General features: G+C 40.3%; 1 protein-coding gene across 4 annotated transcripts; it reads right to left on the bottom strand.

The window, feature by feature from the left end:
* Positions 1-13,094: 13,094 nt before the first annotated feature.
* Positions 13,095-65,720, bottom strand: LOC148032067 (histone acetyltransferase HAC1-like). Of its 4 annotated transcripts, XM_087682695.1 has the most exons (14): positions 65,348-65,720; positions 64,900-65,250; positions 25,924-27,329; positions 25,546-25,836; positions 25,186-25,464; positions 24,974-25,102; positions 22,662-22,862; positions 22,430-22,572; positions 21,256-21,568; positions 21,028-21,167; positions 20,735-20,813; positions 13,811-14,203; positions 13,410-13,633; positions 13,095-13,296 (listed from the first exon to the last, which is right to left on the bottom strand). In XM_087682695.1, the coding sequence occupies exons 3-14, from the start codon at positions 26,971-26,973 to the stop codon at positions 13,194-13,196; spliced, it is 3,345 nt and encodes a 1,114-aa protein (XP_087538821.1). In that variant the 5' UTR covers positions 26,974-27,329; positions 64,900-65,250; positions 65,348-65,720; the 3' UTR covers positions 13,095-13,193. The 4 variants fall into 4 exon arrangements, with proteins under 4 accessions (XP_087538821.1, XP_087538820.1, XP_087538822.1 ...); XM_087682694.1 differs by having other exon boundaries at positions 64,900-65,720; XM_087682696.1 differs by having other exon boundaries at positions 25,546-25,707; positions 64,900-65,720.
* Positions 65,721-72,089: the final 6,369 nt, after the last annotated feature.

Raw genomic sequence — 72,089 nt, 5'->3', positions numbered from 1 at the left:
TAGGAGAAAGAATCATATCTTTGTACTCATTCGAACATCCCCTATTTGGGTTTTCACATAAATCAGTGCTGCGACCCAAACTAGGTAGAGCTTCAAGCCTAGGATCCTCACATGGGTGTATCCCAAGGCAGTATATATTGTCAGATGTATATCCAGTCTTATCCTCTTGGGGGTTCGACAAAATATATCTAGATGGGATCGTTGGCCTTGCATCCGACACTCCTGCCATACTTTTGGAGATTTTGGGTCTCCAAACCCATCTCTCTAAAGCAGATTTATCATTACCACTTCTTAAAACTTGGGAACCGTGCCTTTTAAGCAATGGTTTTCCCCTGACAGCTAGGGCTTCTAACATCCTTGTGATGCCTACTATGTCGTCATGGTGGCTTATTACACAGGATGTTTTAACCACAAGCATATTCCATCGTATATCAGCACTTTCCCATGGCATTATGGCTTTAGCATGATGACCTGCTGATGCCATGACTACCATAGTTTCCAACATGATTATTTCATGCCCTCTAAGTTTATGGATGGTTAAACATGATTTCTCTTAGGTAGAGACCACACCAAGGCAAACCTCGGCCCATGCCATCGTATTAAAGGATGGGGTAACCACTAATTGGCTACTCTTTTCATCACATAAATTATCTTTTGCAGAGGATTCATGCTCTACATAACTAACTAAGTCCATTAGTAAGTTTTGTAGGGGGAAATCCAAGTTTTTCCATCCTTGAACAAACCCCATTTTATGGATAATTTAGGGTCCCCTGAAACCCTAGATTCGAAAACTGCCACTTACAGGCAGCTCCCAGCAAATGCACCACTGATAGGACCTGAAATGGGCTGGCACTGGCTATGGCACTAGCTGAACCTCATGCTCATGACACACAAACACCCTCACGGCCTCACGGTCTAGGAGCGTCAATTTAATGCTAAAGGACAAACTGCCCTAAAGCTTAATTCATGTGTTTTTAGTTTATAGTCCAACGTTTCCCTTAAACTCCTCAGAGAGAGAAGCCATACACATTGGCAATACCACAAACACATACATGGAGGCAACCTCTCGGTAGAAACACCGCGGCCCCACTGCAGCTCTCCTACATCACAGGGATTAGCCCCTTGATGCGCTGCTCAACATATAAAACAAACGAACACAAACTCCTCTCTTTTATATTTCGAACGTTATCCAGGAGATATACCATGTTTCCTTACTTAACAGTCCCTTAGGAAACCGCCCCTCTATCCTACGGCAAGGGATAACCTCACACTCTCAATCGTGGGTCAAATTCCTAAGAAAACAATTGCTATGCAGTCCAGGAGCTTTTCCGTTGATGCTATGAACTATGCATAGTGCATAATGTGAACCGTTTAGTACACAAACAGAAGAAAATCAGCATTGTGCATCGTGCGAAACCAGCCTTTTCATGATTTCCATGCTAACGTTTATGTAATGCAAAGAGAAAAGACACTATCTTTCTCTTTATTTTAAAACAACATCCTATAGGCATGATGCAACACATAAACCACATTTTAATTTATATTTTGACGCTCAACCTCTCCTCTCACCCTACCGTTTAATGTTTTGCATTCGTTGATAGGTGAAATAGTCGTTTTATGTGTATTTCTCTATAAAGAAAACAATAAACATGAACAAAAACATAGAAACGAGGGTAAACCGAGGCTAACCTCGTGCTCTACCGTCATTATACATTGCACAAACACACATGTAATTTTTTGGAATTTTTATTTTACCGTTTCCTAATTTTCTCCCATTTAAAACCCATTTGTCACTATTTTTTTGGTATTTTTCCTCTATTTTCTTCAATAAAAAATGACTAAAAATTAAGAATGATTATGGGATGTGGCCATTAGGTTCCTTGACAGTAAAATTTCAGGTTTTGTTGTTATTATGTCTCATATTTCCCATTTATCTTGCAAAAATCCCATTTTTACCCCTTAAATGCATGTTTTTCAAGTTTTATAACACTAATTTCAACCATATCACTTATGATTTTCTGATTTTCAGATTATAAACTATTGAAACTCATAAAAAACAACATCATAATGCATAATCAGCCCATGGGAACAATGTTTCATCAATCAAATAGCATAAAAACTCATTTTTCCTTCATAAAAATTGAATTACAGCTTAGGCTCCATGTCTCGGGATCTCGGTTTTGGTGTGGGACTGCGGATCAGCCCACATTCAATGTCCAGCATCTTCATAATCAGCAATCTTCATGTCTACAACAATCCAGAAGCAATCCGGTCCCAACCGGACAAGCTTTCCTTCACCATTCTTCATTTTCCTCTTGCACACAAGAACAGCCCCTTAAGGGAGAGAGAGGGAGGAGAGAGAAAGACTAGAATCAGAATTGTCTATTTAGGCCACCATTGAACGGGCGAAGGACGGCGATAGGAGGCGATAGGACTGGCCCACAGGGAGAAGTTGCCCCCTATTGTCCATTCCATAGCTTCTTCACAGCCAGAAAGTCATGATTTGGAGAGAGGAGGTGCAAAAATCGGCTGTTGTTGATCACGCCATGTCTTCCTTCTCTCTCCACATTTTTTCATGCCCCTCTTGATCAAAAATTGAAGGGGGGTTAAAATTCCCCCAAAGGGCACCCCTTTTAGTCCTCTCAAATGTCCACCTTTTTATATTTTGCCAATTTTGTGTCCATTTTCCCGTCCTAGCTCCGATTCGAGTGCTGTAAATTTTTGCGTGTCCATCTCGACATCCCACATTGATTGGAAACTCCTGACAACCCGCACGGCAGTATGAAAAATTATCAAAAATCCACAAGTGTCGCTCGGGCGCCTTTTAAAAGTCGTCTTTCACTTGGTGCTTAAAATCGTCCTAACTGGAGCCGCCGCCTTCGATGTTAAATATTTTTTCCCCAAATTTCAGATTTTTTGGCAAATTTTAGGTACATCTCGGGCTCAAAACTCCACTCTTAGCATCTTGTTAACCAAGTAGACTGCTGTCATAAGGGCCTCAGCCCAAAAGCCATAAGACAATCGAGCTGTGGTAAGCATAGCAACAACCTTCGCCTATAAGGTTAGGCACATGCCATGAGCAATCCCATAATACCGGGGCCATAAGAAATCAATGCCGTATTGCTGAAAATAGATCCGTAAGCTGGGAGAGATAACATGGCTCTCATAATCCATATGCAAGCACCTAGGCCTGTAACCAGCAGAATCCATAAACCTATCAAGCATAGTTGCGGCATCCTCAATCCATACAAAAGGGTAAGCCCAAACACGGTGGGTAGCATGATCCATGAAGGTCACAAAATACAACACTCCACCAAGTGACTGGGAAGGCATAGGTCCATATACTACAACATGGACAAGATCTAGAGGAGCATGCCTCACATGATCGCCATAAGCCAGAGAGACTCTGCAAGGACCAAGAGTACAAGAAGGGCAAGCATCAAGATCTACAAGTGACATAGGAGGCAACAATGAGTGTGATAAGGTCTCCATCTCTCTATGGTGCATATGGCCTACGTGATAATGCCATAACAATGCATGTGGTATCTGGATAACTACAACCATAGAATCTCCCACATAAGAGACATGCACTGGGCAATGAGAACCAACTCTAGAACTTTTGGCCAAAACCAAGCAACCACGATAGATCTTCCATGACCTATCCTAAAGAGAAATAGTATATCCTACATTATGCAACTGACTGACTGAAATCAAGCTCTTACTGGAGCATGGGAACATGTAAAACATCCCTAAGCATAAGAGAAGTCCCATTAGGCAAAGCTAGGTGTATGTGCCCCATACCAAGAATAGCATAAGTATGCTCAAGGCCCAAAGAAATGCATCCATCAAACTCCCTATAATAAGTAGAGAACCATGCTATATGTGGAGTAACATGACAAGATGCCATAGAATCCAATAGCCAATCTAAGGCGTAGGCCATATCACTGAGCAAGAAAGTTGTAGGGAAACTAGATGACAGGAGTACATGCTCAGTTGCATCATCATGGGTAACAACATGTACCTCACCACTAGTAAGAGTGGTAACACGTGCTACATCTGATGTATCTCTGACTCTCTACTCATGTCGAGTCAGTCTCTGTCTCTGCTGCTCTCTAATCCGTCTAAAGCATTTTCTTTGAACATGCCCAAGCTTCCCACAATGGAAGCAAACAACATCTGAAGTAGAAGAACCTGTAGAAGACAACAAGGAATCCAAGTCATCATGAATAGGGCTATCCATAGCATCCACGGAGCTCAAGCAGTCCCGAGGGCTATCCCAACATAGGGAACCTGCTCATAAATAAAGTATAAGACATCTCTCATAAGAGCATATGATATTCAGCCATGAAATCAGCCCATAACCTTATACATATGCATAGCTCTGCAGTACATCACGTCACCAAGGAACATCCAAGTCAAGTAAAGACCGGACAAGTGGCAAGCATCCCGCAAGAGTCAAGCTCCAGGTGAAGCCCAAACATCTATACAACAACATCCAAATAAGTGGCTCTATAAGGTATACAACAGTAGACCATGTGCATAGATGGGTAAGCATACATAGCATCTACTCTCCGACATGGACAGGCAACAGTAGCCTAACTAGCATAGAAGCTAGACAACAGAGAAGCAAGAAAGCCATAATTGTTTGCCAATCCCAAGCACTGTAAAGTCCACTGATCAACCAGGTATCCCGCAACAAATCCAAGAGTCACTGAGCAATCAAAGCTCAATCAACCAACTACTAAAGAGTAGAGCAATCACACTGATCATACATGTAGAAGCATCCAAGTAATAGCCAAGATCCATAATCAGAGCATCAAATCCCATATAGCATCCAAGGTCATAACGGAAAAATCCAAGTCAATGTCCAGCTGCTCAAGGGAATACTCAAATGAATGTCAAAACGAGCTCAAACAACTGCCATCCCCACAGCCAAAGCATAAAGCATTCACAAAGACATCATAACCTGTACTGGGTAGCCTAGGCATAAACCATGTCATAGATGAAATGCTAGCTGCAAAGAAGTGACAGTTAAGCCCAAATCGAGCTCTAATTTCAGCTCAAAATCATTCCGAAGCATAAACAAGACATGTGGCATAGTCCAAATACATCATGACATCATACCGAGTAGCCGGGAGCACCCCGTGACATCATGACATCATACCGAGTAGCCAGGAGCACCCCATGACCAATAGGCATAACCCAACTATAGCATAAATAGATTCAGCTCTGAAGTTCTCGGCAACATATAATCTGTGTAAATTGAGCAAAACAATTCTCAAATAAATCTCAAATCAATGGCCAAAGCATAGGCATACATTCCCTGACATATAGGCACCATCCGAGCATGATTGAGCATCAAATACCAAGACCTGTAAACATAAAATTGAAGTAACAGGTGGCTACCCTATTTTGGATAGATCTGGGACTGTTCAAAACAATCAATGGTTGAGCTAAATCATCTCCAAATGCATCTCACATAAGAGGCATAACATCCACAAGTGATCTGGTATCAATAAACATTAGTAGAAGCATCACATAAGCCATAGGCATACAGATACATGCTGTCTCAGACCTAAAATCTATTGTAGAATATTTTGTCATTAGAATTTGGCAAATCTGACATCACCATCACATTCGGAGCATGCCAAAACCCAAACCTAGACTCTTAGCTTGCCTGAATCGGGTTCCGAATGCCCGAGATATGACAAAAGAAAGTGATTTTTGAGTCATTTTTGCAAACATGCACAAATAAAATGCGAGCATGCTGCTATACTTGAGGGGCCAAATCAAGGTGGGTAGGGGATAAGCAAGAGCCCAATGAAGGCCTACAATAGGCCTACACAAGCCTAGGACAAGTCTAAGCAAGAGGTGAAGAGAACAAGCTTCAATGATGGAAGCTATGGGTGCCTCTTCATGAAACTCTATTGTTCATGTCAAAGAATGGCTGAGAACTGAGTGAGAAGCAAGCTCTCATACCTCGTGTAGATGTCGGGAAGAGCTCGCGAAGGAGTGGCTCTGATACCAGTTGAAAGGGATGCAGGAGACGCAAGAGAGAAGAGTACACACAATGTAGGTGTTGTCAACAATGTTATGACAGCCTTATTGCACTTTCATATATATATGAATAAAGAATATGGGCGGTCACTGTACACGGGCAAGCCCAAGGGCCTTTTACCCCAACATGATTTAGATGTGTAAGAAGATGGTCCAGTTATCATTCACTATGACAAAATGAGCAACATACACTTAGCTAAAACCCAATGTTCAATGCTAGGATAAAACACATTAAGGTGCATTACCACTTTGTAAGAGAAGTACTTAAAAGAGAGGTTGTCTTAGTATATGTCAGCACATAAGATCAAATCAGCTACATTTTCACAAAGGCATTGGGTACAGATAAGCTTCAAAATTTTTGAAGCTTACTTAGAGTTGCAAAGATACATTTTAGCTTGAGGGGGAGTGTTGAGATGGCAAGATCAATACATATGGACATTGATGATGAACCACCTGGTTAGATGGGTCTGCATGTCTACACTTAGCACATGGGTTGTTATTATTACGATCCTCACATGGCAATTAACTTATCATTTATTATATTTAGTTTGTTGCACCTACCTACAATTGGCATAATTATAGCAACGATCGATTAGTATAGTCAGTTATGCACTATTTAACTTAGTAGGCCACTTTTCCTTTATATTGCATCTTATCTATACTTTTTGTATATTGTATTGTGTGTGAAAGAAGAAGAAACCAGCAATAAAACATTTTGGCCTCCATCTCTCCTCTTGTATTCTTGAGTGAGCTTCCTCTTGTGTGTATGGTGTGTGTTTGGCACAAGAGCTCAAGCAAGTCCCCTCACCATATGATTTGTGATACCAAGGTCATGCCAGGTTGAGGAAACATAACTTTAATGATAGTAGGTAAAAGGATTGTCGAAGGGCTCCCAAATGGCTATCTCTAATTGGAAGCATAATGCATGGGTGAAATTGGATTCATTAGTATTCCTAGCATTGAGATAAAACTACATTTTTTGCAAGGGTTAGTTGGGTGATCCTAGGTTATGGAAACCCCCCTCCCCCTACTTATCCTAGTGGACAATATGGTAGCAGTGCTATATGATCCCCCATTGTAAGTAGGTGTAATGACCTAACTCTTAATGTGCCTCTCTCAAGCCAAGGCACAAGGCTAATAAGCCTATCCATAGGCAAGGTTTCTATCGACTTTAGACTTGCCACCTTCACAAGCACATGGTTTTGAGACCTCTCCCATGTTTCATCACTTTTTGGATCAAGTGAGTTTTTCAAATGTTGCACAAACTCAAAAATTTGTTAGCCATGCTCTTGAAACATGATTGCATATTGTGCTCAACCTATCGAATTACTAACCTTGAATCTACCTCTGGTGGCCGATAGGGAAAGTAACAAAGAGAGAGTGAATCTTGTGAAGTCCTCCTAAAACATCACCCATTTTTAGGCTATCAATTTGATTCATATCAACCATGTGCTTATGTTCTCTCTCTCTCTCTCTCTCTCTCTCTCTCTCTCTCTCTCTCTCTCTCTCTCTCTCTCTCTCTCTCTCTCTCTCTCTCTCTCTCTCTCTCTCTCTCTCTCTCTCTCTCTCTACACACACACACACACATATGTGTGTGTGTATGTATGTATGTATGTATGTATGTGAGCATAAACGTGAGAGGTATTTTGGTAGGGTTCTAGAGGGGCTCAAGACACACAAGGCCAACTAAACTAATTTTTTTAAATAATTAGTTTGAGAAATAAATTAGAGATGCTCATTTTAGGTGGGGGGTTATCATATGAATGGCATGTAGGGTCGGTATTTGGTTTATGAAATTTGTGAATTCCTCAATTATAGTTATAATATACTAGTATAGACTCAAACACATCATTTCCTTTGTTCTTCTATCTACACATATAGGAGCAGGGGTAGACTACTATAAATACATCTATAGTCCATACCGCTTTCTTATCTATTTTTCAAATTCAACAATTGATGAAAAGATTTTTGCCTCTTTTTTTTTGTAGTCAACCCGCAATTAAAATTCATTTTTCTTGTTTGTTAAGTATTGTCACAATGTGCATGTATATATCTCTAGGTAAAGACAAATGAAAATGATGTTATCTTCACTTGAAGCATGTATGAAGCTTATTCATCCATACTTCAAGTTCTATGGGTGTGCCATTGGATTTTGTATCTCCCTTCTCACATGACATTTTTGGCATTTTCTTTAGTGTGCCAATCGAAGTATCTTTTGTTTTCTAATTTTCCATTGGCAAATGGATCTTCTTCAAATGTATGCTTATTCTCAAATCGTAATCATTGCTTATAATTGACATACAAATCTTCTCGTTTCTATTTAAATGTCATATAAGGCTCCACATATTGCTTTATTTGATTCTCCTTATCTTTTTTCTTTTATAGTCCTTTTGACATTCTTCAATACCCTTTTCCCATTGGATGATTCATCATCCATTGGTTTAAATTTTCTTGTGTTTCAATCATGGAGAGTAATATGGGCATTTTCAAGGGCTCCGTGTTCTTGGGGTTTGATTAGTTGTCCCTAGGCAATTTAGTAAGGAATTACAAGTTTTCTACTAAGAGCGAACAATGGTCAAATATTTGGAATCGAGGGGGTTCACACCCTATCATCTTGATTCCTCTTTTTGCATCCCCACCTTAGGGAATCATTTCTCCTTGTAAATAACACATCTCCAATATTCTAGGAAATAGAAGTGCATATTCTTGACCTGAAAAAGGAGGAAATGAGAACAATGCCTGAAGAGTTAATGGGGAAAGAGATGCTTGCAACTTCTCATTCCATTTATCTCATCAATTGAATTTATAGTTTTGTTTGAAGCGATACTAAACTTAGTACAATGATTGCAGGAAAATATAGAGACAAAAGAGAGATTCTTCTTTGACAATGAGAAAAGAAAGGCTTTTTAGATCAAGAAAATAGGAAACTAGAGAAATGGTTGAGAACTAGCTAATTGATAGAGTTCACCCCATGGTGGCTAGGTTCGATCAAAGATTAAGAGAACTACTCTTCATATGCTTGTCAATCCATGAAGTTGATCCACGCTTCAAACCTTTCAATGAAACTTTATTCCTACCTTCTTGGGTTGTTGAGAAAGTCATCAGTGAAGTACAAGAGCTTAGCCATCTAGTTTAGCATAAATCAACTAGTTTTCCCCAACATGGTGTTGATCTCCAAATTAATAAAGAAAGAGCTCTTCAAGTCTTTTTGGCAAAAATGAATCTTTACTATAATTTCGTTGTCCCACTTCCAAACTCTAACAACTCATATATCAATGGAAACATCTTGAAGAGTAGATTCTAAAAATGCAATCTCCGCTAAGTTTTGAGGTCAATTGCAGAAATTTTATTGTGACCCATTTTTTGAGGGAATCTTTTGGTCAAACTCCCTTACAAGCCCATTTTTTAACCTCAAGTTTCCTCTAATGTGTAACCTATGGCCATGGTAGCCATGTCAACCATGTTAGTAACCAAGAAAATAGACATGGCTCTAGTGGAGCTCATAGTTCAAGGGACAATCTCAATGGGCAAGTCAAGTATGCTGCCTCAACCATAAAGGACCTTGCACACATCGAAGATGGGGTGGGAGAGACCTCTCTTCAAACCAAGATGGTAGAAATTGAGTGCATATATTATATATATATCACCTGCCCTTAGGATGCAAGGGTAGCATCTAGGGGTAAGGGTTAGGCCTACCTCTTGCCCTAACAATGAGATGAACCCAAAGACTTTCTTGGCATCACCACCTTAGCCAAATCAAGAGTTTGACAACATCATAGAGGAGTTGAAAAGCCTAAGCACTAAGTTACTTTAGGAACATGATGGCTTAATTCATTTAATAGCTTTACTAGTTGGTTTTCTTTTTGGTGTTAATAGTACCTTAGCATGGGTTTATTTTTGAGCCAATGTCTCCGCAAAGTGGATTATAACTACAAGTTGCATGGTGATAACTTTACTCATTGTATGGCTCAACTCAATGTGGTGCATTTTGAATACTTGTGTTTGCTTACTTGTCATTGTACTTCGAGTCTTGAATGTATTGTTCTATATTTGCTCAATGAAAGTTACTTCGTAAATGCAAGTGACAACTCCAAAGTTTCAATCTCTAATTTTCTATTGCAAAAGTATCATTCTAGATTGATTCATGCTATTATTTAGAGGATATGTATGTGTTCATATGAACACGATTTTGTGTTTAAAAGCATATCATGTTACATTATGGCCATAACAAAAGATCTTCCATAAAAATCTAGGAAGGTGCAATAAATTCAATAACAAATACAAGCATATAATCAAGATATCATCCTTTTCTACCATTTCATGTAATGCGTCCCTAAATTTTTATAAGAGAGCTAAAGTTTGTAGAGATATGACATGATAAGAGTTACAATAGCCAAATGCTTTGGGTTAAATAACCAATCTATTGTGAAGAAATCCTAAACTCCAATCGTTAGGATAGATAAAGAAACATTTGCCATTTATGTCATGGATTCTCTAAGTAATGATCTTTTGAACTCGTATAAAAGATCGAGAATTTGATCATCATGCACTCAAAGAACAACAATTAAGCACTCTCAAGGTATCAACAAGTAATTGAACCATCATAAGATGAACAAAAAATAATTGCAAACAAGCATGGAAATATGGCATTGTCTCGAAAAGAATAGAGGGTTCAATGAAGTTTCAAGAACCTACCTAAGTAGAAAAAGAAAATATATCCAAAATTATAGAGTGCCTAAATGAGCCATAGGTTAATGAAGATGTTTCCACAATCTCTTAATAGTGCTCAAGGATTGTGAAACCTCATAACTAATCTTGTGATTACTTCAAAATTTGGTGATGTGGCTCTTAGGCAATTGTGATAACTCAAAGCTTCAAATTTGTGATCATTCAATAATTATGAAGATCACTTCATAATCTCATGATAGTGCGAATAGCTAGTTATACCTCATGCAAAATTTGTGATTACTCCATTGTTTTAGAGTTCTATCCGTAATTTTATGCTAGTGATCATAGCCAATTGTGACATTTCATAGCTAATGTGAAGACTAATCCATGATCATAGCCAATTGTGGCATCTAGTTACGAAACTTGTGATTGCTCCACAATTTCGAAGATTATGGAGTAAGCTTTGATTGTGCTTGTAGCCAATTCTGACACTATGATGGAGTGTCTTGTCCTTTGAAACTGAGGCTTCTATAGAGATCCATGGGAAAAATAACTTGAATAAGGTGAGCCCTACATGCAATTGTATATTGGCATATAACCTCAAAAGATAAGAAGGATTGGAATAACATAAAATTACAATTGCTTTGGTATTGGACATGCTATTATTGCTCATTTTCATCCTTATGTAATGCATCGCATGGCCTTTATCTAGCCAAAGTCCTTAAGGTTGAAAGAGGTAAGTCTAAATATTTAAATGGTAGATTGTGATAGATTATGATGTAAGATATCATTCTTGGACCATCCATTTGTGGGTTTTGCTTGATTTTTTTGGTAATGTAAATATACATTCGAATGCCATATTCATTATACATGTATGTATGCATGCATATCTCTCTCTCTCTCTCTCTCTCTCTCTCTCTCTCTCTCTCTCTCTCTCACATGTAGGTACAAGTATTGTTTGGTCTTTATTCCACCTCCTTTGTCATTTAATGATTCACCCAAACGGGACCTTCCATTTGAACAATTCACTTAAATGTTTTCTTGTTTCTTACATATCTTTAGGAGTCTTATTGTAACCACTCCTTCACTATAGCATTTTGGTGGGGGCCTACAAATCATAATCACTCCTTCACCATAATGTTTTGGGTAGGCCCTTATACTCAATCACCTTGTTCAATAACCAAGTCCATGGAAAGAGTCCATAGTTACTAAGACAAGGATGTGAAATAAGAATGCCACAACGGAAAAAAAAAAAGCTCGTGAGGATTGCTAAATATTCAACAATCTAATATCAAATTCATCAATTTGGCTACCAAATGATTGTTATGAAGTTAATAATTGTGGAGGAAGACCAACTTGTTTGGGAGGAGACCCCTAAATCCACTAATGTTTATTGAATTTTCAAGTCCCCCTACAGTGATATAGTGTTTAACAGAACTATAAGCTAAGCTTTAAATTGTGCAATAAGACCCAAAAGTATTCTTATACTGAGACATCTATGTGTGGTTGACTGAACGCTAAAAAAAGCAAATGACATTTCCATCTCCTGTATAAAAAATTGAGCTGTCTTTCAGTGTACAAGATTAGTTCCCCTTTGCAACTGACATTCAAGACCTAAAAGACGTACTCAGAACAGGAGACTGATAGAAGGAATGTTTCTTATTCCATCAATACGATCTCCACAAAGGGACTAGTTGCAAAATGCTGGCAGTCTACACTGCAAAATAAAAAAGCGTAAAATCTTGGGAGACTTGAGTGGTGGTGGTGAAGTGAGCCATCAGCAAGTTGACTTCAGAGCATTGCTTCACACTGAAATCAAGCAGCTGGACATTATCAACCTCACTGCAACTAGTCCATAACCACTAACATGCGACAGAACATACTTTCGGAAACTTCAAAGCCTCACATATGTTTCTAATTGACAGTAAAATAAAAATTCCTTACCTTGGTAGCCATGCTTCAGGCATATGCCAAGTTGCAGATAAAGGTTATCATGTACAACAGAGCATGTCCCACTTCCAATAGCTGCTGGATAGAATTTTGTTCAGACAAGCAGAGGGGCACAGCAAATATTCATGATGAGATCAGCGTCCAATTACCATTCTCAGGGTAAGCAATCAAGATGCAGGAGTTTGACAGCACTCGTTAAACAAACCTGTTACAAGAGAGAAGCATAGTCTGTCTTGTGTCCTTTGTGCTCAACCTCTCCATAGACAGGTGGCTTGCAGAGAATATGAAGAGGTTTCACAAGCCATCCACCAAGTGGAAACCAGACAGTGACCTACAGTGTTTGGTGCTTCCATTAAGGACACTTCACCACTACGCGCCCCACCACCCCACCACCCCCCCCCCCCCCCCCCCACAAAACAGTGGTTCCTCCTAACAGAAATTTTTGAAATAACATCATTTTACAGTCCAGCCCTCTTGGTGCTTTGCTTTCACATCGTGAGAGGATATTATGAAGAATGTCAGCAACCACCCACTGCATGTCGCCTCATCATTTCATTCACAGCAGCCCTGCGACGAGACTCCTGCTGCTGCTGAAGACATCTCAGATGCGCTCTCAGATCCCTATGTACAAACGAACACCAAAGACAACTTTTTGAACATCATAATATAAGACCATTACACTGACCAACCTAAGAACTATCAACTTGTATTGGATTGGTGCTGAGAATACGCACTTGCAACGAGGAACCTGGCATTCAGACTCCCTGCATGATTGTGCATGTAGTTGCAGGAGATACCACATCCTCCGGCATATGTGGCATCCTCCTGAGGCACGAACCTTGCACTCCAAACCATGCCGGAACATCACTTTTGCCCTGCAGCATTTTGGATATGTGCAGTCTATACCCACAGGAGCACAGTGCGATGCATGTACTAGTAGGTCCAATATTTTGCTTAGCTGTTGGTACAGTAAAAAGCTGTGTGTCAGCCTTACAAGAGTAGACTGCATATGTGGACCCATTATAAGCATATGCAGATGCACAGAGATGAAAAATGACACCAATTAGGGAGAAAATAAATGCATCATGTTAAGATTAAGGCCAACAAACTTAGTCATCACACTTCAAACAATTACCTGTATCACCCGCTGTTTTCTTGCCTCCTTGGTTTGAGCTTCACACTCTGCTCCAAAAGGATGAGGTGTTAGCTCGTGTGGATGCTTTACTGAATCATCCTTAGAGTAGCATGTTTTGCATATATCAAAATCAGGACATGTCTCACAGCGCCACCCTTGGCCTGTCTCAATGTCATTCTGACAAATATTGCAGGTAAATACGAAAGCTGGGGCCGTTGGATTGTGGAGATGGTACAAAACCATCATAGAGGAGTGTTTGGCTCGCCGCAATGTATCATATTGGTAGTGGTTGCCCTGACAAAGACTTAAAAATGCTTGCCGAGAGTCAAAAAATTCACTCCACACATAGTCATCATGATCGTTTGTATCTGGTAAAGGATCCATTACCTCTTCCTATATGACAGAAAAAGGAGCAATCACTTCAAACTTTCAAGAAATGTACACTAAAAATGAGCCATATATAATATATGCTTTGCTTTCAACGACTGTAGTTACTACTAGACTACCATTATTATAGCTAAGGAGCATTATTCTAAATTGGGCCTAAATGAGAGACCATCCGGCTGTCATAATACAACACAAAAGAATTTGTATTCTTTCTATCATTTTGCATATTTAATTGTTTATTAAATTTGTTTCCTTTGCACTTACTAGATATAAAGAACTTACTAGATATAAAGAAAAGTGAATTAGAGTTGGCCACCACTAATGAGTGGACATAGGTTATGGTGGACCAACGGGGTGGATTAAAGAAAAGATAGTACACACTTCCATCTATATCACCCGATTGGGCACCTATGGCTGGAACTCTAGCATATCAGAGTTAAGCTCGCACATAGAAAGGATTAATGTAAAGCATGGGCTAGATCTACCAAAACAAACAATTAGAATCAGCAAGATGGCATGATCATGAAAATGTTTGTATAGTGTGCACGTGTAGGCTAAAAGCTTAAAATATACATACATTTGAATAGAAGACTTGTACGAAGATTTCAGCACTTTCTTTATAATGTATACATAACGAGCTTTCCAATGACACCCATATTTGGAGTCCCTAAATTTAGGAGGTCCCTAAATTTTAGGAGCCTCAAATTGGTCTAAAAATACTAGTCCTAAAAAATAGAGATGACATTCTAAAAGTAGCAACTTTTGTGTTCTGGTAGTGCTTACTAAATTTGTATGTTTTATTTCTTAACAGTACTCACTTATAAAAGTTTATCATACCCAAAAAGGAATGCTAGGGAAAAGAGATAAGTGATAGGACACTTATCACATAGGCTTTCAAGTGTCCTACCGCTTGTCACACCTCATGACATATGGCTAGTTGGACACTTATTGTTTGCTACTCCAATTTCCCTTTTTGCACTAGCTCTCCCCTTTCTCCTGTGAAGAGAGCTTGCTTTTCCTCATTCTACTTTTTTCTTTCAGGGGGGAACGAGGGTGTGGTATTAGGGCTATGTGGGTGGGGGTGGGAGGGATTGGGATTATCGATCTTCAACCCTCAATCTTGTCTCCATTACTTTTACATTTCCATGGTTGTAACTTTTGAAATAATTGTCATATTCACTTGTAAGTATTCATTTTTTTAATTTCTTAAAACATTAAGTCTCGAAAACAAGCAAAAATTAATATTGTTGAGCATATTGAGTTGTTCGAAGCATTTTCAATGGTATCAATGCTTTGGCTCAACGATCCTTACCCCAACTATGGGTTCTTCAAAGTCCCTTCTTGTGAAAGACCTAGTCATCAACAAAGGAAACAACATTCTTCACCCTCATCTCCATCAACCACTTCATCATCTTCAATCTCAAGATGGAAGCCATAAGAACAAAAAGACCAACTCCTGATCTCAACTTAAAAAGAAAATCAAATTCAATGTGTATGATGATTCAATATGTATGATGAATCTTAAAATCTTGATCTTCTTCTTAAGTTTATTTGTCAATTTCAAATCTTATAAGATCGTGATAAGTATTAAAAAAAGAAAAATGATTAAGTTTGCTACTCCATATTTGACCAACCTAGCCCACACTTGGTGGATGGAGTTGGAATACGATCATGCTGCCCCAAAATCCTAGCGGTCCTTCGTTCACATGATAGGTCAATTCTTTCCTATTCATTTTAAAAGAGATGTAAAATGGAATGGAATCGGCTCTGACAAAGAAAAAATAAGTCAATTGATGACTACACAAAGAGGTTTTGGGAGCTACTTTTGAAGGTCCATTATTTCAAGAAAATGAATTTCGCTCCAATCTATGCCCACAAGCCAAGCAACTGTCAAAAGAAGAAAAGCAATGCTTCATGAAATAAGGTAAGTGTTTTAAATGTGGAAAAACAAGCCACACAACAAAGCAATGCCCAAATAATGAACAAAGCAAAGTTTCTGATAACAAGTCCAAGTTGCCAATGACAATCAATGCTATCAATGATGTGATTGCAAATATAAATGGCACTCCAGAGATGCGCAAACAAGCACTATTTCTAATAGACCTTGAAGCAAATAAAAACTTTATTTCCTTGGAGTTACCTAAATAGCTTGGATTAAAGATGCAAAGATGGAGACTCCTCACCAAGCTTTAAATGCCAATAAAAGTGACACAATAAGATCGTAATACCCTATATTGGCAAACTCAAATTCAAATCCAACGTTGCAATGATGAAGGTACCTTTTGTATCGCACATCTTGATAGTTGTGATGCGATTCTTAGTATGCCCTGTAATCATAGGGTAAACTCAACCATCTTCTCTCAAAAGGGTATGCCCTGTAATCATAGGGTAGACTCAACCACTTTCTCTCAAAAGAAGAAAGTAGAACTCACCAACAAGGACAAGAATATACAAGATCCAAGCTCGAGTATCTAGAGATACCTTGCATCTGGTTTAATATGCAAGTCTCTAGAGCACTTAAAGATTGTATTCAATGTTTTTTACCTTATGTCAATGATACGAAAGATAACATGAATTATGAAAACCAAGAGCAACTTAAACTCTTGGAAAAATACAAATATTGTTTTTCAAAATATCTTTCTTATTAACTTCCCCTAGAAAGGCCAAACGACCACCATATCGATATTATTCTGAGCATTTCTTCTCTAATATAGCATCATACCATGTGAGCTTCCCTCAATCAGAAAGCAATCGAAGATATACACGAACGTGGGCTAATCAAGTCAAGTAGCTCACCATTTTGTTCACTAGTTTTTGTTGTTCAGAAGAATGATACATTCAAGATATACATTGATTATCAAGCCCTCAACAAAATCACTATGAAGAATCAATTTCCTCTTTCTGAAATTGACAACATTTTGGATTATCTAGGAGGCTCAAAGGTTTTTGGAATGACACGTACAATAGTGAGTCTCTAGCTCCAAGGCACTAGCACTAGCTCTCTCTTTCTAGAGAACCTGTAGGTGATGATATGTCTAAATGAGAAGGAAGCGAAGTGTATAAGTAAGAAAATAATGCCAAAATAGGGCCAGGTCGGCCAGCATAAAATGCCCCAAATAAGCATCATAGTAACCATAATAAAATGGCTAAATAACCTAGCCATGCCCAACATATAGATCAAACTTACACATGAGCTGTCTAGATTGCTAACACGATTCCTCCTCCAATCATTCAGACTAAAGATTTTTGCTTTATTGATGAGTTTGCTTCAAATTTAAAAACATCAATGGATCAAGTTCGCACTATTATCAAAACTACCCAAGAGCAAAAGAAGCAAGTAATAAATGAAGAAGACATTTGAATTTTGAATTTGATCAATATGTGTGTTGAAATTTGATAAAAGTAGACTAAAACAAGGTTCCAATTAAAATTTATCATTTTCAAAGTCCTCCAACAAATACATTGGACCCTTCAAAGTAATTACTAAAATAAATGAAGTTTTTTATCAACTTGAGCTTCCTACTCATTGAAAAATGCATAAATCTTTCCACATAAGTTTATTAAAGTCTTATACGTAACTAGAACTGAAGGAACCTATTACTAAAATCCCTAAGAAGTTGAAAAAATAAAATAACCCTTGGAACCTGAACAGTTTTTTTTAATGAGGATTGAATCACAAGAAGTGACCTTATGAAACAAAAATTCTTGTTAAAATTTGAAAATTTATCCGCAACAAATATACAATGAGTAGATGAAAGTTTTATTAAGGATATCCAAACATTCTTTGGGCATACAAAAAAGCTTTTCAACTAAGGTCAACTGAATAAAATTTGAAGAGCTGGGATAATGTGATAGAAAAATAATTTGCATCCTTTCTATTATTTTGTATATTTAATTATTTATTACATTTATTTTTTTACACTCATTAATTTTTTTTAAAAAATGTGTTAGAGCTAGCCAACCACTGATGTGAGTGGTCACACCATAATAACAAGGGATGGGTTTTGGAGAGAGTAATGGAAACTTGACATTTCCTATTACCATAAGAGGGGACTCTAATATAAAGATGACACTAGGACAGTATGGGGAAAAGATGGAAATGAGACTGGAAGCTAGAAAATGGCCATCCCATGTTACTATGGGTCACACGTTATGATCGACCCATGCAATGGATTAAAGAAAAAATACTATATACTTTCACCTATATGATCCAATTGGACTCCTGTCACCGAAACTCAAGCATATCAAGGTCAACCTCGTATACAAAAAGCATTAATACCTTGAAGTGCATGCTAGATCCATCAAAATAGGCAATTACAATCAGCAAAATGACATGATCATGAAATGTTTATATAATGTGCATCTGCAAATCGAAAGCTTAAAATATATATATCTTTGTATAGAAAACTCCTATGAAGTTTTCAGTATAGTTTTTATACTCGTAAAGAGCTTTCGCATGGCACTCATAAAGAAAAAATACTATATACTTTCACTTGTATGATCCAATTAGACACCTATCTCATTGAAACTCAAGCATACCAAGGTCAACCTCGTATAAAAAGGATTAATGCCTTGAAGTACATGCTAGATCCATCAAAATAGACAATTATAATCAGCAAAATGACATGATCATGAAATGTTTATATAGTGTGCATGTACAGATTAAAAGCTTAAAATACATATATCTTTGTATAAAAAACTCCTATAAAGATTTCACTATAGTGTTTGTAATGTACTCATAAAAAGCTTTCATATGACACACCCATATTGGGGATGTCCCTAAATTTTAGGGGATCCCTAAATTTTAAGAGGGACCTAAATGTTAGGAGCCTCGAAATGGCCAAAAAATACAAGTCCTAAAAAATAGGAATGGCATTCTAAAAATAGCAAGATTCATATTTTAACAATGCTTAGTAAATTTGATTGTTTCTATTTCTGATAATACTCATCCCAAAAAGCAAGTCCAAAGAGAAGAGACAAGTATTAAGGCACTTGCCACACAAGCTTTCAAATGTCATACCACTCGTCACACCTCATGACATACTGGACACTTGTCTTGTGCTACTTCACTTTCCCTTTTTACACTTACTCTCCCATTTCTTCTATAAAGAGAGCTTATTTTTCTCATTCTACTTCAACTTTCTTAGCTATAAACTCATGTACAACAATGAAAGATAGCCTAAAGTTGGCCCCATCCATCTATATCATTATCCTCCACTACTCCATCATCGAATATCTTCATATTCTCTCTTTTTCCATTGTTGTTTTACAAAACAATGAACTTATAAATTCATTACAACCCCTCCTTCTCAAGCTTTTTTCCCATTTCAAGAACAAAAAGCAAGCCATATTCATATATAGTTATTCACCAATGAAAAAAAAAAGGATTTTCCTCTTTTCATTTTCATCTTGTAAATAAATCAATTTTTTTTATTACACAGTAAGTAATGTATGTGCATATATACATCTTTACATGATCTTGTGAGAGTGAGAACTATTTATCCTCACTTTCAAATTTATTGTTACTGAGCTCTTTCCTAAAGGACTAACGTTAAATAGAAACACATTCCTTCAATGATGGTGCCTCGAGGAGGGGGGAAAGGGGAGAAGAGGAAAAGAGGAGGAGGAGGCGTGTGAAGATATTGTTGCATAGCTTCAACCCTCGATCTTTTCTCCATGACTTTTACATTTACATGGATGTAATTTTTTGAATAATTATCATATTCAACTTTAAGGTAACAGTTTTTTTCATTTCTTAAAATAGTAAGTTTTGAAAACAAACAAATATCATAATCATTAAGCATACTGCATTCTTTGGGACATTTACACCAACCCAAGTTGTCTAAGGAATATCTTCTTCCCAAGGGCTCCACCAAGCTACATCGCTTCCATGAAAATAAGTTTCAAAATCAAGTGATGACATTAAGCCTTTCTAACTTTGTGTAACTTCCACATGCTTCAGCCAGTTTCTACATTATCCACCTTTTTATACACTATGCATAGATCCAACTGCTGGAGTAGCTAGGAGCTCTCTTAAGCTGTGAAGCTATCCTGGTTAACCAGCTGTGATCGATGTAATGATTCTCCATTCATACATGGTGCGCATCTTGGTGTGTTTAGGCTACTCAAATAACTTGAATTTGGACAAATTATCAAGATGACTGATCCTATTTAACTTGAATAAAAGCTTGCACTGGTATTGTGACAACAACACCAAGGGTGACACAAACTCTTTTTTAGAAAATCGGGATTTCTAGATTCTTGCATAGGGTTTCTACATTCTCACAATTAGAGATTAGAGAAAGGACAGAGTATGTACATGGAACATTATTTCATCATATGCATCCCTTTTCTCCAAACAGAATCTACAAAGCACGATATGTTTAGCCGTCAAATTACCAAAGAGGCATAAACCTGATTATTCTATTGAACAAATTATGGTCAACAGGCATGCATTTAAGTATTCGATTCAATAAACTAAGTGAAAAACTGCTTAGAACTCTTACATGGCCTTCATCAAATTTTAAGAGTACTTACAGGAAAAAATTGATGTGCATCTTGGCAATTTATGGGATGCCTATCTTGTTCATCACGCTTCTGTTCTAAAGCATGGCACCTGAAGGTTAAGCATATGCAAGAAAGATTGAGATCTGAAATAAAGATGGCAAAGCTAAACCGTGAATCTAATAGACTGTCTAGATGATGTAAACCAGGTTGTTAACTTTGGTACATGAGGATCATAAAATTTACACACATGATCTGTGGAGACTCACAAAATTTATATGCATGATCTTTCACAAAGTGATGCAGGTCTTGGCCATGGAACTTACTTGTCACAAATGCGAAAGGATTTGCATTGTCTACAAGCCCAACGACGACCAGAGAGAATAAAATTGCTGCAGTGAGTGCAAGCATACTGCAGGTGAACCATAATGCAATCCTCTTTCATGGGACGAATTTTCTCTCCAAGCTGTAGTGCAGCAATGTAATCAAGCTGATGAAAGCTCCATCATGATTCAGTAGATTTTTAGTACAGGAGTAAAATTTAGTTAGATTACCTTGTGCATAAGCTGCAGGTCTTTAGAGGCATTAGACGCTAACATAAACTGCATAGCAGCCTTTGTTGCTCTGTTGGTTGCAGTTCTTTTAGTCTTCCCTTTCTTCTGTTGTCTGCCTCCAACTCCTCCCTCTTCTAGCAGCATGATCATTTCCTCAGCTAATCCTGGCAAGTAATCTCCATCAAAATAAGGCAAGCGTGTTGCCGTAACTTTTGCCCTTGCCTCACCAGTAGAGAGAAAGAAATGATCATACATATTGGTAACCTCTGTCACAATATCTTCCTTAGCTGCCTTTCGAAGCATTCTCAAATACCTGTTACATAAATCAAGTTACACACTGATTTTATTATGATCTTAGGTATTTTTGACAAATTGTCTGGCATGTGTTGATCAACTGCAAAAGGGAGCTCATTGAGGATCATAGCATCTTTGAGTTATTGCAGGAGGAAAGCAGTCTATCAAATCAAGATGCCACAAATAGAGCACAACTTTGTGTGGGCTCCCAAATACACAGTATTTGAGCAGCATCTTTGACTTATTGCAGCGGGGAAGCGGTCAACAAAAGGCCACAAATGGAACAAAACTTTGCATGGACTCCCAAATACACGATATTGTGCAACATTGTGGCAATTTTAAAAATGACCATTGAGCAACAAAAGCAAGAATACCATATTACAGCATGGCAGTATATCAATTCAGAGAAATACACCGTGGCATATTTCTCTCTTAGTAATTAAATGAGTGCATTGTGTGACATACTACACAACTGGCTTCAGCTCATCAACAGCCAAATGACAAGCCACAGCCAGTCAAAACTCATCAGGCTTCAGACCCGTGGTAGTGGACCTGCTAGGCATATGTTTCTATCAAACACTTCCAATAATGCCTGATGGATGCTCGTGTGTGACTCAAACTTGAAACAGTCCAACTATTATGAGACTATAATTTTAACAATAAAGACCAGCTTGTAGCACAGAACATATGGGAGAACACTACCGTTCTCTTCAATTCATCTATATTCAACAGATGAAACCATGCATGTCAAAAATGAGTCTGATTACAAAGAAGGTTTCACATTCCTTTTTACCACCCAACATTGCAACATTGCAGGCTTCTCGATTGCCCAATATTGCAACAAAGCAGACTTAATTTAAATAAGTGAACAAAGGCATACCATTCCCGTAACTTGTCAGGCCTAGGCGTCTTCTGTATTTCTGGATGGCAGTACAGAATGTAATCTTCACATTCCAAGGGAGGACAAGACCAGATATAGCAACTGGTAAAGCCTCTCTTCTTACAATACTCCAGGTACCCTATCTGGTTAGTAAGAATGAGTTACAAGATTGTTTTCTAGTAGTTTGAAAGTATATTTTTAACATTTCTTATTTGTTTGACAAGTTCCATACCAGGATTTCATGATATACAAAGGTGCGTAGAGCCTCTCCACTGACTGTCTTTACATCTGGTCTAAAATATTTCACAGAGTCTAAATAAGAAAGATAAACACGCCGTTGATTGGGCTGCCTGCACTCAGCACCAAACTCCTGGACATACATCCCAAAGAGGCACACCTCTACGCCCTCAATCTTCTGGAACAACAGCAGCACCTGGCACCAAGTTACAAAAAAAAATTGTCAGACATATAATATGGTTAACATCATTACACAATCAAAACCAATTGGCTGGTGACCTAAAAATGCCCAAATGGAGGATACATCTGACTAATTTATTTGAGCTTAAGTTACAAAGTATCTTGCAATAAACATTGGCCAAATTCTGAGTTGCCAATTTTCATTAATAGTTACTGCTGCTCAACAGAGAACAATAACCACAAGTTTTTAAAATCTGGAAATAATGACATAAATGGCGAGTCATGGTTCTTTTCTGGCAAATATGTGGCCACCCCCATATGGAAAAGTGGAAGCAATGAATAGCCAATCATGAACAAATGCCCACACACTGGCAGGGAAAAATCAAAAAGCTCCTCACAGCTTACCTGCACCCTCAGGGGTGAGTATACAGTATAAACACAGCAGAGCAGGGCACATAATACACTGTTCAATTGCCTCATGACCTTTGAGAGAATTAGGGACACCAAAACCATACGTGCTTCATTTGGTGACATGACTCTGAGTGTATACTTTACAGAATGGGAATGGATTAGCCTTGTGGTTCCACTGCCAAATCCATCAGGCTTCCCAGACACTGTTCTGGAACAAGGTCAACTGTGAGCTACAGTGGCAAGCAATGTGTTTTGCAATTTGCAATTAATGACTATAGCGTAGGGTGCATGTATAGGGCCTAATCAGCACAGTAGGTAGACTTGAGGAAGCAATCCTGAATGGCTTATCCTTTTTTTTTTGGTCTCCAGTTGCATGTAGTTATTGTTGTAAACATGTGCAAGGGATGATGCATGCCTATCTGCATCCTCCAGCCTGCTCCATTGCTGTATTCTTCAGGTCTTTTTCGTTCCACTTTTTTGTGAGTTTCTCTTCCTCCTGTCCTCCTCTTCCTCCATGACCCATGATGGAAGGCTCCCCAGATTGCATCACATATCACAAGTGGTATCTGCATTTCCTCCTTCCACTCATAGAGGATCATAATCTGTGACATTCCTTTTCTATTCGATCAGGTTTATGGGAGTGTGACGCATGGAAGCAGTCGCTGCTTCAGATTGTGACACATGGACACACTCAGAGGCCAAGGATTCATACACCCATGCTATACTAACCAAGTAATGATTCAATGATAATACCAATTACCTACTTACGTAATAGTCAATAATTAGCTACACCTCAACTGTAAGTGTTATGCAAGCATCCACCACAATAATATAGGAGCACGAGGAGAAGCTACTCTCACCTGTCCCACCTCTTATTGCTAAGGTTCTCAAGAATACAGAAAGGCTCATTCTGCCTGTATTGATGCAGAGCAAGCACATCCTGCTTAGTTGTCATATATGTACGTATCTGAGACTGATGAATGATACAATAACTTCTAACTTAACATGAATACAATAACCAGGCTTCTTGTGGCCTTAATGAGTTGCAAGAACTAGAGAGAGGATCAATGATTCAACAGTAAGAAGAACAGATTGATCCTGTAAAAATTTAATAAGGTGTGCCCTACGAAACTAAGACCAAGCTAAGAGTTGCACAACTAAAGATATCAGATGCCTTTTCAGGTTATTTTGAGAATTTTTTCTTGTTCGCTTGCACAGCCACCCATTCCAAGATTATTAGCACTCTCAGATTGAACAAGGGTTCAGGAAACCTCGGGAGTTTGTCTAGAATGATCATCTGGTTTATTCACATGCTGTATATAATCTGCTTCTTTATCTTCTGTGGCACTCAGCATGCAAAGTATCACTAGAAGAAGTCAAGTTATGGAACTGTGAACATAAAGCATGGAACAAACCAGGTGAATAACACTAGCAATAATATTTTCAGTGACGTGTACACACACAATCATTGCCAAGTCATACTAGCACTGCACAGTTAGATCCTGATTAGAATAGCATAATGAATGTTCCAGACTGTACCTATTTAAAACATTTAAGCAAACCACTATTGTGCTTTTTCGTTTCTCATATGATGCACACATCCAAGAACTATTAAGACATTGCCCATCTCGGTTATGTGCTGACAATCATTCAAGCAGAAGACCACCAAGTTCAAGTCCCCTTTTCACAATTCTTCACCAAAACAGAGCCACTCACTTTTGATTTATAAGGAAATTCAAGTGGATAATCCTCTTCTTGAAAGATCTCTAAGAACCGTTGCTTCACTTCTAGCTTCTTGTCAACTGATGACACAATCCTGATGACCAGAGACTCTGCTCCAGGAACCTGTAGGTCACATGGGAGAATGATTTCAAGAGCTTAAGAGTGCAGCAACAGTTTTTTATGTTTGTAAACCAAAAGAGACTTACTTCATTGTAGCTCTTGCCTTGAGCTCTAGCTCGTTCAAGCCTTTCATGTTTAAGACTCCTTGCAAGCCGCTCTTCAATATAGTTACTTAGAAGAGTTCTCGGAAGGTCCTTAGCCCCAAGAACAGCACTTTGGGGCAAAGGCTTTCTTTTTCCTTCCTCAATTTCCTTAATTAAACAATCCGGACATGTGTATTCTGCTTGAGCATGATCATTTCTTCGGGTATTGAAAAGAGCACACACCTGATGCTGCCACTTTTTACACTTTTCGCACAATGCCCACTACAAGACAACAACAGAAAATCAAAGGCTGGCCTGCAAAGTGAATTCTGGAAGTATAAGCTAACCATCCTTTGGCCATACCGGTTCATCTATTCCTTCATTCTTCCATCTTTCTAGTGTTTTTTTGGGATAAGTGATTCCATCAGCATGTATCATCCCAGTGGATGTATTATAACATCGTGCACACACGTAATGTCTGGCTTCACCAGACTGCTTTGTCCAGTAAGAAGTATTACGCTTTATCTGATCACCACATGGGGTACAGTAAATAGGTAGTGGTTCAAACATAAGCTTTTCAAAGGCACAAAGTTGGCAACAATTTTCATTCATCTTCAGCTGCCGTGCCTTGTTCTTTTCTGCCTTAGCTTTTCTCTGGATAAAACAAAAGTTCAGTTCATTCACAGATGTAATTTATGTAAAATCTCTTCTTTACACAACATTTGGCAAAAGAAATATTACCTGACCTTCCCATCGCTTTATGCTTGCTATATGTTCTCTTATCTGCTCCGGAGTGAAAAATTCAGTTAGTGAGACACCTTTAACCTTTGTCTTGCTACATTTAGGACCACTTGCATGACCAGAAGGAGGTACACTTGCTATAGCATCATGTGCCATCTCATTCTTAAAGGAATCAGGGACATCGATTATTGCCAAAGTGGAAGACTCAGCCTGAGTTGAAAGCTGTATTTGTTGAACCCCTGAACAGATTTTGACTTGAGAAGCAACCTCAGGTTTTACCTGACAACCTTTTTCTGAACCTACAAATTCCAAACAACCAGCACCTCCTTTCGATGTAGAAACTTCAGCTCCCATGCAATCCAGTTTAAAGGGAACTGTCTGAGATTCCTTAAACTCTGATAATCCAGTCTTTATCCTTTTGGCTCGATGTTGCTGCATATGTGTGTCACCAATTGGCAAAGATTTGGGCTTATTTAACAAGACTTCTGAACTTACTCTAGACAAGTTCACTGAACTTGCCATTGCATGGGCTACTCTAGAAATCACAGTAGTAGTTTCAGGCACTGCTTGGCCTTGAACTGACTGCATTCTCCTCATAATAAGCTTTTGTCGAATCGGACCACACACAGGACATTGAGAATCTTGACATTGTTGATTATGCTTGATGAGCATCCGCAATGGCTGACAGCGAGGATATTGGCACTCGTGATCATTGCACTTGAAAATATGTCCCAACAATTCTCTAGCAGTATGACAATGAGGTGTTGACTGGCACTGACCTTCTGGGGCAGTGCATTTATTGGCATGCCACAAGAACAAGAGCCATTTCTGCTGCTTGAGATACTGTTGGGCCCTTTTCCCAACTGAAGCTGCAGTGGGTCTAGGTGCTATTTGTGGTTCAGAAACAGATGTCGCTGCAGCCTCATCAAGATGGCAATCCTGATGTCCTGGATCCAAATCGTGAGGTGGCTCATCAGCAAGCCATTGTGGACTATTCCCCTGAAATATTTCAGGAGATGTTTGTGAATGACATTGCAGCTGCAGCTCCATAGCAGACTCAGAACCAAGTTGAGTTGTCTCTTCAAATGTGTGTTCCCAAACAGAGGGCCTATGACCAGTTTCTACATCCTTACCAGTCTGCTGTGGGGATGGAATTCAAGACAATAGAGACCCTGATAATTCTTTCATTGTCTGTTGTGAGCCTACAGCTGCTGGTTGACTGTAGGTTTCTGAAAACACTTGAGTTTGGTTTGTGGAGGTTGCATGCTGCCTCCTCACAAACCCTGGAGCCTTGAATTCATTATTTGCTTGCTGGTAATTATTAGATAGTGAATGAGGCTGCTCAATTTGCTGATGGAATGGACTGAAAAAATCCTCAGAGGGTTGCAATCCTTGGGCACGTGTACCTGAATTATTGGTTTGAATAGAGCTCATTTGAATGCCTTTCTCAAAGACGTAAGAGAGACTCCAAGATACATGAACTTTGTGGTACTTACTATTCTAGTATATATTTGATGTATATATTATTCTAGTATCTATTCCTTCAATTCAAAATGTGTTACTTACCCTGTACAGATGCATGATGGTGTTGATTTTTCTAAATCATTTTCTGCTGGGACTGTGCAGGTATGTCCCTGCTTTGTGCAGGACTCGTATACATAAAAGGATTGGAAAATCACCCATTCGTGCTTTGCGCAGGACTCCTATACATAGAAGGATTGGAAAATCCCCCATTCCAATTCAGCAACTGTTGTCCAGATCCCATGTGCAACGCATTGCCAGGATCACCTTTCTCAACATCATAATATGAAAATCTTCTATGTGGAGACCAATTAGTCGAACTTCCTCCTAGCTCGCCAGGATATGCATGCCCTTTAGATGCCAAATTGAAGCCTTGATGCTGCTGCACCTGAGTGGCTCCTACATTGTCACTATGACACTGAGTCATTATCCTGTTTGGGACCATCTAAGGAACCTGTTCCACACACACACACACACACACACACATATATATATATAGAGAGAGAGAAAGACTTGAAGCTTGAAATTGAATGAAAGAAAGAAAGAAAGAAGAAAGAATAAAGTTATGTTAACGTCTACAAAAGGCCAAAACTCTATGAGACCAAAATGTCACATCTGAAAGTCAAGGAATTTTCCCAAGTCCCAAAATATCAGTCATCTAATGCTATGACTAATTAAACAGTACATAGCTGATAAGTACAAAATAATGTCTAAACCAGATACAATGTGGAACTGCTCTAAGGTACTCTCATCCCAAGATCTCTCATGGGTCTAATTAGCATAGAGAGGCTGTAGTGGCAAGATATGGTTCCTCATTGACAATGTAGTATCCTCTATATCTGCAAATGATGCCTCTTGTGGGAGCATGGACGACAGGCTCTATATCTCTCGATGGCTATGTCTAGGGTGACTCCCTAGGGTAGGGCCATCAATCGGTCAAATGGGGGATCTTTTTAGAGGGAGTGATCCATGCTCTATAGAACTCTATGAGTATTTGCTAGTGTGTCTCTCCATGCGCCTACTCCTGAGTCCATATAAGAGGTGCTCTCTATGTCAACATAGCTCCAGTAGAGCCCAAGACATCCCTGATCTAGAGAATCCATCACCCAAGCGAGAGAGAGAGAGAGAGAGAGAGAGAAAGAGAGAGGGGGGGAGGAAGACTTGAAACTTGAAATTTGAATGAGAAGAGAGAGGGGGAGAGAATCTATATAGAAGAGCGCGTGTGTGTGTGTGTGTAGTTTTTTGTTTTTTATCTCTCAACTCACTCACTTACGCTCCCTCACCTACTCAACATAGCACAAAAAGAACATACAAAAGGTGAGAACAAGGTATGCTCTTGTATTGCTCAAAAGAAAGAAAGGTACAACATAGACATGTCTCAAGACTACACCCTCATGATGCCACACATGTGAGGGTTCACCACTGAGTATAGGGAATCACACGTAGAATGCACACAACCTGCACTTGAGTCGCCACTACTGCCTATAATGGTACATTTGACTCCAATGCTAAGGCATAGCGACAAAGCCCCAAAAGTGGGGAAGCGGAAGAGGGGACCTCACACTCACACACCCCCATCCCCACCCCCCTTTTGAAAGAAATTGAAGTCCCTCTCAAGCTGTTGGGCACTAGGCCACTTATTACAATTCCTTGCTACCCTATTACAGGCTAGTCTAAAAGAATATATAATAGTTCATAGTCCTATTACAATCTAAGTAGTGGCTCACTAGATAAATTCGTAGTAGTGATAGGGTCCTCCTTGAGTCAAGTGGCGAAGGCTGCCATGTTCACAAAGCTCCACTTTTGAGATCTAAGTAACCTCCTTAAGAGAGCACCCTTTCCACTTGGAAAGGTATTTGGAGTAACCCCTGTGCTCCTAACATCGAAGAATTACCTCAACTTTGAAGGGGCTGTTGTGTTTAGTAATGGAACATGTTGTCCCCATCAGATATCTGAATGGAACCTAAGTAGAAGGTGTGTATGAAAGGCATTATCCACACAAATGTTCTCCAACAAGTCCAACTTGTAGGTGACTTTGTTGATGATCTCGGTGATTCTATATGCTCCATAATAAGGGTGGTTGAACTTAGGGCTCATGTTCTTGGGCAATGACATATGCTTGGAACTGACAAGGACCATATCTCCTTTAGTGAAAAGGACTTCCTTGAACTTCTTGGTGGCTTGCTCTATCATGTTAACTTTACTCTTCTCCAGACTCTATTTTGCCATGGCATTTCTTTCTCTCCATTTCCTTCAGAATTCCTCTGCATCTAGATCTTTTGCTTGCATTGTCCCTAAGGCCAAAGCTAAGGGAGTGATGACTTCTTTCCCCATTGCTAACTTGAAAGGTGTGTAACCTACTGATTTTTAGATAGAGCTGTTGTAGTAAAACTTGAGTACATCAAGGTACATGGCTCAATCCTTTTGATTCATGTGAGCATAGCTTCTAAGGTAGTCTTTGATTCCTTGATTCACCCTCTTTGTTTGCTCATCTATTTCTAGATGGAAGAATGACAAAAATATGAGTTATGTCTCCAATGTTTTGAAGAGTTCCTTCCACATGTTGCTCATGAATCTACCATTCCAATCTAATGCAATCGCTAAGGGTAGCCCATATAGCTTGAAGACATGGGTAAAGAAAAGGCAGGCTACTTCTTTGGCAATAAGGGCTTTGTAACTAAGTGCGTCTACTATCTTATTTGTGGATCATAGCTTATGCTTGATCTTAATGTCAAACTTTCCATGAAAGTCTAGCCATCTCGCCTATTTTGCAAGAGGAAGCTTTTTCAATAAGCTTTTTACAATGCTGGCACACTCCATGCACATTTGTTGATGCGAACAAGGCTGTGTATGAAACTTTAGTTCTTTAGCCTTCTGCGAAGGAGAAATCCTTAGTTGCGGCTGTTTTGAGATTTTTTGTATTGCTTGTTCTGGCTTGGGAGTATCTCTTAGCTGATTCTGGGGAAGGAACAATGTTTTTCCTTTGATTTTTTGGACTTTTATGACCTTAGGAGGTAGAAATTCTTTTATCTTTATGGACGATATGTCTAGTTGTTATTCATGAGGCAGATCTATCTCTGACCAATTTACACATTCAGGTAGAAACCGTTGTGTAATATCATCAAATTTCATTATGATTGTTTGTCCCTTGTCCTATGAAGAATTCAAACCTTCAGCGTTCACCCTGTGTCTGGTATCAAAGCCAATACACTTACCAACTTAAGAGAAGCCAGGTAGTCAGTGATGCTCAAAGGTTCACCTCGTGTTAGGCAGTGAGGCTTGTGTGTGCCGTGTTTGCCGTGTTTGAGCGCCTAAATCCTCTTTAGTCCAGTAATCCCTATGGCTTCCTCCAAGCAAGGTGGAAATGTGTTTTCCTCTGCACTCAAGACCCTATATGTACAATAAAAATCCCTTGGGAATTCGACAATCATCGTAGAGGAAGCTCAATCCAGCTCAAAGTGGATACTACCAAAAATTGGTGCATCTCATATCTACGGTGAGAACCAAATCTTCAAGTTTAAAGCTTCAACTGTTTACATTGAAGACCAAGGTATATTGACTATAGGAGACTCACTCTCCAAAGACCAACATGTTAATTTACTTTTACTTGTGTACCGAAAAATACAAAAACACCAAAGTAAAAAGGATTACCCCTATATCCACCTAAGCTACATAGCTACAGGAATCATTCCTCTCTCTTTCGCCGAAGTATGAATGCATCCTGCATGGCTGCTGTCTCAGACACCCGCCATCTTAATCTACATGCAATGATAGTAGGTGCTGCTGTATCATCCCTGTCAAATGGTCCAATCTTCTTTGAACTGCGCCGAAACTATGTCATAACAATTGATTATCCTTATTTTCCTGAATTACTTATATTGCATATTAGGACAATGGGACTACAAATGAAGGCATCCTCCACCCATCTAGCCATACAGTATACAATGGTTTTCCGATACATGTCATTAGCCATCCCTAGAGTAGTAGAAGGTGTGAAATCTTCACAGGACAAGGGACAAACTATCATAATGAGCTCTGATGAGATTACACAAACGTTTTTACCCGACTCTATAACTTGCTCAGAGATAGATCTACCTCATGAATGGCAACTAGACATATCATCCACGAAGAAAAAAGAACTACTACCTCCCAAAGTCATAAAAGACCAAAATATCAAAGGAAAAACTTTGTTTCTTCCCCAAAATCAGCTAAGAGATATTGCTAAGCCACAGCAAGCAATACAAAAAATTCAAGAACAGCCGCAGCTTAGGATTTCTCCTTCGCAAAAGGCCAAAGAGCTAAAGTTTCATACACAGCCTTGTTCGCATCAACAAGTTGTGCATGGAGTGTGGCAGCACTGTAAAAAGCTTATTGAAAAAGCTTCCTCTTCATCTTCTGTACGAATTGTAATTCAAGATTTTGAATACGAATACAACCAGTACAGAATAGCTCCATATCTGCGTCCCCACTACAATGCTTCATGGACAGCAAAGATCCAAGCCATAAATTGGACTCATCTTTCCCTAACAGGCTTAATAGAGAAAATGGAGTCACTTCAGCAAATATCAGATCAACTACTTATCTTATGCCAACAGATTCAAAAGTCTGCAACAACAAGATCACTCCCCTATACTGTCTGCAAATACTTCACTAGCGCCTGCAACAAGCACTGTCACAGAGCGGTCTACTTTTTCAAACAAAAGGCTTCAAAAGGGTTGGAATTCGCATTTCACTTCTCCTTCTTCACGTACATTGAATGTTCACCATACGATTTCTTCTAAGGGCAAAGAAAAAGAAATCATACCCACACCTGCAGGACACTGAGGTTCTGCACCTAAACGACTTCCTGAAAAAGATCTTTATTGCTATGAGAATCTTACAGAAGAAGAACATGAAGATGATCTACTTCAACAGATGCAGTACATATATTGCCCTATGCTAGCAGACATAGGTAGCCAGCCAAATCCCAAACTTTTCTAGAAACCACTACAACCTAATCACACAGCTACTGAATTAGCTGAGTACCTAGAACTCATGTTCCCTAACTGGTAAGAGAAGGATTATCAGATCGCTTTTGATGAAATTAATGAATAGGATCTTGCCTGCATCCAAAGACAAAGACAAGAAAACAAAGTGCTAAACCAAATGCCTCTCAGGATTGACCCAAAAGAAAAAGACAATGATGAGCTTACTAGACATGTCCACAAAAGATTGGATTCTAGAATCATGGGTGAAAGTATTGAACAAAATCCACCTAATCATCCTCCCATGGAATTACCTACATGGTATTACCATGACCGTGCTTACTTTGAGAAAAACCAAGCTTATGCTATCACTTCATCCGACGATGACAAAGAAAGCATGATTGAAAAAAAGTTTGTTCCTATTAATCCGCATAGGTCGCATACATCACCGACTTCTGTACTCCGAGCATAGATGAATGCTCATCATCACCATCGTCATCATTCAAGTAAGAAGTCATCTCAAAAATCTTTTGAAATATCTCTTATAAATATGGCCATGCCAGTAAATGCTACATCTAGTGCCTCTACCTCTAAACCCTCCTATAAAAGCTTCTACGAGAAAATTGGAGTCCCAAAAAAAGTAGGTTATTTTCCAGTATGGTGAATTGATGGGAAAGTGCCCGAGAAAATCAAGCTCCTAATATATATGACGTATGCCTACGTTGGCCAAAAAATGGTAGAAAAACCACAAACAAACAAGATTAACATCGTTAATGCCATGACTCATGGTTTTGTAGGTGGTATAAAGCAATGGTGGGTTTCAATACACCCACAAGTCAAATTGGCAATAGCCCAACATGCCAACCCTATACAAATCTTCTTTGAGCTACTACTAGGTGAATTAGTAGGAAATAAGCTAGATGATGTACTAGAAGCTCGAGAAGCTTTTTTCAAAGCCAAACTGTGTGATCCAAGAATATACAAAGAATATTTCATCTATATGAGAGATTTGTTGTATGAAGGGTTGGGAGCACATGACAACTCCATGAAAGAACACTTAGTCTATTCTTTCCCAGAACCAATCCCATTTTATTACAAACAGAGTGAAAAATGAAAACAAAGATTTCACAGATAGTGTTGGTCAAATCATCCAGACCATTGAGCAAACAATCAAGGAAGTGTATCACCATCAAAAGACGACACAATTGAATCAAAAATTTCCACAATCTATTTGTAAGCATACTTCAAAGTTTGATGCAGATTTCAGATATGAGAAATGCAGTTGTGAGCCTTCTTATTACAGAAGAAGTCACAATACCCATCGACACCGACATCCCTCAAATTCAAAGTACTACATCAACAAGCAAAATCATGGACATAGATATTCAAGACACTCACACAAAAACAGAAAGGGAAAATCTCATCATAGATTTGACAAAAATAGAGAATATAACAACTCCAAAAAAAAGGATTTGAATGTTTCATATGTGAAAGTTCCCCTGACTTGGCCAACAAATTGTGAGGGAGGACAGGATCGAAGCTCAGCAAAGAAAACCAGTAGACAGTAGAGAGTGAAGCACGACACCCAATACGATAGACTAAAAGAGTGTAAACTGAAAGTACAAGGTACAATCCTTAAACCTTAGGGTTGTAGGGGGGTGTTCACATCCGAACACGGTAAGTGCCCGTAAGTGTGTGTCATAACCACATACGAAATAATACCATGAGACTGAGGGAAAATACCTCTCCTACCGAGGGTAAAAAGTGCCCCAGTGTCCTACTGATCACCAACACTCCTATGTGAGCATAGGCATAAGTGAGGCGTGAGTGAAATACCTAACAAACCCCCCTGGAGTGAAGAGTGATCAAGAGTACAAGGATCATCCGCCACCAAAGGAGATCAAATTTAAAGCATGGCGAAATGCTTCAAATTTTTCACGAGGAAGAGCTTTGGTGAATATGTCTACCACATTACTGGTGGTAGGACAATAGACAAGGCTGATATCACCTGCATGTAGCCTCTCTCTAACAAAGTGATAATGTATCTCAATGTGTTTCATGCGTGCATGAAACACTGAGTTCCGTGCCACTACAATGGCACTCGAACTGTCAATGAACAAAGGAGTAGGCTCTGTAACAGATACATCCAGATTAGCAAGCAAGCGTCTAATCCATACGCATTCAACTGTGATAGTCAAAGCTGCCTTGTATTCAGCTTCATATGACGATGTGGCAACAGTGGACTATTTCTTGCTAAGCCAAGATATGCAAGACGAGCCAAGAAAGAAACAATTGCCACTAATGGAGTGACGTGAATCATAATCACCAGCCCAATCAGAATCACTGTAAGCATGTAACTACAATGGTCCCCCCTTGGCATAAAGTAATCCAAGAGATCTAGCACCCTACAAGTAACGGAAGACACGCTTAGTAGCTTGCCAATGTGACATGCGTGGATGATGCATATATCTGCTCAGGGCTGAAACTGCAAACTGTATATCTAGCCTAGTGATGCATAAGTAAATAAGACATCCGACTGCTGGAGCATATGTGTATATATCAAACAAATCACTGTCATCATGTAATGACAGTTTAAGTCCAGGTTCCATTGGTGTACAAAACTGGCTTGCAATCTTGTAAGCCAAACTTCTCAATAAGTTTACCAATGTATCTTGACTGTGATAACCCAATACCTCTAGCATCATGTATAAATTGAATGCCTAAGTAATAATACAAAGATCTCAACTCTGACATGTCAAAAGTTTGCTGCAAATTTTGTTTAAATGCTGAAATCTGATCAGCATGTGTCCCTGTAAGCAAGAGATCATCAACATAAAGACAAATGATCAGCATGGATCCCCCCTCTTTACATACGTAAAGGATAGACTTAGATAAGTTGTTTATAAACCCTTGGCTAAGCAAGAAAGCATCTATCTTTGCATACCAAGCTCTAGGAGATTTTTTCAAACCATACAAAGCTTTTTTCAGCTTGCAAACCAAGTGTTCCAAGCCCTCAACTACAAAACTAATGGGCTGCTGTACATATACTTCCTCATAAAGTTCCCCATGTAAAAATGCAGTTTTAATATCCAACTGATGCACAGTCCATCCATAACAAGTAGCCAAAGCAAACATAGACCTGATGGTTGTCATACGGGAAGTAGGAGCAAAAGTCTCCTCATAGTCAATGCCTTTTTTCTGTGCATAGCCTTTAGCTACAAGCCTTGCCTTGTATTTGTCAATGGATCCATCCGCATTCCGTTTCAGCTTGTAGACCCATTTTGCTCCAATGGCTTTCTTTCCAAATGGCAAAGACACCAAATCCCATGTTTGTTCTTAGTGATAGAATCCAATTCAGCTTTCATTGCTGCCATCCAATGCACACTCTATTGTGCATCCTCAAAACATTGAGACTCCTCTTCATCAAGGGTGCTTGCTGCCATAACAAACTCCATGGTATGTGTAGTATTATGCATACGAGCTTGCCTTCTAGTACGACCAGCCATGGGTGCATCCAGATGACTATCTTTCATAGTCTGTAACTAGGCATTTGTCTTGCCTCCTGACTGTGCATAAGTTCTTGCTGAATTCTAGTGTCAGCACTTTGCTGAATATTCAGATCTGCAAATGGCTGATTTTCTGCATTTTCCAAAGGAGCAGTTGGCTGAACAGTGAGTTCACTTGCTTTAACTCCAGCTGAATCACCAAATGTAATGGGCAGCAACCCTTCAAATACATCACGGGCAGCCTGATATGTGTCTAAACCAGCCCGGGACAATTCTGATTTTTCATCAAATAGTACATCCCTACTAACAAACACCTTTTTAGAAACAGGATCATAGAGTCTGTAGCCTTTGCTTTCACTGCTATAACCCACAAAAATGCATTTAACAGCCTTATTATCCAACTTTTTTCTGAGTGCCTTTGGAATGTGTGCATATGCAAGGCACCCAAAGGTACAAAAGTATCCAACACAAGGTTTCCGGCTATTTCAAGCCTCAAAAGGTTTAATTTTCTTCAATGCTTTGGTGGGGCATCTGTTCAAAACATGGCAAGCACACATGATGGCTTCCATCCAAAAACTGTGAGGCAAGCTCTTTGCCTTCAGCATACATCTGGCCATCTCCATGAGTGACCGATTCTCTTCTCTACAACCCCATTCTGTTGTGGAGTATAAGCAGTAGTGTACTGATGGACAATGCCCTTTTGCTTCAAAAAGGAATTCAGCATAGAGGACATGTATTCCCCCCCTCGATCGGAACGGAGAGTCTTAATTTTACAACCAGACTGGTTTTCAACAAGTGCAATAAAAGCCAAAAATGAATCATACACTTTTGACTTTTTGACCAAAGAGTAGACCCATCAAAATCGAGTAAAACCATCAATAAAAGTCACAAAATAGTAACATCCTCCCAATGAGTTTGTCTCCATAGGCCCAATATATCTGAATGCACTGACTGTTGCTCTAAAAGGAACATCACGGGGAAACGAAAAACGATGCATTTTCCTCAAAATACATCCTTCGCACAAGTGCTCAGGAGTTCTCTCCAGTAGAGGTAATCCATCTAGCATTTGCGTACGCTGTAAGAGCATCAAGCTGCCAAAGTTCACATGCCCCATCCTAGCATGCCATAACTCTACCTATATCATAGCACGAGTAAGAGTAGATGCCAAGTACGCTGACTGATCAACTAAAAGAGCATCCAACTCATATAACCCATGACATAAAGTGCCTGTCAAGACCAAAGTCATGTGTTCTTTGTCTCTCACCATGCATCTGTCATCATCAAAGATGACCTGCAATCCACAACCTGCCAAAGAACAAATAGAGAAAAAATTCTTCTTTATGCCTGGCACAAATAAAGCATCCTGTAGGCGAAGAATAGAGCCATCAATGGCTGTGAGCACAATCTCCCCAATACCTCCAACATGGTATAATGTATTGTCGGCACACTGTACAGACTTGCCTACTAGAGCTGCACAAACAGAAGCAAATAAATCTCTACGATATATAATATGCCTCGAAGCACCACTATCAAAAAACCAAGTGCTTGCATCCTCAATAGAGCTAAATGCTTGATCAGCCCAAGAAGTGTCATAACTGCATGTGTAAAAACAATAGTCCCTGTCTGCAACAAAGGACATGGACTCAGCAACAGTAGAAGGAGCATCAGTAAACAGACATTCTTGACTCCTTTTTCTTCTCCTTGGCAATGCACTTTCTGCACTCAGTGATGTAGTGGCTTGGCTTCTTACAATAATGGCATTTTTCATTTTTGACTTGCGTGTCCCCCTTGTTTTTTACTTGCCTGTGATGTGCCAGAAGTCCCAGAACTCTGCGGAGCATTTTTCACTTAGCTGCCTTTACCCTTCTGTCTAGCCATAAAAGTCTGCTCAGAGACAATAGCATCCACACCACTATTTATTCTCGTTTGCTCCTCCTCTAGAAGCAAACTCACTAGCTGAAGAAAAGTGATTGGCTGTGTGGCAATCCTCATGGTGAGGTTTAAGACCGTATGAAAAGCCAAGTACGAAGGAGGTAACGAGTTTAAAGTGGTAGATATCATCTGTGCATCCGAATAGTACTCATCAACATTCATGAGTTGCTCACACAAGTCCTGAATTTTGTTCAAGTGATCTTGAATAGAATCACCTTCATCCATTTTCAATGTCTCTAGCTCTTTCTTTAAGAAAGAGATGCTAGTCTCATTTTTTCCTACAAACATCTGCTCCAAAGTTAGCCAAGCTTCTCGTGAAAAAGCTGCTGAACAAATGTGGGGGGATGATTGACCGTTGAATTGCTAATGCAATCAGCGACAAAGCCTGTGCATCCCATGTATCCCATGCTTTTTGAATTGCTGTTCTTTGGGGAAGTGGCTGAAGTGGAGCAGGCTGAGGTGCCCGTTGTACACGTCCTCCTGGAGGAGTAGCTGGAGCCACAACTCCACGTCTAGCTTCTTCTCCACTGACATAATTCCAAAAGATTTTTAGCCACAAGTACATTCTTCATCGTGAAGGACCAAAGTGAATAGCTATTTCCATCCAATCTATCCTCCTTGGATACATAGGTGAAGACATCTTCTCCCTGATTGCCATGATTATCTCTGGAAAAGAGTGGGATTTGGTTGGCTATCTATGTCTGCTAGCATAGGGCAATATATGTACTGCATCTATTGAAACAGATCATCTTCATGTTCTTCTTCTGTAAGATCCTCATAGCAATAAAGATCTTTTTTGAGAAGTGGTTTAGGTGCAGAACCTAAGTGTCCTTTACCTGTGGGTATGATTTCTTTTTCTTTGCCCTTAGAAGAAACCATATGGTGAATATTCAATGTACCTGAAGAAGAAGAAGTGAAATGCGAATTCCAACCCTTTTGAAGCCTTTTGTTTGAAAAAGTAGACCAATCTATGATAGTGCCTGTTGCACGCACTAGTGAAGTAACAGTATGGGGGCTGATCTTGTTGTTGCAGACTTTTGAATTTGTTGGCATAAGACGAGAAGTTGATCTAATATCTGCTGAAGTGACTCCATTTTCTCTATCAAGCCTCTTAGGGCAAGATGAGTCCAATTCATGGCTTGGATCTCTGCTGTCCGTGAAGCATTATCTTCGGGACGCAAATTTGGAGCTGCTTTGTACTAATTGTTTTCATATTCAAAATCTTGAATTACATTCAATACAACACATGAAGAGGAAGCTTTTTCAATAAGCTTTTTACAGTGTTGGCACACTCCATGCACAGCTTGTTGATGAAAACAAGGCTATGTATGAAACTTTAGTTCTTTAGCCTTCTGCGAAGGAGAAATCCTTAGTTGCAGCTGTTCTAAGATTTTCTATATTGCTTGTTTTGGCTTGGGAGTATCTCTTAGTTGATTCTGGGGAAGCAACAATGTTTTTCCTTTGATATTTTGGACTTTTATGACCTTAAGAGGTAGTAATTCTTTTTTCTTTATGGATGATATGTCTAGCTGCCATTCATGAGGCAGATCTATCTCTGACCAATTTACATAGTCAAGTAGAAACCGTTGTGTAATCTCATCACATTTCATTATGATTGTTTGTACCTTGTCCTGAGAAGAATTCACACCTACTACTCTAGGGATGGCTAATTTCATGCATCGGAAAACCATTCTATACTGTATGGCTAGATGGGCAGAGGATACCTTCATCTCTAAACCCATTGTCCTAATATGGAGCATAAGTAATTCAGGCAAATAGGGATCATCTATTGCTATTACATAATTTGGGCGCAATTCAAAGAAAATTGGGCCATTTGAAAGAGGTGATACAGCAGCACCTACTATCATATCATGTAAGTTTAGATGTCGGATGTCTAGAACTCCAGCCATGCAACAAGCATTCAAACCTTGACGAAATAGGGGAAGAATGCCTATAGCTATGTAGCCTAGATGGATATAGGGATAATCCTTTTTATTTTAGTGTTTTTGTATTTTTGGATACACAAGTGAAAGTAAATTAGCATGCTGATTCTCAGAGAGTGAATCTCCTACAGCCAATATACCTTGGTCTTCCTTCAAGGTGCGAAGATCTTCTCCAAGATTGATCTCAGGTCTGGATACTATCAGATAAGGATCAAGGAAGAAGATATCGCAAAGACGGCATTCAACAAAAGATATGGACACTTTGAGTTCGTAGTCATGTCATTCGGGCTGACGAATGCACCTGCCACCTTCAACAGGTTAATGCAGGATATCTTTAGGCTATATCTTGATGACTTCGTACTCGTCTTCTTCGACGATACCTTAGTCTACTCCAAACAGGAAGAAGATCATGAACCCCAGCTGCAGATTGTCCTTGAGACAATAAGGGCACGCAAGCTTTATGCCAAGATGAAGAAGTGTGCATTCTTCAAACGTCAGATTGAATATCTGGGATTCATCGTGTCAGCGGAGGGAATCTCACTGGATCCAAAGTCGAAGATGTTCTAGAATGGCCAATACCAACAACTGTAAAGAAATATGCAATTTTCTTGGATTGACAGGATGGTATAGGATCTTTATCAAAAACTATGCTTTGATTGCAGCACCTCTGACGGATCTACTGAAGAAGCAAACATCGATTGCATGGTCAATTGCTGAACAATCTAGCTTTGATAGACTAAAGCAAAGTTTGGTATTAGCACCTATCCTGAAACTTCCGGACCTTAGTAAGGAGTTCGAAGTAGTAACCGATGCTAGCACACGTGCCTTAGGATGTATGCTTATGCAAGAAGATCATCCTGTAGCATACTCTTCAAGGAAGTTGAAGAGCCATGAGAAGAATTATGCTACCCGTGATCTAGAGCTGTTAGCTGTCATCCATGCTCTCAAGCTTTGGAGACACTACTTGCTAGGTAACAAGTTTATCCTAGGGACGGATCATAAAAGTCTCAAGTGGATTTTTACCCAAAACAAGCTCAACATGAGACAACGTCGGTGGATTAAAGTGCTGGAGGAGTATGATTTTGAAATCAAATACCGGCTTGGAAAGGAGAATGTAGTTGCCGATGCACTCAGTCGCAAGGCATTCTTTAATTCTCTAATCTTGCAAAATCCATCAACATCTAGATCTCTAGCCACAAAGGTATCCATGCCAAACAACCCAATACTTGAGCTAGCTAGAGAAGAAGCATGCCACCTAGGAATTTGTTTGATGGTTTATAGTTGATGACCAACCTCTTTTTCCCCCTCTTCTGCTTAGAATGTTTATCGACATAAAACGCCTGGCATGCCCACGGAAAATTTGTTGATTCTATTAATCCTTTATCTAGAAGAGTCGAGATCTCTTCTCTGCAATAAGATCAAATCTTCATCTTTTATACCTGAGTGGACTGCTTTTGTTGGAGTAGCATTATCTTTGATCGGAAGAGAGAGAGCATACTTGTCTCTTTTCTCTTTGTAGATCAAGGGATTATCATGCATGAATGTCTGAAGATGTTGTTGTACTTTCTGGATTTCTTTTTCATGTTTTTTCATTTCTTCTTTTAGCTAATGGGCTCTAGCAACAGTTTTTGATGAATCGGATGCTTCAGCGATTGAATAGATTCTTCTACCAATCTTAGGAAGAAGAGCAAGGTCCGCCTTTTTCTCTTTGTAGAAAATAGAAAAACAATGGGACCAAAATGTATAGGGTACCAGATGTTGGAGGATATCTGTACCAATGAGAAGATCCTACCTCATTTGTCTCATCAACCGAACTGAATTGGGCCACCGGTGTCAATGGCATTGACTTTGTGGACTCTTGATTGTGCAAGCCTTACTTGATTGACAAGTGTAATTGGGGCATTTGTAGAGGATTTATTAAGTTCTTGAAAAATAGTCGTTGTACCTTGGGCTAGCTCTTTCTAACTTGTCAATATCCTTCTATATACCTTGCATAACGAGTGAAGTTCTTGCTACATTAATAGAAAGGCATTTACCATGTCATTTTCAACTTGTCGAGTTCCTACCGTATTAGGGGAGAATGATTATAGCAGCTATGATGCTATCCTTGATTGGTGGAGATTCTTCAATTTATGAGGCACAAACATGTTAGCTTGTCCCTTAGTTTTTGGAGCAAGTGTTCCTGGCTTTGGTAAGTCATGGGGATTGGAGATAAATTCTTGTCTAACCTTCTTCTTTTGTTTTTGTGTTTTGATGAGGAAGTGGTTGATGAATCAGACTCAGAGGATTCTGATGAACTTTTCTTGACCTATTTACCTTTTGATTTTCTTGAAAAATCATTTATGGGATTGAAGAAAGAAATTGAAGCAGAATTCATAAACTTCTCTCTTTCCTGGAATGTGTATTTCATGGGCATTGATTGGCCGAAAACTGGTAGGATGAATGGTGTCATCATCGGATTCTTCAGTGATATCCGATGGTGTAGCTGCATCATTGGGGGATTCACTAGGAGTTGATTCCACAGTATACCATGAAGTTCTGCTTTTAGACCATTCTAAATATTCTTCTACATCATCTATATATCCTTCTGCATCATCAGTGTCATAATCAGTGTCATAGGAGTAACAATCATCTGAGTAACTCTCATATGAATAGCAACTGTCATAGTCATAGTGATGCATATTCACTTTTGCAATGTTAGCTTGATCTTTTCCTTTTTCTAGACATTTGTTGGCCAAGTATGAGGGACTTCGACATATAAGACATTTTAAGTCCTTGTTTTTTGAGTTTTTGTCATATTCTCTGTAATGAGATTTTTCTTTTTTGTTTTTGTGAAAATTTGAGTGTCGAGAAGATCTATGTCCATGATTTTGTCTCTTGCAATAGGACCTTTGATTTGAGGGATGTCGATGCCAATGGTTATTGTGACTTCTTCTGTAATAAGAAGGTTCACAACTACATTTCTCACATCCGAAATCTGCATCAAACTTTGAAGCACGCTTCTTTGTTTGTTTGCTCAATGGTCTAGATAATTTAACCAACGCTATCTGTGAAATCTCTGTTTTCATTTTTCATTCTTTGTTTGCAATAAAATGGGATTGGTTCTAGGAAAGAACAGACTAAGTGTTCTTTCATGGAGTTGTCATGTGCTCCCAACCCTTCATACATCAAATCTCTCATATAGATTAAATATTATTTGTACATTCTCGAATCACACAATTTGGCTTTGAAAAAAGCTTCTTGAGCTTCTAAAACGTCATCTAACTTGTTTCTTACTAATTCACCTAGTAGTAGCTCAAAGAATATTTGTATAGGGTCTGCATGCTGGGCTATGGCCATTTTGACTTGTGGGTGTATGAAAACCCACCATTGTTTCAAACCACCTACAAAACCATGAGTCATGGCAATGAGGATGTGAATCCTGTTTGTCTGTGATTTTTTCACCCTTTTCTGGACAACGTAGACATACATCATATATATGAGGAGCTTGATATCCTCATGCGCTTTTCCATCAATTGCCCATGGGAGGATGATGAGGTGGATTCTGTTCAATACTTTCACCCATGATTCTAGAATCCAATCTTTTGTGGACATGTCTAGTAAGCTCATCATTGTCTTTTTCTTCTCGGTCAATCCTAAAAGGCATTTGGTCTAGCACTTTGTTTTCTTCTGTCTGTCTTTGGATGGGGGAAAGATCCCGTTCATCAATTTCATCAAAAGCAATCTGATAATCCTTCTCTGACCAGTCAAGGAACATGAGTTCTAGATACTCAGCTAATTCAATAGCTATGTGACCAGGTTGTAGTGGTTTCTGGAAAAGAGTGGGATTTGGCTAGCTATCTATGTCTACTAGCATAGGCCAATATATATACTGCATCTTTTGAAGTAGATCATCTTCATGTTCTTCTTCTGTAAGATCCTCATAGCAATAACGATCTTTTTCAAGAAGTGTTTTAGGTGCAGAACCTGAGTGTCCTTCACACCTTTTCCTTTGTCATTGATACCCTGGAGTGGTCAAGTTAGCTTATTTGTTTTATGATGTGTTGGATCTACCCATACCTTTTCACTCTCCTCTGTTTCCACCCCCCCCCCCCCGCGTGCACAGTTACTTGAAAGGCCATAAACCATATCTTCTCCACCCCAAGAAACCAAAAAATAAAAAGAGGTTCAATGTGGTTCCATCCACTGTTGCAAATCTTGATAGGCCATTGGGCAACTGCGACAAGTACCCTTTGTCCGATGCCTTGGCCTCTCTAGGTGATCACTTGGGCTCCCTTGATAGGATAACTATCACATTTGTAGTCTTGGATAGCCACTGGGCAACTAGTGTGCAGATATCCTAGCTGCTTTGGGGTGGGATGCCTTGGGATAAAAATAGGTTTGAGCTTTTCTTCTAGACCCTTTTTTGTTTCAATTTTGGGCCTAAGAGGAATATTGAGCTAAAAATTCATTCAATATTGATTAGCTCTTTGAAACAGCCCTAAAATATGTAAATTACCAAAAGTTTCATTAAACGGAAGCAGTTCTAGGGAGTTTCTATGTCCCACATGCAAAACCCTAATTTCGGAGGTTCCTTCTACATCTACAAATAGACAGGTTGCCCACCATTCAGCCCCATCCCTGTCTTGCAAGAATCATCCATCAACCTTCACTAGTTGTCCAATCTCTAGCAACTGCTACTACGTGGTCTACAACTGTCACCATAGTTGCACTCGTATGTAGTACGAACTGGTTCATACTATACAGTTCGTACTGTACCGTACGAATTCATACCAAAAAACAAGCATTTTTTTAAAGGGTTTTTTTTTTTGGCGTGGTTGTTGTTGTTGGTGGTGGTTTGGGTTGTTGACTGTTGTTGTTGTAGTGGTGGTAGTGATTTTGTAGCCTTGATCGATCAACCAAGAAAGGGGGTGGAAGCTTAATTAGACTCCTCATACATGTTTTGTTATGATTTATCCTAGAGCCAAAGGCCATACATAAGGTATTCAAGCAGTTCCAAACATTTCTAATTGATGTCCCATCATTTTTCGCAATATGTTAGTGTCATCAATAAATAAATTCAGCACCATTTGAGAATCATCAAGTAGCTTAATCCTATTGATTTTACCTTTGTTCACAGCTCATTTTGTACCACCCAACCCAAAGCATTAGTACACATTGCTAATAAAACTAGGCCAGAGGATAGCTTGGCCTAATGTACCTTCTAAGAGTACATGAATTAGTGGATGTACCATCGATAGCTACTTTAGCCTTAGCAATGCCAAACAAAACCATAACAAAATTCATAAATCTTTTACCAAAACCTTTGGTGGTTTGTTTGGTAACTATTGGTCTCACAAGTCATTTTGGCCTCTTGTAGACGTTAATAAAGCATCTCATGTCATTTCATCTCTCTCTCTCTCTCTCTCTCTCTCTCTCTCTCTCTCTCTCTCTCTCTTTTTCGTATGGATGTTATATTTATAAAGTACTAAACAACAAAAGAGTTACAAAAGTCATGGCAAAGACGCAGAGGAAATTGCCATATGCTAGGGAAGTAAGTCCTCCCGAGGAAGTAAGTCAGAGTGCCGAATGAGATCTATCTGCCAATGCAAGAGACCTTTAAGCCTTGCAATATGTCCCTGAACATTAGAGGCTGAATCAAAAAGAAAAGCATTCCGAATGGTCCAATTGTGCCAGCAGCCCCTATCTAAGAAAGTGAAACAAGATCTTCATATGCGACTGTGCCAGTGTGGGGTATTTGGGCCATACGAAAACCCAATCAAAAGGGCTTAGTGAGAAACCAACCACTGCGCGCCAAACCGCTGACAAGAGTGACCAAATTTTCTTAGCGAGAGGGGAAGAAATAAATCGATGACAGGCCGATTCCACACTGGTGGTGCAAAAGAAACAATTGCCGTTAGAGATTCGACATTTGGAAAGGGCTGAAGCAAGAGGAAGACCACCAATCATCACCCTCCAAAGAAAGACCTTGCATTTGAAAGGTGTCTTGTTCAACCAGCCCTCCACCACAGTTGTCTTCCACCATGACTGAGATTTACGCAATCCCCATACAGTATTAGCTTTAGTAACCAGCCATTGATGATCTTTAATCAGAAGATGATACACCTGGTTAGCTGTGTCACAAGACTGTGACAACTATTACCTTTTTGTTGATTTATTTATTACATATTTTATTTGGTTTTTCTTTTTGGAAGAATACCTCTTGAAATCTAAACGCCTGAGTTGCATGGCCAGTATGTGAATCGGACAGGAATGTCTAGTGAGTCAAGACTGGACAGTTAAGGTCCAGTATAAGTCTGGAAGAGACTGATGGCACTGTAGATTGACAAGCCTGGAAGAGACTTGTGAAAGTGTATATGGACAAGTGTGTTGAAGAACTAGCCTGGAAGAGACTAGTTCAAAGTGAAGATAGACAAATCTGCAAGAGATTAGTCCATGTGGGGTCATCAGTGAAAATTCACTTTCAATTGAGCTACATTGCAAATTTGAATGTAGCCATACTCTGCAAAGATGGTCAGAAGACTAGTGGGGATGCAATGGAAGCAACCCCTAACATTTAGGGAGTCACTATTTTTGGACCCCAAAATCTGTTCGCGTCATTATCTTCGTTTTTGTACGAGGATTAATCCTCTGGTCTGTGCCGAGGTTAAATTTTGAACCGAGGATGGAGAATTTTAGACCGAAAGGTTTAAACAGGAAAATTGTTACATGTATGCCATGTGTCACAATTTGGGGATAAATTCCCAAAAGAGAGAGAGAGGGCAGCACAAAAACGAGTTTCAATGCATGGGGGGCTCATATTTTCTGAAAGGGAGATGGATAGCTGCAAATGGAGAGCTCTTGCGAAGCTGAGGCCTTTTCCAAATTCAGCCGACCTACAAGGTCCCAGTCCTTCCAGGGACGATCCAAAGCAAGGGCAGGAAAGGGTTGTCTGCTCTGGAGCACCAGCAAAAGCTGTTCCCATAAATCACGGTATCCACGAGGGATCTTGAAAAGCCTCCTAGCTGTACGAAACGATATCAACACATTGTGACTGGCAAGGGTGGCATCTGCAACTGAAGTCAAGCCCAAACGTGCCATGCGGTTAAATTTTGGTCTAAGCTCATATTTGCCTTTCCAAGAAAGTAATCGCGAGGCTGCCAACAATTCTAGTTGAAAAGAGTTAGTATCTAAGCGGTCCTCCACTGGATGCCACCGATCCTTCTGGAGAACCAATTTCGAGGAGCATACCAAATGAGCAAGCAAGGATGAAGAAGGACTAGAAAACCGAGAGTCTGTATTAAGAACATGCCACCAGGAGCTCCGAATTTGAGTATTACCATACACAAGCCCGTGATCCTCAAGAAAGTAACAGGCTATACAGACCCACGGGTGATGATCCAAGCACATGGCACGAAAAAGAGACCAACGAAGTGCCAGCATATGAGTTTCGGCATCCAAAATAGCCCCACCACCCATGCATTTGGGGGTACATGCATGTGACCAAGAAATCCATGAAATGCCTGCATGCAAGGAGTCCTTCTTCCATAACATGAAACGAATGTACTGAGTAAGAGTATTCAATGTAGTAGTAGTCCAAGGCAGCAATGGCAAGAAATATGTGAACATTGGCAATATAATTGTCTGAGCCACTTTAAGGCGAACATGGAAGGGCCAAGCCTGCAACTTCCAATACAAAAACTTAGCTGCCATTTTATGTGAAATCCACTCTAGTAGTTGCTTTGGCCGAACATCAACACCCAAAGGGTACCCAAGATGCCTGACAATGGAACCACGGGGAACAACCATTCCTTGCCAGTCCAATGACTGTAAATCAAACTCCGTGCAATTGAGAATGGATGATTTCAAAGCATTGATATGAAGACTAGAAGCATGACCAAAGAGAGTCCAAACATCTAATGCTTTGCGAAGATTATCCTTGTCCGCACGCAAAATCATAAAGTTGTCATCAGCCAAGGATTGACTAATGAAGTGCTGTCCAAAAGGAAGAGACAATCCAGCCAACTGAGTAGAAGCTGCCATATGAGATAACATTGAAAGAACCGGATGAGTCGCAAGGGCAAAGAAGAGAGGACTCAAAGGGTAACCCTGTCTCACAGAGCGTGCAAGGACAAATGGCTCGGTAACACCACCATTTAGCATAACTCGCGAAGAAGCCCCAGCACTAATGGTGTAGATCAAACGAGACATCCGAGTACGAAAACCCATAGTAGACATAAGTTCTGCAATGAAGGACCAGTCTAAATAATCAAAAGCCTTTTCCAGGTCCAATTGAATCAATACCACCTCCTGATTAGAGTGCCTTGCATAGTCAATAGCCATTTGCACATTTAAGATATTATGCAGAATGTTTCGGCCCTTAATGAAACCATATTGAAGAGGATGCACAATGGCAAGAAGATGCTTATAGAGCCGATTCGCCATCACTTTGGAAAAGATTTTATAGATCGAACCCATCAAAGAAATTGGTCGCCAATGTTTCAACATTAATGGCGAAGGAACTTTTGGAAGCAGTTTGATAAGAACTTTCCATGAGGAAGGCATGAACCCCGTTTCCCAAACCTGCTGAAACATAGCCGTCAATGGTTTCACCAGTTGGGTAGCAAAAACCTCAAAGAATTCATTGGTGAGACCATCCCAACCAGGACTTTTATCCTTGGGCAAGTGTAACAAAACATCCATAACCTCCGCCTCACAAATATCTGTCTCCAAAGTAGTTTGCATGTCGTGTGGAACCTGATTGCGGACCAAATCATAGAAAACTAAGCGTGCATGAGTAACTTGATCAAAAGGTGAAGGAGTAGAACCAAGAAGGTCTAGAAAATAATTCCTGCACATATTCACAATAGTCTGAGGATCAATGACCATTTGACCTTTTGGATCCTGGAGTCTAGTCATATTTTCTCGAGCAGGAGATGCATGTAGAGCTCGAAAGAACGTATGAGTCTGACAAGCACTATCTTGCAAATTCTCAGTCAAATTTTGCAATTTGGCCTACGGATAAGATTTCAACTAAAACTCTTTAATAAGATCAGCCAAACGCATAGCCAGTGGCAGCAGAAATACATCATCTGGAGTCTCCACCAGTAGAGAACGAACCAAAGCCAGTAAATCCTCTGTTGCTTGTCGACGCCACCAACAAAGAGAGGCATGATGGATCCCATACTACCGAACAACCCACTGCACATTAGAGAGCAATCATTCAAAAGAAGCATTGCCCTCAGAGAAGAAGTCCAATAAAACTCTATCAATCAATTGCTGCATGTAGCCCCGAAAGATTAAATGCTTCAAATAAGACGAGTTGAAACGCAAAGGGAGTCTATCCAGAAATTGCTTAAAAGGTGCAATGGGTTGTGCAAGCATCTCAAGCTGTAGAGGAAAATGGTCCGACAAGGCATATTGCTGCAACACTTTCATTTAGGGTGTAGCCATGACCAGAGATCTTGCTTAAATACGGCAAGAGCAAACGCATTCCACACACGACTTTCCAGAGCGTCCATCACCGAATGCTCTAATGTGGACTGTGAAGAATCAACACACATATTAAAATCCCCCATTAAAAAACCCAGTCTGCCAAGTGACAAAGAGGTCTGCAAAGTATTCCAAAGATCCCGGTGGAATAAAGAGTCATTTGGAGCATAGAGGCCAAGTAACCATAAGATCTCTCCTTCAAATAAAACTTCAATCACCACAAAACGACCATGTACATCATTTTTAATAAGAACAAGCTGATATTTCTCATGTACAATCATAAGCACACCAGAATAGTGCATGGCATGTGTCCCTGCATAAAACAAGCAAAACCCATGGCAATCCACAACTTTTCATGCTTCACCGTGACTCTTGTGCTCAACAGCACACAAGACATCCCACTGATTCTCATGCAATATAGTCCACATGGCATGTTGCTTATTGCGAGAACAAATGCCTCGCACATTCCACGTGACTATCTTTATGTGTATTCAAAAAAGAAAATCAGGAATGAGGCAAAGCTTGCCTCGATTTAACCTTTTCTGCTAGAATATCAAGGACTCCCTCATCCAAAAAATCAGCTAATACGGCAAAAGAGTTATGACGGCCAGATTTAGAGGTAGACGGTATATCCACTGTCTTGGGGATGGAACAGGGATAACGACGATCCCATGGGGTAATCATGTTACCTCTAGCATCAAAAGCCAACTTAGCAAGTGGGCCCTTTGGACCGTCCGTATATACTTTCCTAGTAGGCTGATTCCGAGGAGCACAAGAAACCATAGCATGAGCAGTGTGCTCTAAAGACAACATTTCTTTCCTGCGCATATAAGTATGCAAGGAATCTTGTGAAGCATTAAGCACAGTACCCGCCATGCCAGCATCAAACCTTTTACCTTTTTTGGCACGTATATCTACCCTGTCATTGCCACGAGAATCCAAACCCAAAACATGTTTACCTTTATCTAAAACTTTGGGTGGCTGGGTTGCATCCTGCGATGGAGCATCAAGCACCATATCTTCCATGGGCGGCAAAACATACTCAGCATCTGAAGTCGGTTGCTTCACTGGGCGTTCGGCCATAAAATGCCCCAATTTTCCACACGAAAAACAATGCCCTGCAAAGTTACCCCATTTCAAACGAAAGTGCAACGGATGCATGCCAGAGCAATTAAGACGTAACCATGCAGGCCTTTTCTGAGCAGTGTCCCATAACATGCACAAATGGTTACGATTCATGGCCCTTATGCTCGGGGGGACCAGAACAGTGCCCACAACGGCTATGGCATCCTTTAACAGTGGCCAATAGACAGCCGGACAGTTTTCCACTTCAACCCACACCGGGCATGCACGTTGAAGCAGGTGCTGAAAATCAGCCATTGGACGCCATGGCACAACATGAACCAAACGGCGATCAAAGAACAATGGCAGTTTAGACAGCAAATCAGCACGATGCTTCTCAACTTTCAACAGCACCTCATAAAAGCCTCGGGCCCTAACAAAAATCTCTTCAACACACTCCCCTTGTAGTAGACATTACACCCACTGGACAATATGGGAAAGCACTGGGATCCTACCAGTGAAGAAGAGTATAACAGCACGTTCATAAAACACTAAGAATGAGTACAAGACATTTTTCAAGTCCACAGTGGCTTCCAGAATATCTTCAGTTCCAGAGTCAGAAAACGCTTCATGATTATGTTGAACATAATCGCCAAGTAGAGTGTTAGCAAACTCCAACAAATGCTCCCAGTCAACATCCTGAGAATCCACAGAATCAGAAGCAACCTGAGCATAAGAACGTTCCTGATGATCCATTGTCTCTTCCGAAGAATGCTTGGTGCGTTTGCCCGCAAGCTGGAAGTCAGGACCAGGGGGAATCTCCTCTGTACAAGGAACCATATCCTTTGGCTCCTCTGTATCAGAATCTGGACCAAGGGCTGCCACCATTTGGTCGATAAAGGCCATATCCAGACCAGCAATATTGTATCACCACTTGTGCAGGTCAGATACAGAGCCAGGAGCTCACTGAAGGCAGAAACAGCACAGGCCTGTGTGTGTGTGTGTGTGTGTGTGGCGTGACGGGGAGCTGGCGTGACGCACGTGACGTGACGGGCATGACGCTAACGAGACGGGTGTGACGGGATCGTGACGGGCGTGACAATGGTGTGACGGGCACAAAGAACGGATGCTGATGCAACAGGCGTAACGAGCCGGATGCAAACAAGAAGACGTGACATCAGCACACGTATCTGGCAGAGCAATGTACTTTGACGAATGTAGTTTGACGAATGCACTGTGACGAATGGACAGTGGTAGCAGTGACGAATGAGTACTGTGGCAGCAGGGACGAATGTACTGTGGCCGCAGTGACGAATGAGTACTAAATGAACAGTGACGGAATGTACCTGCAGTAAACAGTGGTGGGCCTTGTGAACAGTATCTACAGAGATACGCAAGGACTGATGGGACAGTTTTGGGTCGTGATTGTGACTATATAAGAAATCTGTAGACTCTCTCAGACTGACATGAATGTAGACCTGTGTGAATGTACTAAGATTGCAGATGTACTCAGACTGATGTGAACCTGCATGCTGTGTAGACTGGAGACCTGTGTGATTTCAAACTGACGCACATTAACATTTCATGCTACAGTGACAGTTTATGTGAGATTGACAATTCTATGCTACGTTGATAGTTCATGCTACAGTCATATCTTATGATGCAGTCACATTAACAGTTTATGATATACTGACAGTTCATGCTATAGTGGTAGTTTATGTTATTGGTTTACTACTCTAGTCAAACTGTGAACAGTTTTATGCTATAGCACATACTATAATCATGATGGAAGAAACTGACAATGAAGGAATCACAAAACCAACCATGGAGACAATGTTTCATACACCGCCAAAGAACACGAGATACAAAACCTATGGGCGTAAAACCCGAGATTGGAATGTCTCTCCAGGGTCGAGTAGATATGGGAAGACATCCCGCAAAATTAATGAAACACTATATAAGGAGATGTTGACCATACTCCGTGCTGAAATGCGTACCATGAGGAAGGAAATGGAAAAGGATATACAAGAGCGGGTTCGAGCTGAAATAATGGAAGAACTAAAAAATGAGATGCAACAAACATTGGATGCACACATGGCAGAGAAAGACTCAATGATCTCTAATCTACAAGAAGAACTAGAGGAATGCAAAAAGAAACTAGACGCACAAAAGGAACCACAAATCACACCGGAACTACAAAAAGAAATGGATGTTTTAAAAAAGGATATGCACACCTATGCAAGCATGGTGGAAGGCACCCAAAAGAAAATGGAGAATGTTGGGAATACCGTCAAAGAAAATGCAGAATGGATAGATGTGGCAAAAAAGAACAAAGGAATGCATGGCAACAAAGTGGAAGTTATGAATGCCACCTTGGTAGAAGAGACAAAAAGGCGGGCACGCGCACTCCACGTAAGAGTGGTTGGACTAGATGAGAAAAGCTCCCCAATTGAAGATGCTACAGCTCTTGCCACCAAAATTGGGGCTACAGATGTACCCATCATTGGGGCTTGGTGAGTCGGGAAAGCTGACACAAAAGCAAAAGTCCTCATCTTGAAGTTTGGAGACTTGGAAAAGAAGAGAGCCTTCCTCTCCAAGAGGATCGCTCTCAAAGGAGAAAAGATTTACCTAGATGAAGATCTCACCCCAGCCCAGTTAGCCCACAGGAGGGAAAATATTCCACGTGTTCTAGAGACACGGAAAGCAGGTAAATGGGCTGTATACAGAGATGGAAGAGTCATCATCACAGAGAAAAGGACGGCATGACGGTGCGCGGCCTATGAGACCCTGAAGTTCACACTGTGGAATTGCAATGGCTCCCTTAAGACAGATGCAAGTTATTTTGAGGATACTTTCAAAGGGATAGACATTGCTAGGTATACTGAGACACATCAATGTAAAGACAGCCGTCTACCTGATGTATATGGATATAGATGGGAAAGTGTTAATCGCCCTCAGCCTAGGCCGGCCTGGAGGGACGAGGGGATCAGGAGGTGTGGCAATTCTATTTAGAGAAGAGCTCCCAGATACAGTCCAAGTGGTACATAGAGATGTAGAGGCAAGATACATGTGGATCACGTTACATTCAAGCAAAACTCGAGACATGTATATTGCCATATGCTATTTTTCCCCTGTATACTCTAAGTTTGCCCCTAAAGAGGCATCCCCATATACACCACTATATGAGGACATAATGAGATACATGAGAATTGGGGATGTTCTACTAGCAAGAGACTTTAATAAACGCACAAGAAACAACCAATCTGCTTTCTTTGACACTAGTAATGAGATGTTCAGAGATATTGCATTAGATGAAGTGGGATTAGTTAGATCAGCCCAAGATAGAGAGATAACAGAATATGGAACACACCTACTAGCATTGGGAAGTGCACATGGTTTGGCCATCCTTAACGGGCTGCCACAGTGGCCAAGATCTAATGGCTTCACATGTTGGAATAACAAGAAAGGGTCAAGCACAGTGGACTATTTGATTGGATCACCCAACTTGCTACCTGACATAAAAAGCTTTGAAATCTCAAACAGACCAATTGGATTAGCAGCAAACCATGCTATTCTAGCTTTCACAATGCAATATGGGCATATACACGAAGCACAGCCACACATACCAAAATTACCACACTATGATTTTGTGGAAGCGACCTCACACATATACAGCACTACTGTGCGAGATGCATTGAGGGAGCTAGACACACAGGCCTCTCTGGATGAGTTTACAAGACAATTGGCCGAGATAATACACACTTCAGCAGCATACGCTTTCCCACACAATACACCGTCAGATAAACCTCCACGAGGTAATGCCCCACCGAATGGCTGGTATGATGATGAGTGCAGAGAGACACGAGCACGTTTTCAGCGAGAGATGGCACTTGGCATATGCACACATAAGCATGCTCGAACACTCTTCAAACAGTTGGTACGCAAAAAGAAGCGGGAATACCTGAGCAGACTAGAAACAGAAATGTATTCCATGTTCTTGGGGCAGGACAGCAAGAGAGCATGGAAAAATATGCATGAGAACCAACCACCCCTACAAATTACTAGACCGGATGATTGGCATGGATATGCTTGCACACTCTATGATATTCCTGGCCAAGATCCTATGCCACTCCCCTCAACCTCAAGACCAGCAAATTGCAGATTTTTCACAGAAAAAAAAGTGAGGAATGCCATATGGAAACTGAAAAATGGAAGAGCCCAAGATCATGATGGGTTAGTGGCTGAACACTTCACGCATGCCTGTGATATTTTGGCACCAACGCTGGCTCACATCTTTAATAGGGCAGTTTGTGAGGGATTTCCAACCTGTTGGTCAGACCATATTATTGTGCCGCTCTTTAAGAGTGGAGACCCCACGCTACCCAGTAACTACCGAACTATCATGATTGGACACATGCTGGCCAAGATAAATGGCTCTATCGTGGAACAAGCATTGAGTGAATGGGCTGAGATGCATGGCCTGAGATCAAAAGGCCAAGCTAGCTTCAGGAGGGGATATACAACTCTAGACCATATCTTTACATTGAGGGCAATCATCGAAGAAGGCAAGGCATCCAAGAAAAAGATCTATTGCTGTTTTGTGGACTTTCGCAAGGCCTTTGACACAGTGCCACGTGCTAGACTCATGAAAAGAATGCAAAACATTGATGTGCCTGTAGAGATACAGTGGAGTATCTATGCCTTGTATGAGACAATGACGGGCAGAGTATGAACACCTGAGGGCATCTCAGATACAGTCAATGGCACCATTGAGGTGAAACAAGGCTGTCCACTTTCACCGACACTATTTGGGCTGTATATAGATGAAATTTCAGAATATGTGGATAGGACTGGTGGGGCCGGAGCCAACCTAGCTGGAGTGCTGATACCATTACTGCTTTATGCCGATGATATTGTACTTATATCTGACTCACCTGAGGGACTAAGTAGGCACTTGGATGCATTATCAGCTTTTTGCAAAGATAAAGATCTTAAGGTGAACCTTGGGAAAACTAAAGTTATGGTATTTAACACTTCAGCTGCTTGGGTGACAAGGGCTGAGCACCAGTTTACTTTTGATGGAGAGCTAGTGGAGATGGTTAGGCAGTATATCTACTTGGGGGTCACATTGAAGGGACCACAGTTCTCTTGTAGAGAGACATTAGAGGCTCGTTTGGCAAAAGCATATGCAGCCTTAGGTGCATTGGAGAGGCAATGTGCTCACATACAATTTCATGAGCCGCGCACCAAACTGTGGCTTTTTGACACCCTGGTTACACCCACACTCCTATATGGGGCAGCTATTTTGGGTCCGAGTCTCTTTCACACGAGGAGACAGCCTTTGGGAGACCAGCATGGACCAGAGAAGGAATACTATGACGGATGGGAGCATATGGAAAGACCACTGGTCATGATGATCTCACATATAGTACGAGCGAAGAGCTCGACCCCACATGAGATTATCAGAGCTGAGTTGGGAGCATCACCCAAGGTGGCTGAGGCCTTGGTCCAAGCAATGACTTTCATACATAGACTATGGGAGCTCCCCCAAGATAGATACCCACGGCTAGCCCTGGCCTCTTCTAGACAACTAGCAGCAGACGGTGACAGACACTATTGGTATGCTCAGATGAGTACATGGATGAGTCTACATGGGCTGCAAATTGACAGACTACCCCCCTTTGACTATAGCCTGGATTGCCCTATACTTGACCTAAGCCGATCAGAGCTAAACCATGTGATCAGAGCAGACATATTGAAGTTAGATACGGAGAAGACCTGGATCCGCCGGACCCCCCTCCCCCCATGGCACAAGGATGGCACACTACCAGACCCACTTCCTTCAGGTATCTGAGGATAGTTTCATCACCCGACCCAATTACATGGACACACAGCTGCCTCATGGACTACGCACAGTTATTGGTCAGATCCGCACCTCATCCCACCACCTAAGGATTGGGACATGCAGATGGGAGGGTATACAGACAGAACACATATGCCCACTATGCGACAGAGAGCCGGAGACAGGGGAACACTACATCTGCAGATGCACTGTATACTATGACATACGAGGTAGATATCACTATCTGTTTCGAGAGGGTTTTGGACCCCTGAGACGGATCATGCAGTTTGAGGATCAGAGATGCTTGGGATTCTTCCTCTTGGAGCTCCAGAGGTGCAAAGCAACAATTCTACGAAGTAGGAGGCCCCCATAGCTCGGCTCACATAGACAGAGAGCAGTCACTGACTTTTTCACTAATACACGACAGAGTATGGCAGATACCACTACTACTGCCACACAGCCTACAGGAGTACATCATCATTGGACCTCATCTTCTGTAGGTGTCCCTTTGGATAGAGCAGTGGCACTTAGCCGGTCTAGGCACCCACGTCCACCCGGATGAAGGCCTAGACATCCACACCACAGACAAATTAAAGCCATCGTTGAGCGCCACAGGAGACAGATGCTGAGACGCCTCAGCCATGCAGAGATACACCTCCTTAGAAAACAGACATATCATTAATGGAGAGTTTTCCTTTCTCTACTCTCACTTTCAGATCACTGACATGTTTCCCTTTTATAGGACACTATTTCATTTTTTTCAGTCTTATAGGCATGTTTTTCATCTTTTTCTCGTTCCAGATGAGAAACACACCATCATTGTATGTATTGTTTTGGTCTCATAGGCCACATTGGCCTTTTAGAGACGTTAATACTCTCTCTCTCTCTCTCTCTCTTTCTCTCTCTCTCTCTCTCTCTCTACAGAGGCAGGTCTGCTCTGTCGCAGTGTGCAGGGCTAGATTGCACGTGCAATAAGAGAATGTCCTGTCTGCAACCTCTGATGTACAATAATCGTCAGTCCTCCTAGGAGCGCAAAACTGTCCTTTCTGTGTAATTCTGTTGCCACCGTTACCTGATGTCAGTAGAGACAAAGTCATGCTGCCATTACTTGCATCTGCAGGATCAGAATCGCACGCCCCAAATCCTGACAATTGGGTGGCACACTGGTCAGGGCTTGGACCTCCGCTCTGTTGAGCAGCACGATCACAAGAAGGCGGGGCGCAGGACACGTTGGTGGGTGCCAGGCGTGAACACAGGTAGTAGAAACCACGAGTGCAGGCTTGAACACTTGATGCTGGCTGCACGAGAAAGCACAGACGAGGAGCTGGGGCCTGATCACAGCGTGAGGAGATCACGAAGGGTCGCCGTTAGCCATCGCTAGACCTTGCCATCGCCCATCAAATCTCTCTCTCTCTCTCTCTCTCTCTCTCTCTCTCTCTCTCTCTCTCAACCTTCTCTCTCAAGCATACATGCCTCTTATTTGTTTGATCATTCATGTATGATGTATCCACTCCTATGTATGTACTTCTAAGTTGTAGCGCATGTTGCGCATGCGGCATATGCCATAGAGGTTTTGGCGTGTTACCCTCAAGTATTCATCTTATATACTCCAGTAGCATTGTTATTTGGACTTTAAACATCTATTCTATCATCTATAGTTCAATATAATGAAGTTTTTTTTTTTTCGTACTAATATCGTACCATACCTTATAAAATCTTAAGGTACCATTTAGTACCGTATTTTATCGTACTGTACTTTTCGTACCTGACAACTATGACTGTCACCTATCATTCTATTACTGTTGGTGATAAGCTACCATCATCTTTAGGGGGTTACATTGCTACCTTTACCAATTCCATCCCTAGAGACTATTGCATTTTAGTTTCCATCCTGCTGCCCTTCCATTTCTAGCATCGGCTTGATTTTCTTCGCATCTAAAGTGGTAATTTTTGTGTTTTCAGCACTTTTCTTCATACGCCTTTGCCTTAGTTGCCTTCGTAGGTCATATGATACTGATCATACCATACAGTTTCATACGAAAAAAAGGGCCCTCTTTGGCCACCGCGCCTTCCCTACATGGCACTTTTTGGTGTGTGTGTGTGGGGGGGGGGGGGGGGGGGGGGGGGGGGGGGGCGGGGGAAGCCTTGGATACCTCATCTCCCCCCTTTTCCAGCTATGCACTCCTCCCCCATCCCTCCTTTGGATTCCATCCAGCTAGCAACCCTCTTTGACTCTTGACCCCTCTTTAATTTTGACCCTTCTCTCATCTACAAAAGGTGCTCCTCTCCATGCTTCCGCACCAATTCAACAAGCATTTTCCATTCTCATCTCCCTCTCTTGGATCTTGAATTGATTTATGATTTATAAAGCTCTAGCCTCTCACTCTCTCCTATTTCCCGCACCCTATCAAGGCTCAAGGCTCAAGCCTCTCCCATCCCCTCTCTCTCACTCTTGCTCTTTCAACTTTACCCCAACTCTCTCCCTCTCTTTCAACAAGAGTCAAAACTCAAGCATCTCACTCTCCCTCTCTCTCTCTCTCTCCCCCCATGGCCTCACCATCTATCATCGGCACCACAACTCGTGAGAAGCACGAAGCCTTCAATTTGCACACGATCCAAGTGGAGAGGAACACAAAGAAGTCCAACTCCCACCATTGGACGTGCAAATATTGCGGGAAGCGCTATACAAGTGGTGCAACCCAGCTTCTCCAACACCTTTCCAAGATGGGGGGGCAAGTTGCTCCATGCAAGGAGATCCCTCAAAACATCATGGATGAGATTCTTGCCAAGATGAGAGGGGGTTCCACAAGAGAAGAAAGTGACTTATCTGCACCAACTCCTATGCCTACTAATGAGGAAGCATTGAATGTGGATGTATCTTCAACCGAAGTAGAAGAGGCCTCTACCATTGGTAGTGGGGGCTCCAAATCCGCATCCAGCTCCGGTAAAAGACAAAGAGTGGAGGCTCATGTGGCACCGGAGAGAGAATCCTCTCTCTCTCAGGCTCCTGATCATGTGTGTGGATCTGTTGCCTTTCTTAGAGAAGGCAACAACTTGCAGACATTGAAATTACACGCATGGTGATTGAGTGCAATATTGCATTCAATGTCCTAAAGCAAGAGCAATGGAAGAAGATGGTAAAAGCCATTGTCAATTTGGATCAATGTCACATACAACGACATGAGAACGAAAAAGATTGATGAAGAGAAGGAAAGGATTGGTAAAGCCCTTGATCCTATTCGGGCCACATGGATAAAATATAGTTGCTCTATTCTCACCGACAAATGGAGTGATCGTAAGAAACGAGGCATCTCAGCATACTCATCTCATGTCCACTCAGCACTTACTTTTTGCGGGCCATAGATACCGGCAAGAGGGAGAGGAAAACAAAGGGTGCATTCATCTACTGCCACATTCGGAAGCTATCATTGAGGTATACATTGTCTTTTAAATTTATTTCACTTTCTTTCATTATGATTTATGCATAACTATCTATCTCCCTATTCTCTCTAATATCTATATCGATTCTCTCTTTCCCCTCGGGCCCCACCAACCCCCATCTCTCTTCATTCTTGAGTCTTGAAAGTTGAAACTTCAAAGGCTCAACTCTCTCTTTCTCTCTCTAAACTCCAAGTATCGTTACTTGTAATTTGTAAATTGTGATTGTAGGTGGGCCCCTCGAATGTGGTGCAAGTTGTTACCGACAATGCATCAAATTATTGGTGCATGGGCCATTTTCTTGAGGCTGAGTTTTCCACGATCATGTAGACTCCATGTGCAAGTCATTGTTGGGACTTACTCATGGAGGACATTGGGAAGCTCAAGTGGGTAAAGAGGATGGTCTACAAAGCTACATCAGTTGTCACCTTCTTCATGGTAAAGATAAAGGTGCTTGGGATGTATTGTAGACATAGCACACTCAAGTTGAAGAATCCTTCTTCAACTCAGTTTTCTTACATGTGGTTATTGTTGGAGCGCCTTTATGAGGTGCAGACCCAAACAGTGGTGTCCACTCTATGGAATAAGTGGGATGAGCATGAGACAGAGGAGACCAAAGCCATGCAACGCTTTTGCCTTAATGAGCAGTTTTGGCAGAAAGTCCGTGCCATTGTTAGTATCATGACTCCCTTTTATAAGGTGTTACGTATAAGTGATTGCAAGGGGTCCAAGAGGAGTTGGACATGGATGCATAAGCCCATCCATGGTTTTGCCACATTGGTACATCCGACTTACAAGTCGCTAGCAGGCATGGATGATAAGAGTGCTCCGTTCGGACCAGCTTGCTTATTTGACTCATGTGACCCCTGTGGATGACCACAATGCAGCATTGGAGGAACTAGAATACTATGCAAATCAGAGAGGGCATATGGCTTTTGCTTCTTCCACTTGTTGGATGAGAGTCACTTGTGAAGCCTTTATTTTGGTTACTTGTGAAGCCTCTATTTTGGTGGCAAAACTTTGGATACGCATTGGAGACCCTTCAACCCTTAGCCATGAGGGTCCTTGCCCAAGATTGCTCTTCCAATGCATGTGAGAGAAACTGGAGTAACTATTCTCTCATTCACACAAAGATTCGCAATTAACTTAGCACACGACAATTAAAGCAGCTAGTCTATTGGTCCACTAACTTATGCATGATGAGGGCTATGATGAGCATGGATAGTCCAAAGCAGGTAAAGTTTAAACACTTAACCATAAAATTTAAAATTTGTTGTTTAAAAGTTTGAAGTTTATACTTTCCAATTTAAACTTTAGCATTTACAGTCTTATGTATATTGTGTAGGTGAATGTTAATACATTCAAGTTGCGAGCGATACTCTTCTGAGTGTACATCAGGAGATAGATGAGGAGATGATTTTTGTAGAGCTCAATAGAGAGCTTATAGCAACAGACACTCATGACACTTGCAATCAGCGTGCTCGTGGGCAAGAAGTTTGACTAAGTGGTAGCAGGGGCATGGTCATTCGGCGCCCTTCAACATCAAGGAGAGGTGGTTCGAGTAGCTTGCAAACATATGTAAGGCAGGGCTCTAGTAGCTCATATCCCGTGCCTCATCATATGATGACATCACTCCCCCTTTTCTACAGAGCTGCCACCTAGGGAGCCATCATTTGATGATGATGGTATCCTCATTAGTGAGGATGAGTATGAGTGTGTCTCATCATCTGATGCCAAGGAGTCATCTTCAGACTCTTTTGATGAGCACTCACATGGTTCTGATGATGATGATGATAGTGATGTCTCATTATAGATTCATAGGTCTCTCTCTTTTTTGTCTCTACTATCATTATATCTACATGCATGATGTCACTATGATGCATCATCCATGAACCATCATCCATGCATCTACTCGGTTGTAGTTGTATCACATGTTGTACACAGCCCATGCGATCACGATAGCCACCCTCATGTATTCATCTTATTTTGTAATGAAATGGCTATTTCCACTTTAAACATGTGTTCTATCATTTAATGATTTATGGTGTTTTTTTTAATCATGTTTTTTTTCATACTAATATCATACCGTACCTTATAAAATCGTAAGGTACCATTTAGTATCGTATTTTATCGTACCATACCATATCGTACCTTTTGTACTTAGCAACTATGGCCTTTACTAACTAGTGGTTACTGCACTCGGGATTCGTCTTCAGTGGACAAGATTTGTCACAAGAATTTGGTAAAATTGAGTTGCTAACCAGTTTTCCGGCCCCAAATGGGTTCACCAATAGTAAAGGGAGCATCAAAGACTATAATCTTTAGGAGAAAGTGCATCAACCACAATCACCAGCTTTTCTAGTCAAGAATAAGCAATTACATTCACCAAAATGGTCTCCAATTGCTGGAAAATGACCCCAATAACAGTAGGTAGCAGCAATCCAACACATCTTTCCAATAGCTCCAAAATGTAAAAACAAAATTTCCTTCTTCCTTCAACCCGAATTCAACATTCCTAAACTTACATGGGTAAGTTTTGCCAAGTGGCAACCATTTAAACTAAATTTCCAACACTATCCAACCCATTAAATTAATTTTCAAAATATACCAATGACTCTCGCCAACAAATGAAAGTGATACTCTAACTATATATTTTGAAAATTAATTTAATAATTATTTCTGTGCCAAAAAAAATTCTAACCAACCAATAATTAAATTTGCTAGGCCAATTTGTCTCCCAAGCATCCCTAAGCAATTATTGACCCTTACACCCATGTCAATTAATTAATTAATGCCTAGTCTCCAATGTCACCCGCTAACATTAGTGGCTAATAAATTGGTATAGGCCCAAATCTGACACCAAGTACCATCCAGTACCTATCAGGAATGACTTATTACAACACTTGCCATTGGTACCAACAACTGATATCTCGAGGTCTTGGGTCTCACACTGTGAAATAATTGACATTCACCTCACATACGCAAGTTACATTTGCACATTTGATTAACTTTTAATCAAATGCTAAGCAAAGTAATAAAATATCACCTCCTCATGACATATTGACTAAAGTCTAAGTTTGAACTTTTCTCTTGCTTCAAGACTTTTATTGCCATGGTAGAGAACCACAACTCTCGCATTTGGACCCTTCGCACTAACAAGGGGGGTGAATATATTTCTAATAGTTTTTAGAGTATCTTGCATCTCAAGGTATTCATCAGTACACTATCCCTTAACTTAAAAACTCCCTCCATCTTCTAATTTGCAAATTGATGGAATATAAGTGGCTGTGAATTTTCACTATGCTAGCAAATATAGGACACCACACAAAGAGCATAACCCTTTTTTGAAGTTTGCCCGACAACAATATTGTAATGCATCTACAAGTAAAGCAACCAAAGAAATTATGCGTGGCAAAGTGATCCCTCTAACGATTAAAAATACAATTTCATTTGATGCTTTAATCATAGATAAGTTATCTATAGGTAATGCTTCAGAATTTATAACAAAAATGAATATACAAGTATAGAATGCTTTAATGAAATTTACATTTAAAAAGTTGGGACTTTTTATAAACTTATCTAATAGATACTTTGAACTATTGTTTTACTCAATCTCAATTCGCCTCTTTTGAGGTTCACTCTTATGCCTCAAAGAGCATATTGAGGCTGTTTTGAACTCAGATGGTTGGCTACTTGCTTGCAAGAGTCAGAAACTACAGAATGCTAATGGAAATCATAGCTATTATGAAAATCAACTGCTCCTTGTAATATATGCATTGAAACTATGAAAATACTATTTGTTAGATGCCTATTTCCTCATGCTAAAGGAGCTACAAAAGTAGATAAGATAGGCTCATTTCTTATCTATGTTCCATTCAGCATAGAACATATACTTGGGGAACAAAATGTTGTTGCGGATGCCTTGTCAAGGTGATGCTTTAACTATCCTATGAGGAAATTTGACCATGGAAAAGTCTCAAGGATGTTGCATATATGATTTTTTTTGCCATCATTGACCATCTCAGCAAGGTGACATACTTCATTTTTGTGAAGAAAGCTATTGGGCTTGTCAATTGGCTGATGTGTATCTGGCTCAAATATTTGAGGTTTAAAGTTTGCCTAGAACAATATTGGGTGACTGTGGGACTTCTCCTCTTCCTATCAATCTCACAATGTGGGCTACATTGGACTTCCTATCACCATGACAACATGGACAAGCTGAAAATGTGAATTTACTGATTTTAGTGTTTTGAAGAATTATTACTTGGCCTTACCCCTTGGCGGAATCCAAGTAAAATGAGGATAACTACATTGTATGAAAGAAGAAGATTAGACTAGCATTTCTTTGTATTGGTTTATATGCTATTCCCATAGGCCTCAAGCTTGCACCTCAAGACTTGTTACAAAGAGGAAATCAAATCACAAGGTTCAAAGTAACCATGCCAATATTAGTTATGCCATCAAAGTCATGGACACTTACCCTTTTGCATTTTATGAAGGCTTAATGGAGACAATATGGTGTCAAGATTGTCTACACTCAAGGAGACTCCAAGTGTCTATATAACTTGTCTTGAGGGCAAGCAACACAAAGCATCCTTCCCTATAGAGGATTGATGGATGCAAGGAGTGTTTACCAATAGCAATGGCCACTCTGTGCCAAACAAGTCTATAAGTTCATTGCAACATTCATAAGGAAAGGGTCAAAAACATAGGGCACATTGGTCCTCAATATTGACTAAAGAGGCTAGATTACTTGAACTAATTTATAATAGATGGGATAATAGCTTTGTCGATCTCTATGCCTAGAGGTGATGGGTTTCACAAGGGCTTAATGAGGCTTGAGTTCACCAAGGTCACTTGGTACTAACAACTTGATTTAAGGGAAATAAGAGTGAAGTATTGCTCGAAGCTAAAGAAATACTCCACCATAGGAGAAACTACGCTCCATTATGTATTTTACAAACAAAGTTGCAAATGGACTTCCAAATGTGGAAGTTAATGATGGCAAGCAATGTGCACACTAGCATGGGACAATAGTAGTGGAGTCAATACAATCTAGCATTCCAAGTGACTTTTCCTCTCTAAAGAATCGAAGCATCTAGGATTATTATGTGACTTTTTCTCTCAAGAACATTACTGCGCCTAAGAATAAAAACTTTCTTTCACTGACAAGGCAGCTCAAGTGATAATTCAAGTCTTCGCATCAACCCTTGTGACGCTTTGAAAGACTTGCAAGATTGATATCAAGGAAATTTGAACAACAGATTTCGACGCAAGAAAACAAGAAGGAAGCATACCTTCAATGGAAATTAAATGATCCAAGACACTACTTCATAAATGAATGGCACAGCCGCGAGCACAATCTTGTCCAATTTGACCTTCTACTTTTTTAAAGCATAAAATGTGTGTGTCGTTGATCCAATTTGGCCATGCTGTGATCAAATACACCTACTGAATACACAATTCCACCATGCCGCAACTACGCACGATTCTGCTATGGAGTTGTTTGATGCTCCAGAAAAGTTCTATGCTAATTGTTGAGACAACATGGCTTCTTAAGTAGAGAACACCGATGCCAGATTTCTTCTCTGAATGCTCAGCCACTTAGTAAGACGAAAGGACGGTGATGGAAGCCCTGAAAAGATGCTCTGTCTTGCCGTGTTTCAAATTAAGCTTCAGCCTCGAATGGTGGTGATCCAATTCCGTTACAAACGCAAACAGACGCCGAATGAATGAATGAAGCACCTGTCTATCTGACGATGGAGGATGATGATCCAACTCTCCTTTTCCCAAAATGGATGACTGAAAGGAAGCCGTCGCCTCTTCTGTCGATTGGACGAACCGAAGAGGAGAAATAATCAAAGGGGGAGAATGAAAAGCAATAAGGCTCCGGTTGCGTTTCTCCGGGTTTGTTTGAGCTCCTGACTATGACGGCTGCCTCAGATTGAATACGATGACGGTGACGGTGACGGTGACGGTGGTAACGATGATGACGACGACAAAAGGAGAGCTTGCTGTGTGTGTGCCCCAATGCAGACAACGCAAGCGTCAGGTAAGCTTGACGATGATGATGACGATAATAAAAGGCGAGCTTTGTCGGGGTCTGCCCAATGCAAACAACGCAAGAGTCGAGCACCTCAGCTTTACGTGTTTTCCTATTTATACGTCGGTCGGGGACCAGGAACGGTCTGGACTCTGTATTTCCTCTCATGGGCCCAAAGTCCTTAATAAATTTATTGTTTTCCCAATGCGGGAATTTATTGAATCAAAGGTATCATTCACATCACCCCAAAAACTAGGAGCTGTTCACGCAGGGGTTTGGAGCCTGATACCGTTTTCAAGGGGAAAACCAATTTCCTACTTCCCATCATGTTCCTCCATGGGTTTAACCGCCCCCCCCTTTAAAAACTAATAAAACGCCTTCCAAACATGGAGCAGGGGGTGAGACCACGATGATAATGGCTTGGTTGAAGAACCTTATTTTCAAATGGCATGTGGCAGAAGCATGTGTGTTTCTCCAACAATAGTAGGGGGTTTTCAACACAAACACCTCCCTAGGGCTGTTTTTTGAGAGAAATATGTGACTTAGAAAGGCTCCTAGTTTTTGGGGAAACCCGTTTTAAAAAACCCCTATGAGAATAGCTCCCAAGAGTACCTTTACCCTCGCATTGTTGGGTCTAAAAGACCCATAACCTTTTGTATAGAAAAGCTAAAAAGAGACATCTCCACCTTCTTGCTTATTGTTTCCATTTCTCTATTGCACCAAATTACATGTGTTTAGAAAAGAACTAGATAATATGTTCAAAGTTGTTCTATAAGGGAGACTTAGATAGTCTTAAGGTTTTTAAAGCATACTTGAGAAACATATAATTACTTGAAAATATAATTATTTTATTTTATGATAAATAATTTTTACAAAGACAAAATAAGGGTTTATCATATCTATGTCAAAAACTGTTTTTAAGTGACATGCATGCCATACAACTAAACAATCAACATAGAGAACCCATCATAAACATAGGGTGCTTGCAAATTTAGAACATATATATTGGTGTGAAAAATATTAAATTTATCAAGACTTGAACATTCATTTCTTTGTAGTAGTTAGACCAACTAATTTTCCCTTCAACACTGCTTGCATTTGAAACAATTTGTATTTTATAGTACTTATATTAAAACCTACAAAGAGGGCCAATGCTTTCTTTTACCACTCAAGCATAAATAGCTATGAAATAGCATCTTCACCTTGCTCCATGAGGACTAGACTAAGAACCATAGTGGTTGCAATGTAGCCATCGGGACTAGATTAATAATCATGGTGGTTGTGATTTTTTAACTTTTTTATGGTGAGAATGAACTAGAATCTTTGTGATTTTTCAATAGGAACCCATGCTATCATTACAACTTGCACAAGATCATGCCTGGCTTGTAAATTTACATAATTAATCAATACAATTGTTATAACCATTTGGCAATTTGAATATGCATGTGCTTCATGTACATTATATCATGATTAATAATATGAAGACTATTTTCAAAAATTTAAGCTCCTTCCCATGCTTGCTTGCACCTTGCATGTTGTACTCCTTATAGTTAACATTATCCCTCTCCTAGACGAGTGCCAGTCCCTTGGAGGAGTCCTTCAAACTGTTGATGGCGTAGAAGCTTCTAGTTGTAAAGTAAGTTGTTGTTGGAATGGTGGTAGGTATCCTAGTTGTTGAAGTTGGTGGCTATTCTTTGAAATTCTCTTGGTGGGTTTGATGGTCATCATTCTCCTGGAAAAGCTCACGTGGTGAGACAAACGTTGGAAGTATAGGAATGGAAGATCTTGAAGAGAATTTGACGGCACATTAATCCTTGGAGTCTTCAGTATACCTCATTAGGAAAAAAATAAACTCACAAATGGGCCCTTAAAAATAATATAGTTTAAGATGTGGGCCTTTTGGATTGTCCAATAGGAAGGCTAGATGTTGACATCCATGGAGGGTGAATCTTCTCTCTCCAAATCTTGGGTGTTCTATTAAAAAAAGGGATAGTGGGGGATTTAAAAAAGGGAGAATGAATAGTACACAAAATTTGAGTTTCTCTCACCTCGTATTTCCCCCCTTTTTTTGAGAATTTTCAATTTCGGTTTTTTTCCCTCTCACGAAATCAGTTTGACCCAAAAGTCAAGTAATAGACCACTTTTCCTCTCTTCTCTATACTCGTGAATTTTCGTCTCCATTAAAGCTCCTTGCTGAGAGTAATTAGGGTTTTGAGCGTTCTTCTTACCTTTGCACTTTCTTCTCCATGCAACTCCAGATTTTGGGCAAAACACAGGTGCCCATCTCTCTTTGCATTTTCTCTTGTTTGCTATTTTTTCAATAGGGTTTGATGTCGTTTCTTACTATTATTGTTGTTTTATTGTAGAGATTGTTTGGGGCAGGAGACAAAGGTGCTCATCTCTCTCTCCTTTCTTTCCCCCCTCTCTCTATGTGTTGTTTCTCTTTTATGTTGTGTTTTCAATAGAATTTGATGTTGGTTCTAATTGTTGTTTTCTTGCAGAGTTTATTTGGAGCAAGAGGCAAAGGTGTTAATCTCTCTCTCTGTTTGGTTTTTTCTTTTTTTTTTGCTGATATCTTTTCAATACAACATAATGTTTGTTATAACCCTTGTTGTTGTTTTATTGCAGAGATCATTTTGGGTGACATTGCATAAGTGCTCATCTCTCTCTCCCTCTCTCTTTCTCTCTCTATGTTTCCTCTTTTCTATTGTTTTTTCAATATACCTTCATGTAAATACTAACTCTTACTATTGTCTTTTGTAGAGATCAATTTGGGCAAGATTGGATAGGTGCTCATTTCTTTCTCTCTCCCGCGTACTCATTCACTCTCTCTTTCTTCCTCTCTGCATTATCCATTTTCTACTATCTTTACAATAGGGTTTGACACCCATTGAAGTAGATGGTGTATAATACTTGCTTCTATCAGATGTACTGCAATACTTAGAAATGAAGGAAGAAGAGTTGTTTTCTATCCTAGCCAGGGATTCAATGGAAGACCTGATCGATTATCATTACATGGATGTGCATCCGACAATGGCAGAGATTGGAAGATATGATGGCACAAGCTTAGATATTGTAAGTGCCATCATAGTAGCACAAGAGCATATTACCTTGGTTGAAGAATATTACCTTATGCCAGATGCTGATTTTGAAGCACTACAGCATGATTTGTTCGGACCAAGGCCCCAGCTTCCTACCAATAAGTTTTTAGATCCCTCTGCCCAAAGAGGTGCCTCCCTGACACACGAGGAAATAAAGATACAAGATGATCTAGAGAATGTGAGATTTCTAACTACCATATATTTTTATGCGATGAAACTTGATGGTGTGGTGCCTCGAGTCCCCCGGAGTCCACCGGTCAAATCTTAGCAAAAAATGATGCCTGCAGCCACCCTGTCCGAAGTTTGGTGTCTAGGGCCACTTTCTGCCTAGACGCCAGACTTTGAACATGGCAGGGCAGAAAGTGGCCCCAGACGCCAAACTTTGGACAGGGCAACTGGAGGCATCATTTTTTGCCAAGATTTCATCGGTGGAATCTGGGGGACCCGACGCATCCTATCGTCAACTTTCATCCCTTTTTGATAACTCTAGGTTAGTCATTAAATATATTGTTTGATTTGACTTTGTCATTCATGACATACTGTACATAGATGAGTTTGCATCAAGGCAAGGAGGAGCTCGACATGCGGATCGACAGAAGGATTCAACTCTAAAGGAGTATATTGGTAACCTTGTTGCAGATTTGGTGGTCTTCCATAAGAAGTGCTCACCAGGAGGGCAATGAATAATCATGAAAATTTGAGCTTTGACCAAGTTTGGACCTTTTCGAGCGATACTTGTGACATATAGCTTGGAGAAGGTGATGCTAATCAAGTGGTCAAAGCTTCTTTACTTGTTTGGCCAAACGCGTGGTGGAGCAATGTGTGTGCTTGCTACATTAAGCGACCTCGCTAAACTATCAGATCCACTTCTCCTAGAGAAAGAGCTGAAGGGGGAGTGCATCATTTTTGAAGCAAAGAAGGAACTTATATTTTCATCGGAAGCTGGCCCCTCCTCTCCACTGATGAAAAAGCCAAGGAACAATTGAGAGTTCTTGTTGGCTATCGGCTTTTTGTGTCTACTATCACTAATAGCCATCACATGTATTTTTCTTGATGAATATAAGACAACTTACTTTGTCCCTATAAATAAATATTTATTAAATAAATGTGAGGTTCATATAAGTGTGACGATAATGTGTGGTACGTGAATGACGCATTCACATACGTTAACATAATTCAACATGTAGTACTGCACTTGCGATTATGTAAGTGTGACAATAATGTGTGGTACGTGAATGATGCATCCACATACATTAACATAATTCAATGCATAGTACTGCACTTGCGATTGTGCATAAACAATAACGTATCTTGTATCCGTACGTGTTACTACTTTTGATGCGTTCATACGTTTAACAAAAATTAAGAGTCATGCGTTTCAAGAAACAAAACAAAACAACTTTACTCAATTATTTGAATTCAATACACATCGCATGAGATATTATGTATATATAAATAAATATTCAAATGTGGCAAAGTATACAAAATTTTTTGGCCTTCCAAGATGTTATGGCACTATAACACTCATTAAAAACCTTGCATAATTAATCTAGTAAATTATGGCAAAGTCCCCTTGCCGTGTCGAAGCCGAATGATAAAGTTCATGTCTTTATCTATGATTGTGACACGCTTTGCATGGATGGCCACAAGCTGTGTATCATCGAACAAGTCGATGAGAAAACCCTCTACAGCTATTTGTAGGACCTCCATAGCTGCAACAGTCCACCTTCCTGCTAGTGGGCCATTCCGCACTCATGCCCAAAATCTTACCATCCCTTTCAGCTCCAAGTCTTGCATGACTTCTCGAACAACCTTATGAAAAGAACTTTTCGGGATGAGAAGCTTGTATCCATGTTGGATTCTCCTTATCTCTCGAAGGGTGATAGTGCCTGGTTTCCATCTCCTCTTCTTTTGTGGTGGTCCTTGTGCTCTATGGGGAGCACTTGTTGCTGCACTAGAGGAGGCTCCACCTTGTGCTCCAGGTGGCGGGCCTTGGCGTGATGTCTTACGGGGGCCAAAATGGCAACATGCTTGCTTGGTACATGCCATGCAAGCTCGAGGAGGGCAAGACGGAGAAGGGACAGAGGTTGGGGATGTGAAAATGGAGGAAGCGAAGAAAGCAAGATGTGAAAATGAGAAGAAGAATGATCTTTTAATCCATTTAATCCCCAAAACCGGGTTAATGCAGCTTCATATGCACTGTCCATCGTGTGATCGTAAATCCATAAGCTTTTATTGGAATGCGACGAAACTTCACATGCACACTCGTTAGGTGGCCAAGAGCCCAAATTATTATTTTTTTTGAAAAAAAAGTGCATGTAGACCCTTGGTTCGAAGTTTGGCATTACCCCTGCTCCAGACGCCAGACTTCGGACCAAGGGTCTGCAAGCACTTTTTTTTTTTAAAGGGCTCTTGGCCACCTAACGAGTGCGCATGTGAAGTTTTGTCACATTCTGATACAGTTTAGTATTTTAAAAATTATCCAACACCAAAATTATGGATGGATTGATAATTGAGAAATCAACATCGCGACTATTGGCCCTTAGAAACTTCGCACCACATAGACTATACAGAGGCATCAGGAGTAAAGTATGCAACAAGAAATGGAAAATTTTGTATGTTATTCCTATTGAAATTGACAGTGCTAACAAAAGCTGTAAGTAAGAATTGAAAGTATAACGAAGATGCACATTCAAAGTTGAGAGCGAAGGACAAGTGTAAAATTCTAATTCATATTTTAAGGGCACATACAATAGTTTTGCATTGGGACATAGTCTTATGTCCAATGCATGAGGATAATACTATGCCAAAAAAGATAACATTACAAACTGTGTTCATTCCATTGAAACGAACGCATTTTTCACTACTTGAAGATTTCTTACAAGTTGGAAGTCCTTGGGAGTTATAGTGATGCGCTTCGCATGTATTGCACAATGTTGAACATCAGTCATCAAGTCAACTAAAAAGGCCTTTGCAGTATACTGTAGAGCATGAAGACATTCTTTTGTATATCTTGACCATGTGCGAAAAACCACCTCCTGCTTTCTGTGCAGTAGAGGTCTTACACAATCTTGCAAACAAGTCTCGAGAAGCTCGCCTTCGGAATGATGAGATCAAAAGAGTGTTGATACCTCCTAATTTCTCTCAAGGCCATTGTATCTGGCTTCCACTTGCGTTTCTTGTGGGGATGCTGAGGAGGACCCTTGTGAGGGCGGCTTGAGGAAGGTGGATTAGGTTGAGAAGGGGGTGCATCTAAGCTAGTAGATGCTCCAAGGGGTTGAACATGATCTGGGGCTCTAAGCGGAAGCTTATTTGCAACTACCTTAGACCTAGCCATCTTTCC

The sequence above is a fragment of the Lygodium microphyllum genome, chromosome 8 (assembly GCF_053477565.2).
Source record: "Lygodium microphyllum isolate KBCC chromosome 8, Lygodium_microphyllum_v1.1.10, whole genome shotgun sequence".
NCBI lineage: Eukaryota > Viridiplantae > Streptophyta > Polypodiopsida > Schizaeales > Lygodiaceae > Lygodium > Lygodium microphyllum.
This window is presented reverse-complemented; position numbering and strand designations above follow the sequence as displayed.

Excerpts from the sequence above, each read along its gene's own strand:
- LOC148032067 (XM_087682694.1), bottom strand. The coding sequence starts at position 26,973 with ATGGAGCTGCAGCTGCAATGTCATTCACAAACATCTCCTGAAATATTT. Across the intron at positions 22,863-24,973 it reads AATTTCCTTATAAATCAAAA|GTGCTGCTGTTGTTCCAGAA; the intron begins GTGAGTGGCTCT and ends ACTTGGTGCCAG. Across the intron at positions 21,569-22,429 it reads CCTGACAAGTTACGGGAATG|GTATTTGAGAATGCTTCGAA; the intron begins GTATGCCTTTGT and ends TTTATGTAACAG.